Source organism: Pan troglodytes, chromosome 2 (assembly GCF_028858775.2).
Source record: "Pan troglodytes isolate AG18354 chromosome 2, NHGRI_mPanTro3-v2.0_pri, whole genome shotgun sequence".
In the NCBI taxonomy this organism is placed as follows: Eukaryota; Metazoa; Chordata; class Mammalia; order Primates; family Hominidae; genus Pan; species Pan troglodytes.
This window is the reverse complement of record NC_086015.1, coordinates 30942594-31014682: the sequence shown is the minus strand read 5'-3', so window position 1 is coordinate 31014682 and position 72089 is coordinate 30942594. Positions and strand designations below refer to the sequence as shown.

Sequence of the window (72089 nt, the reverse complement as noted above, 5' to 3'; positions counted from 1 at the left end):
TCACATGGTCTCTCTTCAACTGGAATAACAGGAGCTGAAAGAAATGTGCAGCCATGAGAACACCATAACCTATAAATGATGTGCTGAGACCAGAAACCCAAAATGATGGTAACTGAGCGTGGTGCTAAGGCCCTAAGTTTTGGTTGCACTCTCACCCAAGTGAGAGCCTGACCAAAAATGGAGAACTTTTTAAAACAAAATTATGGGAGGCCATTGTTTTGAACTGAGCTCATGCACTAGGACACGAGAAACCGAACCAAAATGGAGTTGCTCATGCTAAGACTTTAAGGAAACACGTAGATTCCAGAACAGACCAGGTTTTGTTTTTTCTCCTGCAAATCTCTATAACAGCATAGGTATCCACTCCCTGAAGTTCTCATTAAATTTTTTAATCAAATTCATTTCCTCGGCCAGGCACAGTGGCTCACACCTATAATCCCAGCACTTTGGGAGGTGGGTGGATCCTGAGGTCAGGGGTTCAAGACCAGCCTAGGCAAGATGGTGAAACCCCATCTCTACTAAAAATACAAAAAAATTAGCTGGGTGTGGTGGTGGGCTCCTGTAATCCCAGCTACTCAGGAGGCTGAGGCAGAGAATTTCTTGAACCCAGGAGGCGGAGTTTGCAGTGAGCCAAGATTGCGCCACTGCACTCCAGCCTGGGTGACAGAGTGAGACTCCATATCAAAAAAAAAAAGAAAAGTCATTTCCTCCCGCCTAGAGACTATCAAGCTTCAGATGGTCATGCAACAAAGGTTCCAGCCAATTCCAGGTGAAGCCATCACCCCTGGCTGTCAAGAAGCTACCCTGCCTCCACTAGACACAACAGGGCAAGAGTTCCGTGATCCCCAATAGGTAGGGACTATGCCCCAAGCCAGCATGAAGTAGTTACAAGAGAAAACCATCAGTCCCTCTGCCTCCCATAAAGATTTATGGGGATCACATCTCTCAGGGGGAAGATGAGGCAGGAAAATAGGGTCTGGAGGCAGGGGAATATAAGGCCGATTCACACTTCAGCTGTAACAGGAAATGTCCTCTCCATAGGGCATACGCCATAAATGACTTTGTAACTTTACTTCATCTTCTCCATTTACATAGGGCATACCCGAAGTAACCAATGGAATCCTCTAGGGGTATTTAAACTCCCCAAAATTCTGTAACAGGGCCTTCGAGCTCCTATGCTTAGACCCACTCCCACACTGTGGAGTGTACTTTCATTTTCAGTAAATCACTTCATCCCTTTCTTGCTTTGTTTGTGCATTTTGCCCAATTCTTTGTTCAAGATGCCAAGAACCTGGATACCCTTCACTTTTAACAAAATGATATTATACACACTTGTAAATTGCTTTTAAAAATTAACTTATAATATCACTTCTTTATGCCAATGCCTTTTAGTAACATTCAATGGCTACCTGGTGTTTCTTTGTATGGATGGAGCATAACTTAGTTACTGTGTCTCTTCTTGTTGGACATTTAGATATTTACTAGTTTTTGTTGTCATAAACAATGTTAATGTAAAAACCTTGTGGCAAAATATTTGCATATATTGTTAATTGGTTCTTTAAGGCTAACTCTGAGAAGTAGAAATGCTGGATCAAAGGTAACGCACTTTAAAAATAGTGTTGTTCTATGTATTGACAAATTGCTTTCTGGGAAGGTTATGTCAACTTATATTCCCAAGAGCAGAGAAATTGGCTCTGTTTTTAAATAATTTGAGGGAAAGAATTTCCATAATCATTCACTGCAGGCAGAATTTAAGGTCTATCTCCTATAAACCTAATCTATTAATTTAGCTATTAATATTCTGCAAGTAAACTAGCATTTCAGCCAGGATACAGTCATGGAGGCTTTGATCTGCTAAGGACATCACAGAGTCATTGCATTCAGAACTTGACAGTAAATCATAATAGTGGCAATTAAACTCAAATTTGAGTGACTTTGGCTAAATGCTTAATCTCCATTATTTTTAGTCACCTCATAAATGGATGTAATAAAATAATCTGTACTATAGAGTTGTGCAAAGATCAAATAAGAAAATTCATATAAAGCATACAGCACATGGCCTGGCACAAGAGAAAGTGCATGAAAGCGTTATTATATTGGCTAAGGAAAAAATTATTGAAAAAATTGAGCTAATCTAGACATAGAACAATTCTAAGTACCTACATAGATTAGGCATTCAAAAATATTGGTTGAACTAAATTGAATTTTGGGGGGACATATCAAGTCAATAAATCTTTCTGATGCCTTACTGAATGCACGACCTAATTCCACAGAAAAGTTGTAAGGAATAGGAAGATGATGAAGTGTGGTCTTGTCTTCAAATAGTACACAATCTAGTAAGGGAGATAGGGCAAACACCAAGATAATTAGAAGCACTAAAAAAGATTAAAGGAGGGAGAAATCCCTTCCATCTCTGAAGATCAGGGGAGATTTCATGAAACTCTAAGTGGCTTTTAAACAAATGTGTGGGGAGAGCATTCCAGGAGGAGAATGTACCCAGTGGGTTGAGAAATCATGGGCTGTGTGCAGAGTTACCTAGTTGACTAGAGTAAGAGAATCACTAGTGAAAGATAGGTCAGGTCAGGTATAGGTGGTGGAATGGTAGAGGTTGTGAGTGCCTCCAGGACGGAGGGGGAAAGAGAAACTAGTTGGGAGGCTGTGGGAGTGGTTCAGATGTGACATGATAAAGGCTGAATGGGGAGGTGTGAATGCTGAGATAGAGTTCACAGGATTAGGGCACCATTAGGGGAGCATTCCAAAACCGTGGGGCCTCATTTTGCTCTGGCTGCCATCTCAAGAACTAGCTGCCTCAGCCAATTTGCATAATTCTCTTGGGGTCAGCATCTTCTTTCCCCTTTCTCCCTTCCTCTCTTCCTTCCTTCTTTTTCTTTTCTTTTTTCTCTCAGCTGAGTCAGATGTCAAAGTAAGGGCAATAAAGGTGATTCCAAGTATCCTTCGAAAATGGTGAAAATCTTATGCTTCTTAATTAAAATAATACTGAGGCTGATGTAATGAGAGGACAAGAGTGGGGCAACTTCTCTGTTGCCTTTTGTTATTGTTGGTTTTAATTAGATATTTTTTTTAAAACTTTTCATTTTGGAATAATTTTAGGTTCACAGAATAGTTGCAAAGATAGGACGAAGAATGGCCACATACCCCACACCCAGTTTCACTATGGTTAACATCTTAATTTACCATGATATATTTGTCAAAACTAAGATATCAGCATTACATATTACTATTAACTGAACTGCTAACTTTCTTTGGATTTTACTAGTTTTTCCATTAACTCCCTTTTTTAATTTTGTTCCAGGGTCCAATTCAGGGTACCATACTGCATTTAGTTGTCATGTGTCTCCCCAGTCTCCACTGGTCTGTGACAGTTTCTGAGGCTTCCCTTGTTTTTCTTTACCTTTACAGTCTTGAGGAGTGTTGGCCAGGTATCCTGTAGAATGACCCCAGTCAGGATTAGTCTGATGTTTTTCTCATGATTAGACTGGGGTTGTGAGTTTTTGGAAAGACCACAGAGGTAAAGTTCCTTTCTAGCCAAATCCTATTGGTAGGTACATGATATCCATTACAGTTCAGAAAGTTAAGTTTAAACTTACCTACTGTGTGACTCAATGTATTATGTCCCTGTTCAATGTCATGAATTCGTTGTTTTTTTTCTCTTCATTTTTTTTGTGGGGGGAGATTTGTGGATTTGTAGGAAAAATGCAGTGAGCTTCTGGGGTACTGGGACTAAAGATGTAAGAGTTTAAGGTTTATGAGTATTAGATGTGGTGGTAGACACTGTTGGCCACTCCCCCAGATTTCATTCTCCCACTGGTGCACCCATCTGTGGCTGTTGCAAGTGCTGCAGCTGATAGATTTACCTGTGACTTTCTCTGGGAAATTGCCCTTGGCTGAGTGAACCACCTCACTCAGAGATGCTTGAGAAGTTAATACCCACTATTCCAAGCCCTGAGTCTTAGCCAATGATGGACTTTTTGCGGGTATAAAAGCCTAGGTCCCTTGCCTTAGAGATGCAATATGTGGTCTTGTCTAGAGCCCACCCCTGCTTGGGGATGGGGGTGGTCAGGCCAGTGCTTGACATTACCTGAGATGCTTGTTCAAGTCTGTCCCTTTCCTTAATTTGGTTCTTTGACTCTGTTAGCATTTTTCTCTTAAGAATACTTCCCTCAATTAATCATTTGCAGCTGAACAAATCTCTGACTTTGCTTAGAGAAACTGGCCTAATGTAGACACATACTCTTAAAAATGTGTTAGCCTTTGAGAGTGCTCTGTCTAGCCCAACACTCAACAGCCCGAGAAGAATTTAATTAAATTTTATATAATGCTTAATCATTAAAGGTTACTCAAATCCTGGTTGTTTTCCTATAGTTGGAATTATAATGCTGAAAACATTACTCAAGTATTCTGAAAAGAATTAATATTAGTAGGATGCTTATTATGATTTGGATAGGCTATGAAACAATCACTCTTTGTCTATCAAACTGTTAACTGCTGTGACACTGTGGGGAGAACAAAACTGGTTCTCTAAATAGTTGCCTTTTTGTATAATCATGAGTGGCATGATTACTAAGTGTGGTGCTATGGTTACACCAGCTGCCCTGGGTGTATCAGAGGTCAAATTATTCTTATGGCCACATATAGGGAGCCTATGGTTCAAAAAATTATAGCTCCTGGAAACCAAGCAGCTTCATGTCCCCAAAGTCTATGTCTTTGCAGCCTTGGGCTTAGCTAGGAGATTGGTAACCTAACATCCCTTAGTAAAATAGTTTGAAGCCAGGTAGAATTAGATAATAGACCCACATTAGGTTGCTTCAAGTCAGGATTATAAACATATGTTTTAAATACATACCAATAAAGAGTCAAAATATGAGGAAAGGGGTGAAATCAGAGATGACTAAGATTTCAAGTCTAGGTCATTACGATTTTTTTCTTTATGAAAGACTAGCTGGAGTTTAAAACGTTTGGTGATTTTTAAATCCTAAAGAACAGTATAGTTTCAGGGAAAAAAGCTGGAAATATTTATTGTATTAGTTAGGATTCTCTAGAGGACAGAACTAATAGGATAGATGAATATATAAAAGGGAGTTAAGGAGTATTGACTCATGCGATCACAAGGTGAGGTCCCACAATGGGGTGTCTGCAAGCCGAGGGACAAGGAAGCCAGTCTGAGTTCCAAAGCTGAAGAACTTGGAGGTCTGATGTTTGAGAGCAGGAAGCATCCAGCATGGGAGAAAGATGTAGGCTGGGTGGCTAAGCCAGTCTAGTCTTTTCATGTTCTTCTGCCTGTTTTTATTCTGGCTGATAATTAGATTGTGCCCACCCAGATTGAGGGTAGGTCTGTTTCTCCCGCTCCACTGACCCAGATGTTAATCCTTTTTGACAACACCCTCACAGACACACCCAGGAACAATACTTTGCATCCTTCATTCCAATCAAGTTGACACTCAATATTAACCATCACAGTTATTTACTAGGCAACAAATTCATTCTTTCAAAGACTAACCAGATAAAGGTAGAAAGGTTTATTCTGTCTCATTGCATTGTTGGAGAACGCAGCAAAAATTAAGAAAGGCAAAGAAATGATTACTGCAAGAAAGAGGATGGAGGTGCCATGTGGAGAAATGAAATTTGATAGGGTGTTGGGTTTGAGAAGGAACACACATAGGTAGATACTAGTTACAGGTGATACTATAGTTCTTGGATTATTAGGTGGTGAGTTCATAGATGTTATATTATGTAAATATAATACCTAAATTTAATATATAAACCATGAATTGAGTTTAAACTAATTCTTCTCAACTAAAAGAGAGAGAGGGAGAGAGAGAGAGAAAGAGAGACAGAGAGGCAGAATATGAATGCAGCAATTGTGTCTCAAAGGTATTGAAGTTTAGATATATTTATTAATTTACTTGGTGTTGTTTTACTTAAGAAAGACAGCACAGCTGTATAGAGAGCGGTAACAAAATAAAAAGGGTGGTTAAAAATATGTCTTTCAAGGTATTCATTAATTTATATGGTCTTTTATATTTCCACATATAGTCACTTTGAAAACTAGTGATACACAAAAAGTTGAGACATGACTGTTTCAAACTTTTCAACTCTGCTGCTTCCTGGTTATTTCTTGAACACCTTTCCTAAACTCTATCTGATTTAGTTGCTTCATTTGAAAATGGAGACTATAATCCCTACCTTACAGGGTGGTGGTAAGAAATTAAGGTAACACATGCACAGTTCCTGGGACACAGCATGGGCTGAGCAAATAGGAGTTGTTTTTAGCATGTTATTGCAACAGAATGTCCAGCCTAACATTCCTGATGCCCCAGAATTGGAAAATTAACCAAAGACTGAAGATTAAAAGGTATGAAGTAAAATGGGACGGGACACTAGCCTCATAATCCAAATGAAGCTGAAAAGAATTGGAGGCCTGATAGTCCTTCTAGGGCTTATTAAGTGTGGGCAGCCAGACTGGCTTTGCTAATCTCCTGCATTCCCCAGGATCCCTTCCCTGGTCAAGGACATTCAATCCATCACTGATTCAACAAATATCCATTGACCTATTCTGTGACAGGTACTGTATTAGGTGCCTAGGATCCAGCAGTGAATAAATAAGACACAGACATAATCAAAAGACTAGGATAAGGGCAAAAGAACTTTTAGACATTAGGCAGATCTTTAGCTTAGTAGGATGGGCCGTGGTTTTTCTCTGTGAGACAGGGGAGGGATACTTCCCTCTCTCCTGAGTAGAGAAAAGGTGGGGAGCATCAAGAGAGCAGTCCATAAAGATAGGGGTGCCAGCAAAAGGGGAAGTAGATTAGATGTCTGATTTAGCTGAATACACTCAGCTGTCCTAGATATAAGCTTATAGTAACTGAAAGTAACCATATAATTATATAATCTTCCTGGAGTATTGTTACAGGACAGTAAAGTGATTGGAAAAAAAACATACAAAATACAATATTGCATGGTTTGGTAAACCGTTTATATCACTGTCAACATCATCATTGTTGTCATTGTTATTATTGTCATAATCTTCCTCTTTACCCAGACCATTAATTTGTGGGGGGTGGGCACCTCTTGACGAAAGGAAGGTAATATGAGGTTTAGGGAAGCTGAAGAAAAACTCTTGTTTGGGAAATACGAGTTTTGCAGTTGCGCATGAAGACGGCTTCTGGCTCAGCCTGCCTTCTAGTATCTAGCTCCCTGAGGAGAGTTCTCAGGTCACTGCAGCAATACACAGGGGGAACCAGGGTTCATATTTCAGGCCAGTTTGAAAACATATCTGCAAGGATTTAGCCGGGGGATTAATGCCTTCCACAGAACTGGTGTGACTTCTCTTCTCTGGCAAGAACACAGATGGGTAAACAAGTTTAAATTCCATTTTTTCATGAAGAGGGGATTAGGAATCTGCACGAAATAGCTTTCTTCTCAAAACAACTTATGTTTGGGTCTTGTCCTGGTTTCTCGAAGGGAATCTTGGGCCATTGGGAAATGAAGCTGCTGGAACACAATGGTCAGAATTTGGCTAGCATTCAGAAGCTGCCTCTTCAGTGGCCTGGCTGAGTCCAGGTGGGCTCTCTTATTGGGTTCCTCAGAGACGGTATCCTCTAAAGACTCAGAGATGGGTGCAAGACATAAACACTTTAGCATGAGGTATCATAGAGTCCTTTTAGAATTATGGAAGCTGCCTTCTTGCTGAGGAAAATTGGGTTCAAATACCACATCTGGCTTTTCTGGATTCTTACCTGCCATCTTAAGCAAGAAAGAAAATCTTGCCATGGCTCAAGCTTTGTCATGCTCATTTGGAGAGTTTTGATTGGTGTCTGGGATTATACATAAAGTTAAAGACAATTTGGATGGCCTCCCAAAATAACAACAAATGAGGGAAAGAAGTCAGAGAATCCCAAAATAAATTTCTCTGTTATTTGCTCGTATAAAAGGAGCATGGGTTCTGCAGTCAACATCGTTTCTCTTAGGCACTTGTCTTTGTGACTTTGCAAGTAAACGTCCCAACTTATACCCATCCCTATTGAATTCATCTTCTATTTTTACCCTTGCTCATTCCTCAAGTTTCAATTGGAATGTGTTTATTAAGTGGTAGAACTGGTGTACACAAAAATACACACAAACAAACACACAATTTTATATACTCTCAACCCAACCAGTGTTAAAAAAAAAAAAAGCATAAAACAATTTTCTGGAATCTTACTGCTCAAATCAACCCTGCAGAAGGATGATACCATCAATTTTGTACAGAGGCCATATAGTGAGTGAAGACCAGCTGCCTGAGCAATTAAAAATAAGTAAAATATCAAATTTTAAAGCCACTATACCTGCATTTCTTAAACTTTTTGGTCTCAGAACACCTTTACACTTTTAAAAATTATTGAGTACCCTCAAGGGCTCATATTGATGTGTGATATAGCTCTCTATAGCTATAATATTAGGAAAAAAAGCAAAAAAATTAAAATATTTATTATCAGTATATTTAAAATAATAAACTCATATCTTAATATAAATATTTTTATTAAAAACAATTTTATTTTTGAAAACCAAGAAAATATACTGAGAAGAGTAGCATTGTTTTACATTTGGTAAACCTCTTTAACCTCTAGCTTACTGGAAGACATCTGGAATCAAACATCTGCTTTTGCATTTAATCTGTTGGAATATATTGGTTCGGTTGAAATATATGAAACAATCAGGCACACAGATACTTAAACTGGCAAAGACACGGACCTTGTGGAATCCCTAAAACCATTTTAGTAACCCTCAGGGATTCTTAGACTCTACTTTGAGAACTGCCGCTTGGTCTAACACCCAGGGCTGTGAAAGATTCTGACTAGAATGCAGAGGACTCCCCTCTTCAAAACAAAGATGTGCCCACTGGGCCCCTTCGCGCAGCAGGCTGCACACAGAAGGGAATTCTAAGGAAGTACAGAAAGCAGTCTCAGGGCCAGGCATGGTGACTCACATCTGTAATCCCAGTGCTTAAGAGACAGGTATGAGGATTGCTTAAGGTCAGGAGTTCAAGACTAGCCTGAGCAATATAGCAAGACTGTCTCTATAAATATAAAAAATTAAAAAATATTAGCTGGGTATGGTGATGCATACCTGTAGTCCCAGCCACTCCAGAGGCTTAGTTGGGAGGAGCATTTCAGCTCAGGCACCCTGAGCAACATCCTGGGTGAGAGAATACATGAAGTGCTTAAAAATAGTGCTGGGAGGCACACAATAAATGGCTGAAATTTGCATTTTTAAATTCAATGATAATAAGACTAATACTTATGAAATGAAACAATAATAACTATCCTTTATTTAATAATATGCAGGGTATGGTCTGTGGCCTTCACATGTATTATTAACAAATGTAGGCTTTGCAAAAACTCTGTAAAATAGAGCATTAGTTTCCTAGGGCTGTTCTTAACAATGTACCGCAAATAGAGTGGCTTAAAACAATAGAAATTTCCCACAGTTTTGGAGGCCACAAGTCCAAAATCAAAGTGTTGGCAGGGGCATGCTTTCTCTGAGGGCTCTAGGGGAGAATCTGTTCCACACCTCTCTCTTAGCTTGGTGTTGCTGACAGTCTTTGGTATTCCTTGGCTTGTAGATCGATGACTCCAACCTCTCCCTCCATTGACAAACGGTGTTCTCCCTGTGTTTCTCTCCTTCTTTAAAGCACACCAATCATATTGAATGATGTCATCTACTCTAATAATATCTGCAATGACCATGTTTCTAAATAAGGTCACATTCTTAGGTTCTGGGAAGGATCTGAATTTTGAGAGGACACTGTCCAATTCAATAGAGGTAGATATTATTTTATCCTCATTTTATGGATGAGTAAGCGATGCACAGAGAGGTTAAGCAATCTGCCCAAGATTACACAGCTAGTAAGTGACAGAGCTGGGGTTCAAGCCGAGGCAACCAGACTTCCAAATCCATGTTCTTAGTCAATGTGCCATATGTAAGGAAAACAATTAAATATGTAAACTACGATATGTGATATGTTATAGGATTTCACCTATTTTTAAGGGCAAATATTTTCTTCAGATGAAATATGATAGAAGTCCATGTTGTAAATCTGAAAAATATAGAGTTCTCTAGTTGAATTTGTTGCAGAAGGGCTCTAAAAATATGCAGAATGCTGAGGAGCATGCCTTAAAAACCACTTTATTAGTTTCTTCTTGTTGCTGTAACAAATTACAACAAACATAGTCACTTAACACAAATTTATTATCTTGCATTTCTGGAGGTCAGAAGTCCAAAATAGGTTCCACTGGTGTTGGCAGGCTCTAGAGGGAATCTGTTCCCGTGTTTTCTGAGGTCTACAGGCCATCTGTATCCCTTGGCCTGTGGCCTCTTCCTCCGTCTTCAAAGCTAGCAGTATAGCCTCTTCAGATCTCTCTTTGACTCTGAATCTTCATCCTCCCTCTTCTGTTTCTTAAAGACGCTTGGGATTACATTGGGCTCACTTGGAGAAAAGGAATATCTCATCTCAGTTTTATCACATCTGTGGAATCCCCTTTGCCAAGGAAGGTAACATGTTCACAGGTTTCAGGGATTAGGACAGGTGCCGTTTTTCTGCCTACCACAACCATTGGCCAGATAAGAAGAGGAGAGGGCAATCAGGAAGTGTGGAGTGTTAGCAGGAACTCACTGAGCAGAGGAGAGTCTGAGGTAGATCTTACAGATGGGGAAGTTTTCCATGATGTGGAGAGGATTCCAGGAAGGCTAAGCAGCACGAGAAAAGCATAGCAGTTAAAGTGAGCCTGGCATGAGCACGTTGGGTGGCAGGGAGATGGGTCTAAACTGAAGAGGTGTGAGTTGGAAAATTATGGAAACTGTGCAAAAGTTGGGTTCAATTCTTCTTCAACCATGAAATGTGGAGGGTAGTGCCTTCTTTTTAACAAGCAACATTTCAGTATAATTTGTCAATGGCCTGTGCTGGAAATTAGGAATGGATTAGCTAAGCTGAGATTCTATCACAGAGCTTTTTTTTTTTTCTGACTGGCATCTTTCTATCTGTCTTTTCTGATTCCTTTAACCCTTTTTTACTTTTGTTCTTTCAAATTGAGTTTTAGCTTTGTAGCAGACACCATCAGTACCCCTAATGCACCCTTTCCTCCACCCTGCATCTGGTTGCCTTCAAAATGCCAGGAATTTTTTTTTCTAACATCTTTCTCCTGCCCCAAAGATTGCTTTGAGTACCTGCCAGGTGGTCAAAAATTTTGAAGGATTCACCACTCCTCCACTTCACGGCAGCTCTCTCCCAATGACTGAGGGGAGTTGACATATAAATTATATTTCTGTTTTACCCCTTCACTGGGATAACTGAAGCATGTGTCCTACACTGGCTCCCTGAGTTACTCAGCAACTCCTGCTCCAGTTGCCCCCAGTGGTAACTTGACTGATATTGAACCCTCTGCTGGCTCCTTCCCTTCTTTGTCTCATTTCCCTACTCCCCTACAGGTGTTTGTTGCAATCGACTTCCAGGTGAACTAGTTGCCCTGTGGATCCATATCACAGGGGGCATGAATTATGTCTTTGGGGAGACATGCAAAACAGGCTTTCATCAACCCCCGATTCAACCCCTCTAAAGGGTTAAAAGAAGTCAAGGGGGAAAGTGTTCACTAGGAAAATGTAAGAGAAGAGTTATGTGCAAACAGGAAGGGGTAAAAAATGTGATAGAAGGGACTATTGCATGTAAAATGGTTCTAATTAGAAATATCCTGGAAAATAAATCTTGGTCCATTGTCAGGAGCAGAGTATAGCATAGAAAATATGGTCTGTAGAATCACTGGGAAGAAAGGTCCAGCCAAGAAGACTGGGCCCCTGTAGTAGACATGTTTGCAGTTCTTAACCAACTCCAATAACCTTGCAGTCTGAGTGTTAGCAAGAGGGTCAGTTGAGACCTGACTTGCCCGTAATTTAGATAGTCCAACCCTATTACGGAAGGACATGGTGCCAGAAAGTCCAGTTTCCTATGAAACTAATCACCTAGGGAATGCCTTGAGGAAGATCCAACACGCGTGCCCGCCTCTCAGATACTGGGAATGCCTTTTTTTTTTTTTTCCTCACAGGGATTTTGGGAAGTATTGCCCTGGCAAATACATATTGACAATTTCCTCAACCCCTGGAAGAATCCTCTGAACTAAGGCTTATTCCACAAGCCTGTCCTTTTATTGGTTAAAGATCAAGTGATTTATTATCAAGCAATGTATTGCTGTTTGAACAGAAACTCAAAATTGCCTTTTGAATTTGTTGACGTCAGTTTTAGATAAATATTCAGGGTCTGGAAAAGAATGTTGACTTCTTTGTTATACTTTGGTTATAATTCTTATTTCTGTTATCCTTTGCTTTTAATAAGACTGGATTAAATTGAATGTTTAAATGAATTAGAGGAAATTTGGGACCCTTTGACAAACTCCTTTTACATATGCTGAACTTTAAGAGGTGAAGTAAGAGAAAAGATTGGAAAGATTGTGAGAAAATTGTTGGTTGGTGCTGGGAAGTAGGAATGAATACTACTGATGAGCAGGCTGAGTCCTCTCTAGAGGGCTTTGCTCTTCACTCTGATGAATGTAAGCTAGTAGTGATCAACTGAATATTTTTGAACATGGGACTGATGCAGTCACTATGATGAATAAAGGCCCTCTAAATATTTTATTTTTCTTCCATGACTTCTTTGTCATTCAGACAGATCATACAGGATAGATTAGATTGAACCATCTGAGATTAGGTTTGACCATTTTTGCAGGCTAACCAGTCAAATATTGGCAATTTCATGTGATTTCACCTAATGTCTTCTAAGCGAAGTAACTAGAACTGGCTTAAAACTTCTAGTTGTGAAATGGACTCTAGAATATTTTCTTCTTCCTGTCCATTGGCAGCTGCAGAGGCCTACCAGTTGGAAGACGGGCAACACCCAGGGTGGGAGCCCCCCGGGAGGGACTACGAATATTATCACATCCTTGCCTCCTGCCTGGTGGAGTCAGTTTTCAGGCCAACATTAGAGGACCCCTGCTGAGCTAGTGCCTCTTCCAAAGCCAGCTTCTCAGTGGGAGGAAGTGTCAGCATGTGGAGCTATCTTTTTGTAACTTCCAAGAAAGAGGAAGGGCAGCTGGCATCTTCAAAAGACTGTTGCTATTCTGTGGAGTCACCTAGAGACGTCACAAGCTTTTCCCTGGCAATCACACAACCAGATGGCCTATGGTGAGCCCCTGTGAGAAGGGAAATAGACTGATCTGTCAAATACTTTATCGAAGTGTGAGAAAAGGAGAAGAGAGGAGGATGGATGGAAAAAGGGAAAGGGGAGAAGAGAAAGCATGAGGAGGGGGCTCGATATTGACAGAGAATTGAAATTGAAGCTTAGAAACAGAAAACTACTTTTCTACACATGTGCCTCCATGCAAATGTTCCACGGGGAAATTGAGGGTTGCAAAATGTCCAAATCCCAAACAAGAAATATAATCTGTTAAAAAATTTCCTTTTTTTTTTTGTTCTGTGGATTTATTATTATTTTAAAAAATCCTAAAAATGTCTAAAATGTGTCATCTGGATTGAAAAAAATAAAATAGTATTTAATCAATGGTTGAGCAATAATTTAGAAAGACCATTGCACTTCTGAACTAGTTTTCTCTCTCTAGCTAGCCGTATAGCTTTGTGCCCCTCTCCCATTTTCTCCCTTTCTTGCCTCAGTTATTTTAATCAGCTACATGACCCAGCCATGTAGGCTAATTATTGAAGGCAGTAGGGTCTGAGAAAAAGCTGGATAGGCAGAACTTTGACCTCTCACCCCATGTCACTTGGATCATGTCAGTGCCAGAAACTTTGTCTCATTTAAAAAAAATTTTCTATCTTTCCACTTAATAAAGTTAGAGTCCTTTCAATGAAGCCCTTCCCTGTCCTGTCTGCAGTTCACCTAAGAAACCTCCAGACAACTCCATGTTTCCAAGAACCTCTATCAGATTGCTTACTTAAGATTCCATGAGCCATTATCATACCTCCTTCAGTCAAGACTTGTCATCATTGATGGTAAAAAACAGAAAATAAGTGTGTCTGCTAATAAAAGACATTTTCTTTTTTTTCTCCCTGATAGCATCTTGGTAGATATGGCCTGATTCAGTATTTGAATGTAATGGTTGGCCTGAAAATAAGACTTCAGACAAAAATAAATGAGATTGATGGAAATACATCATCAGTGCACAAAATCCAAGGCATCTGGTAGAATTCTATTACCCATTTTTTCCACTTGGGGAGAAAGATTAGTTTCTGCTGCTTTCTGTAAGTGCAGCAGAGGGAAGGTTGTGGTTTTGGTTGAGAAAGCATTCTTATTATCCACCACTATTTTTAGAAGTTTTAGACGTCTATCTTATTGACTTGAGTTCATAATTTAGACCTGTAACCTTTAGAAAAAATAGGCCTTCCCCCTTGAAATTTCTCATGCATGCTTTTAGTCCAGAGGATAATTTTTCTGAAAGTTTAGCAAAACTTTCCTTATCATCAGGGTTATAGAGCTACTCAAAGAGAAAAGAGTGCTATTTTATCCATAATGTCCTGGGACACTCCCTAGATTCCCACTCCCTACCCGAAATTCATGGTATCCCTGAGGATCTGTGGGTCACTGAGGATCCACAGTACATGAATTCAAGAGTTGGAGAAGTTCTGAGTAGTACATACTGAACATTCATTCATCCAACTTATATTACCTGCTGTCTATTTTCTGTTTAGAGGTCGTATTTGGAGTATATAGGGTGGGGGTCAGAGGTGCTCATGTGAGACATTACAGAGATGGACTCTTTGGAAAAATTGAGGGTAGCTTTAGTAGATGCTGCTGGCCCCATAGAGTGTTACACTCCCCCTCTCGCTGCTCTAGGTATTACCCGATAAGAGCTTGCTGTGGTCTGAAGTTTGTGTCCCCTCAAAATTTATAGGTTGAGATGTAATTACCAAGTGCAGTAGTATTAAGAAGTGGTACCTCTGGGAGGTGATAAGGTCATGAGGGCCCCACCCTCATGAATGGGAGTAGTATCCTCATAAAAGAAGCCTGAGGGAGCTTGTTTGCCCTTTACTCCGTGTGCAGATGCAGCAAGAAGGTGTCATCTATGAGGAATGGGCCCTTAAGAAACCTAGAACCTGATGGCACGTTTATCTTCGACTTCCCGGTCTTCAGAACGGTGAGCAATGCATTTCTGTTGTTAAAAAATTTACCCAGTCTATGGTATTTTGTTACAGCAGCCTGAATGGACTAAGACAGGGCTGAAAGCTGAACCCTTCTACAGAGACTTGTCCTCTACCATGAGACCTATATTTCTAGGAAATGCTGAAAGGTATGCTCTCCTCCCGAGGAGTAGCCACAGCTGATAACTGACTGAAATAAGGCACAAAAGCCCAATCCCATTTCCTCAAGATGAGACAGCTCATGGTGCTGCTCATTCTGCAGAGTTTCTTGTGCTCAGGCTGAGACTGAATTTCTCGTTCAGCTTCTTCACCTGCCCTATCCTGCTCCTCTTACTCTCTTATGGTTGGTTTTCTTCTGGGGGCACTAAATCACCTGCATAAGAATCCCCATCTTAGGTTCTTGTAGAGAACCTGATTTAAGATAGTAATATTTGTTTTGTCAATTAATGTTGGCTTTGTTCTATATGCAGTGTATATTCTTTGTTGAAAATAAGAAAATCTGATAAATAACAAAATAAATAGCTCTGGACTCTAGAAGTGACCTTTGTTGACCTTGGCAAATATCCTTTTATACAGAAATATTTATGTAGTAACCATTACATTGATGGCCCTGGGTAGACTATATCTCCCATATTTATGCCCTTGTTTAGTCCTTTCCCATTTTGTCTCTTGCTTTGGTCATGTGATTTATTTTTATCAATGGGATCCCAGCAAACATTATGCAAGCAGAGGCATGGCAAGAGCTTGCATATCAGGGTTTGTATTGACTTTACTTTCTTATTTTCTGTATATTTGATGCTCTGGCATTTGGGTACTTGATCCTGGAGGGAACATCCATTCCAGGGCTAGCTAATTCCTAGAAATAGCAAATGACTCCCCTGTGAGAGTACCTTTGATATACAAACCAAGTAGCCCAGAGCCCACACCCCTAATCATCTTCTTTATCTCTCACACACCAATCCAATATTCCTTCTATCCTAAATCACCCCAGGGCCAGGTATCAGACAACTAGCAAGCACCCCTATAGCCCAGAGCTCTCTGAAATGATTAAAACTCTCTAGTCTTAAGCTTACTCAGCATGCCTACCCTGCCCCTTCCATTCCTTCTCGTGAAAACCCCAACAAAGGGTCTCAGTCATTCTCCTCCTCCCACTTCTGCTTCCTAACTGACCTTAGTGCTTCCCTCTTTAGACCAGCACATCAGGCCATGCCTCCTGTTTCTAGAGGTCTGTGCTTATGAACTTCCTCCTTTGTGGCAGCTATTTCCTTGTCTGCCTTACCATATCTGATTAAAACAACTCCTGGGTACATATTTAGAGCAGAGTTTGTTTTCTTAGAACACTCCCTCTTTAAAGCCAGTCCCCATGCATAAAGAATTTACAGTAACTGTCCTGAATGATGAGTGAGACCCTGGAGAATGAGAAGCCCCATAGGAGGCTCTACACCAGGTAAGCTCCTAGCTGAATGCAGATGCATGAGGAATCTCAGCTGTACTACATGGGGCAGAGCTGCACGTTAGAGCACAGTAAACCCACAGAATTGTGAGAAATAATGTCATTGTTGTTTTAAGTCACTGAGGTTTGGACTTCTTGTTATGCAGCAGCAGATTATTGAAACAGTGTAGCAGGAAAGGAACCTTATGGTGCCAGGTCTGCCTTTCATTCCGCAGGTATGCAGCATATCTCCCTCCGCACTACCCTACCATCCCAGGGAAGGAAAGCTTCTCATTTCATTGATAAAATTCTATGGCATTCATAGTCCCATGTTTCCCACGGGGCCAGGTTGCTGTATTTAAAAGGTGGCTCCCAGGTAGTTTACCTTCATTGGCTCTCCTCATTCCATGCAGTGAGATCAATAAGCCAGGGCCCAACTCTCCTCTCTCTGTATGCATGGCTAAACAGAATTTTTGGTTTTGGCTGTGGTGATGCGGCAGAGGTCCCACTTAGGCTCCCAGTTCACCTTTAACTGTCTTTATGGACATTTCAGGCAGTGACCCAACTAATAAACTGGTACTCTGTTTACTCTTTGGATTTGTTCCTTGGATTGCTTGGGACCCAAGGTGCAAGCCACCTTGGGAATGCTAACAAATAGGAAAACTTAGCAGGGCAAAAGCCAGGCATTCCTGAGTTTTCTGACCCCAAATACTGAATACCATCAAAACCTCTCCACATTTTTACCTTTTACACTTTACATCTACCAAAACAAACTCATAATTTCTGTAACCTTCTTTTTCATAACAAATATGCTGCAACTATATCTTTATGTCTATAAAAAATCTTCAGTGTAATTTTCAATGGCAAATCGCATTCTATTATATAGATATAGAGTGATTCATGTAACTGACATGATTTTTAAAATTTAAGTTCTGTTTTTTTTCACTATTATAAAAAATACTGTGCTGAATATTCTTAAAGCCGAATGCTTATGCACGTTCTTAAATATTTTCTTAGGATACATTCATAGAAGTAGAATTTTGAATCAAAAGGGTATGTGAATTTTTAAAGCATTTAGTAAATACTGCCAAGCCTACCCCCACCACCAGCCACCACCACAAAAGACTGGATGGACCACTTTGTACTCTTAGCATTGGACGAGTATGACCATCTTCTATCATCCTCACCATCACTGATATCTTTATTTTTACCATTTTTATAAGAAAGATGCGGCCGGGTACGGTGGCTCACGCCTGTAATCCTAGCACTTTGGGAGGCCGAGACAGGCGGATCACAAGGTCAGGAGATCGAGACCATCTTGGCTAACACGGTGAAACCCCGTTTCTACTAAAAATACAAAAAATTAGCCGGGTATGTTGGCGGGCGCCTGTAGTCCCAGCTACTCCGGAGGCTGAGGCAGGAGAATGGCGTGAACCTGGGAGGCGGAGTTTGCAGTGAGCTGAGATCGCGCCACTGCACTCCAACCTGGGGGACACAGCGAGACTCCGTCTCAAAAAAAAAATAAAAAGAAAAAGAAAGATGCTATCTCAATGTTTTAATTTCTATTTATTTGATTACAATGAGGCTAGTTTTTATATGTATATTTGTCATTTTGCTTCTTAATCTGTGACGTGACTATTCATAAAATATTTTAAAATATTTTAATTTCCATGTAGTATCATTTATCTAGAAAACTACATCCAATTGGCTATCAGTTTTGTGAATTATGGGAGAAATATGGACAACTCTTATTTGACCTGGTTGGAAGCAGAAAATTAATGTCCAAGTACATTTGTTGAACACATATTTGACTGGATGGTGGAAATCCAATGTGAATAAGCCACAGTTCCTATACTCTAGTCCTCTGCAGGCTAGGAAGCAAAATGCTTAATGATATTTTTTAATTTAAAAACTATTATTTTATTTTGATAAGAACACTTAACATGAAATCTACCCTCTTAACCAAATTTTAAGTGTATAATACATTATTGTTGACTATAGATACAATGTTGTACAGAATATCTCCAGAGTTTACTTATTTTGCTTGACTGAAACTTTACTCTGATTTATTAGTAACTCTCCATTTCCTCCTCTCCCTAGAATGTTGTTCTTTAAATTCCATTTTGATTCAAGACATGACTAGGGTTTAATACATAATTTTCCAGTTGCTTGGAGAAGTACTAGACCTAGAAAAATACCAGAAAAAAGTATTGATTTGGTCCCAGAATTGCCACAAGGGTATTGTGAACACCTAAGACATTTTTTCACAACTTTCGGCACCCAGCATGCATGATTCAGTTCCTGGGATCTAGGCCTTTGGTTCCAAGTATAGAAAGACCTCTGCAGTGGGATTTGTAGTATATGCAGTAAATCCTAAAACTTTTTTTTTTTCTTCTTAGCTCTTCCTACAGCAGGAGCTAAGAAGCCATACTGAGCACAATTTCTGAGTTGCTTTCACCTTTCCTTCTTCCATGTAATCTCTTCCTTCTTAGTCTTTTAGACAGCTCTATTTTCAGCTTTGCATCCGCATAGTGAACCAGAGAAGATCTCTGGAGGCCAGCAGTCATGTTCGATTTTGTGTGAGCAAGGACTAATTGTATATTTGAACATTGCTCTCATGGGGCATTTGCTTCTTATTTTAATAATAAAGCTTGCAGTGATTATAACTACTCCACAAAGGCAAATTTCATTCAGATTGCCCCTCAAATAAACATCATGGTACTAATAGTAGTTTAGTATGCTTTAGATAAATATTTTGAAAACAAAAATTCTGCCTTCTCTGTCATTCCTTTGTGTCTGCAAGAAATAAGAATGCAACAAAGAAACCAAAGCATACTGAATTAGTTTTCTGATGGTATCAATAAGGGACCTTTTGTGGGTAGGTGTGCTTGGCATTTGTGACAACTCCTTGAATACCTCCAATAGCTCTAATTTGAAGCTTATGATTTCTTATGGCTCTCCTGTCCATAGATTTATTTAAAGCTCTTTGTTTTTAGCTCACACCAAATTTCTGGTAATGAATTAGTTATGTCCCCACTTTCATATTTCAATATAATTTAGTATTTTCTTAAATTATTCACTAATAACTTTGTTTCTCCTTTTTAAAGAACTGTCATTTTTCATGAACAGGAAGTATCTCTTACTTTAATTTCTTATTTCTCTTCTGAAAAGCAGTCCACTCCTTGCCAAATAAATGTGAGTTCTGAGGATTGGTAGGCATCTTTCTTGGAAGCTCTTCTCAGCCAAGTAGAAAGTCTCTCATGGGACTCAGTTTTATAGTTAGTTCTCTTCTCTACATTTAGTATGAGGCTCTCAAAAGCAAACTTTGGAGCTTATGTTTTGCAGCTCTGCTTGAGCAAAGAGTATGGTTTTGGCTGGTCTTACCAGAGGATGCAGTTCAAACACAATAATTTTTGAAGACTTTTCAGGCTGTCAAGCTTCTTCCCATCTTTTGACTTCTAAAGAGCTACATCTGAGCTCTGAAAGTAGTTCAGAACAGTGCCTGAAAAAGAACAGCTTTAATAGTCAAAAGGGAAAAATATAAAAATATGTAAGGAACAAGTTAAAGAATGGGCAAAATCTTCATGTTTTTGCTCTTTAACCCATATAAACTAATGAGAATGCGTTGTCAACATGTCATGTTTATCCTCTTAGTGTTGGCCTTCTTAGTGTTGGCCCTCTTGTTGTTGAAGATTGCTTCATGAAAATAGTGGAGAGGACTTAGAGGAGATTGCCTCTACCTGCTGGCTCTGGAAGAGGACACTGCCCTCCTCTGAAGACATTGTACACCACGGTTGCATTCTCTTCCAACTCCACATTTCAAAATGTGCCTAGTAGACCTTTCAGGTTTTCTGAATGCTATTCTTGGAAGAATCATAATGGATGCTAAAAATAAACAAATTGTCTCTAAAAGAATCAAGTAAAGAGCTTGTAACAAAAGCAAAAGCCATTACCAATTTTGAGTCATTACTATGCATTAAGTCCTGTGTTTATTAAGACTATTACATCCATTGACTCATATAATCAACTCACGCAAATGCTAGAAGATTGGCGAGTTTTATTTTTCTAGTTTTATAGAAGGGGAAACTGAAGCTTAGCAAGATTAATAAATTTGGCCAAAGATCTACACGGATAAGTAGTAGAGCCAGAATTTAAACTCAGGTTAGACTAACTTCCAACTGCATACTGCATACTGATGTTTTCACCATGCTAAGAGCTAAGGATCATAGAATTTTACAATTGGAGGGTAACTCCTCTACCTCTCTCATTTTACAAGTGGGAGACCTGAGACCTAGTCTGGTTCTGGTGAGGGTCCTCTTCTGGATGCAGGCTTTTAACTTCTAGTTTTATCCTCACATTGCACTAGCATGAGAGAGTGCGCTAGTACTCTGGCCTCTTCTTATAAAGGCACTAATCTCATTCATGAAGGTTCCAGTTATGACCTAAACGTCTCCCAAAGATTCCACCTGCTAATGCTATCACATTGGTGATTATATTTCAACATATAAATGTTGGAGGCACACAAACATTCAGTTCATAACAGAGATCTACTCACAGCATAGCGGTTTGCTTCTTTCAAGCCAGCAGCCAAGAAAATCTCACTTCAGTCTGCTGTAGGTAACATGGCATGATCATGGGAGTGATATTTCATCACCTTTGCCATGGTCTGTTGACTAGAAGCTAGCCAGTATTCATTCAAAGAGGTTTTCTTCAAGGGCATAACTCATTTAGGGTTATGTTAGAATTCTGCTTTCCCAAGACAGAAGAAAAGTTCAGAGAGGATGAATGTAGCAAACGATATCAAACTGAAAGTGACAGAATGTTCATATAGGTACTCCTGGTCTGCTACTGTGGCAGACACTGTAGTTACAAAGCAGTTAAGTGTAGACACTTTAGTTACAAAAGTTTTGTAACTAAACATTATTAACAGCCCCCATTCTTTATCTTCCTCTACTGAAGTGGTTGAAAAGCTAAAATATTTCTTGATTTGTTGTGGCCATGTGAAAAGCTTTGGCTTAATAGTATATAGGCAGGTGTCACTGAGTGGAACTTCCCCTTTTTCATACAAAGACAAGACTTCACAAGGAGAAGGCTTTTGGTGCTTCCCCCTTTTTCTGACCTGGAATGTCAATGTGATGACTGAAGGAGCAGTAGCTATATTGCAACCACATACTTGAAAGCCAGGCGCTAAAGTTGGTGGTCTTGAAAAGATAGAGGGAAACAGAACCTTTTATGAAATTGTAAGACCCTTGTAATGATTTTGTTCTATCAATCTTTAGACTTATATGAGGGAAGAAAACCTTAATTATTTAAGTCATATTAATTAGATTTATAACTACATGCTGCATAATGTGATCTAAACTGGTACAGCTGTGTCTCAAACATGTCTCCTCAGGGAAAACTACTTTTCCCAGAATACTTTGTGGAGGGGACTATAGTATCAGAAAAATTTTAATGCAACAGTCATCTTCAGAAAAATTACTATGATCACTTTTTTGTTCATTTATGTAACCTGGAGATGCAGAAGACAAAATGGAAGTATGAAGCAGGGAACTATTTCAGAAGTGTTTTGATGTTCTTGGAGCAGGTACACAATTTTGTTTTTCTGTGGAATTTTCTCTGTCTGACATTCTTATCTTGTTGACTAATCACTTACTCTATGCTGAAACAATGGAATTCCTCCATCTTCAAATAGATCATAAAGTGATGCGGTGAGTAATCCAAGCCTGAGGGGTCCTTTCCACACGTTTTTCTCATTGGCCATTGTCTAGTCTTTTGATATTCTCTTCATTTTCTCTCATGCTAGTCTCTGCAGTTCTGCAGAGAGTGGACACAATTATTATTTTCTTCCAAATCTGTGTAAGGAACAAATTAAAACCTTACTTTCTAATGAAAGTAGGTCAGGTTTCTGGGAAAGGGAGTCCCTTTGTTTTGACTAGCAATGGAAATAGGATCGGGGGGACAACTGAACTACTCTTCATAGTAGAGGGAGAAATATTTGGAGCTTGAAGGGAATATGTGAAGAAGGCAGTAAGGAGGTAGGATAGGGAGGCGAGGGAAGAGAGAAGCCAATAAGATAATAAGATACTTCATGAGATTATCCCTTTGTAGCAAATTGCATTTTCCAAAAATAATCACAAACAGGTGTCCTGTCCCACATTCTCTTTCAAAACTTTGCTATTCCCCCATCAGGAGGAGATAGCCTATCTCTTCTCCTTAAAACTGACTGTGACACTGTGACTTCCTTGACAAGTAACAATGTGGTGGAGCTGACTCCTAGGCTAGGTTAGAACAGGCAATATGGCTTCTGCCCAGCTCTCCCTCAGGATGCTTGTGTGGGGACTCTGAGCTGCCGTGTATGAAGTTTGGCCATCCTGAAGCACAAATGCTTAGAAAAGATCCTGTGGATAAATCATAAAGAGAATGACATGCTCTGAGGAGATCCATCTGTCTGGTCCCCAACTATTTGAGTCTTCCCAGCCCAGGCACCAGACACATAAGTGAGGAAGCCTTTGTGACTCCAGCCCCAGCCTCTGTAACTGCTTGAGAGAGACTGAGTGGGAACCACCCAGCTGAGCCCAGCCTCAGTCAACCTGCTGACCAGGAGGTGTTATAATAGTCATAACAATAATAGAAATAAATGATTGCAATGGTTTTACAGCACTAAATTTTGGGGGTGATTTATTTCAGGTAGACCTTTTTTTTTAACGTAGCAATGGATAACTGGAACATGTTCCTTGTGATTCTCAAATTTTCAGTAAAGTCTCATATACTCAAGAAATGCTTGCGATAAGTGCGTATATATGTAAGGCAGAGACAGGAGTACACATTTTGCCTTGAAGTTGATGACTGTCATTAGGATAGTGCAAAGATGGCATACTCACATATAGGAACAGAAGGAAGAGGGGGCCAAGAAGAAATTTGATGCAGCTGGGTGTGGTGGCTCACACCTGTAATCCCAGCACTTTGGGAGGCTGAGCCATGCGGATCACCTGAGGTCGGGAGTTCAAGACCAGCCTGACCAACATGGAGAAACTCCATCTCTACTAAAAAAAAAAATACAAAATTAGCTGGGTGTGGTGGTGCATGCCTGTAATCCCTGCTACTCGAGGCTGAGCTAGGAGAATTGCTTGAACCTGGGAAGTGGAGGTTGCAGTGAGCTAAGATCATGCCATTGCACTCCAGCCTGGGCAACAAGAATGAAATTCTGTCTCAAAAATAAATAAATAAATAAATAAAAAAGAAAGAAAGAAAGAAAGAAAAATTTGGTGCAAAAATTGTGTGGAAAGTATTATCCTCTTACCGGCCTTTGGGGATTCAGCCAAAGGGCAAGGTCTGCCTAATCAGCATCTGGATTATATTCCATGGCATTGTCTATGAATTTCAAGTGAGGAGTGGCATGAGATCTACTTTATGTTTCTGAGTTCATCTGCATGATTAAAAGCTGCTTCTCTAGAGGTTCTTTTGGTTTGTTACAATACTAAATGAGAGCAAGATCATTTGAAATTCTGGGTCAAGAGGGTAGCCTCTTGAAATGTATTGATCTGGGGTGAATAAATCAGCTAGTTGAATTTTAATCTCCAAAATGAGGCTTAAAGGAAGGGCTTCTTATGTGATAAGCAGGCACCTTCCATATATAGCTATAACTTAATACTTAATATGTTCCAGGTATTATGTTAAGATATTTAGGTAATTATTTAATCATCAGTACAACTATAATAAAAGGTTTTAGGTGTTATAATCTGTAAGCTATACTCTATAATAACACAAATATAACATATATAATGTATAATCTATATTAAATATGACTATATATTCTTATATATCTATGCTTTAAATAAACACACAGAAATATGTGAAATTAACTTATTTTTAATTTTAATTTTTCTATTACTTGGATTATTATCCTGTGAAAAGTTTAAATTAAAATCACACTTAAACATATTTAGAGATATGTGCTAAAAGTGCTTTGCTGATAAAATGTAAATAATACTCAAAATATGTCCTAAATAAAAGTGTGCTCCTCATTGAAAAAGAACTCTGTCTCAGAAATAGCACTAGTTGGGATTGTATCTTCCAGAGAAGAAACTATAGGTGTTTGATAATCTGGCTCTTTTAAGTATGTTTTTTAGAGACATAATCTTCCAGTCAGGTTAAGACAGTGTAATAAAATGGAGGTATGAGAGTCTTTTCAGACAAGTAGATTTGAGCTTTTTCCTGTTTCTAGTTACTAGGTATGAATATGTGAGTAAAATACTCAACCAATCTCCATCTTATTTAGCCATATCTCATTTAGCCATATGTATCAGCCATGTCTCATTAAAAGTAATGGCAAAAACTGCAATTACTTTTGCACCAGCCTCATAAAATTGGGAGCTGAACATCTTGAAGGATTTCCACACAGATTTAAAATGATACAATATGGGAGTGTTGCCTTATAGGGGGTACTTCCATCAATGTCTTTTTTCTTCTGACATATATGTAAATATTGGCCAGTGACTGCAGCCCCCATCAAATTCTACATAAAACTCACATTTACTGAAGGTAGTTGTACTTGCAGGTATTTTGCGGGGGCTGGATCTTACCTTGTCAAGGCCAGAATCACTATGACTCATTTTCTGGCTTTTGAAATGGGAAACTTCAGCTGAGGGATCTTTGGCTACTATAATGTTTCTTCAGTAGGGACTCTGTGAGGCAGGTCATATAGGATGAGTTAGTTTATGAATTGTAGCCTGAGGTGGATTGTATTCATGGTGCCAGGACTTCTCTCTATGAGGAACTGGGGCCATCAGTGCAATCCATGTTCTTTGGCGTGTGGTTTTGCAGTTCTGCCCACTGAGAAGGCGAGTGTATTTCTCTGCTCCTCCATTCTGAATTCAGCCATGTGACTTGCTTTAGGAGATTGGGATATTAGCAGAACTGATTCAAGCAGAGGCTTTAAAAAGCCTGCCTGAAATAGGGTTTGCACTTTTGAATCCCTGCTGTAGCTATACAGCAGATATACCCAGGCCAGTCTGTTGGTTTTAGGAGGGGGATTAGAAACACATGGAGCAGAGCTACTCCCGCCAATGTCAGCTTATGTCAGCCTATGCAAAGACTCAAGAAATAATACATAACTCTTATCTTAAGCCATTGAATTTTTGGATGGTTTCTTACATGGCAATATCTAACCAATACAATCCCTCTTCATTTTATAAATTTATTCCAGTTTGGATGACAAATAGTTACACTAGATATGAGGGACTCACTTTCAAGGATTTTCTCCTTGACCTTTCTGCTAGTATCTTCTGGTTCCTTAGCATAGTACCTTCAGATATGACTTAAAACTAAGCATGATATTTGGTCACTTGCTTTGCTAAATCATTCATGCTTGCTCTCCACTAACTCTCAAGGCCATGAAAGAGAACAAAATTTATGGAGGTGAAAATTGTATCTAATGAATTTTTCAGATGAAATTTCCCAGGAGGGTAATTGGAAATATTAATAGAAGGGACATTTTTACTTGAAAACCACCAGTATTTGCATATCTTGGAGCTTTTGCCTAACTGTAGTGAAGCCAATCAGCAGAGAACAGTTCTTAAGGACTCTTATGAAGTACACTGACTTTGTCATCAGTTTCTCCAATATATCATCCATTGTCTTAATGTTCGTGGTTTGGGGAAAGCAAGCAGAATACAAGCAGATATGGTCATTCTTTTTCTGCATAGCCTTTTCTTTCTGCCTAGGAATCGTCTCCCTTAACTCTTTGATATAAATAAAATATTTCTGGGAGGCAGAAAGGAACATTTGGAAGGCAATCACAGATAAACTCTAGATGTGAATTGATAGTGCATTTTACTTGGTAGAGAATAGCCAGGTCCATTTCCTCCCAATATTTTGAGCTGATGTGAGTTGCATTCTGTTTTGACAGGCAGATTTTTTTTCAGGGTTTGTTCCTAGTCACTGGAGACATACTCAGTTTCAGGGAACTGTTAAAGTTACAAGCAAATTGGACAACTTGCTTTCTCATATTCTGATCATTAGTGTACCTTCAAATGGGGGTGAAGTATGTATTATTAATCCACTACCACTATTTATGACACACCCACACATTGCTGAGTGCTGCCTGAATATCATTAATTTATGTAAAAGGTGGGTTGTTGAAGGCATAAGTAGAAATTTTTTTAATGAAATTGTAGGACCAGAAAGTCATGAAAATATTTTGGTTATTTCCTAAAGTATGGTAGAACTACCACTGGAGACTACAGGAAATGATCTTCAGTGGCATATGATATAATTTTAGTTAGTACCTGGATAAGACATTAAATAACATTACCTCCTAAATGGTGTTCCCTGGTTATGTTAAGCAGGAAGTTTCAGATTGATATTAGTTTTTTTTTTTTTTAACCACTTCTGGAATGCTTGTTAATCTCTATTTTTACCAAAATGAGAGAGAACATCATCTAGCTAGGATCTAATGTAATTGTTTAATTTATATTTCTATGAATGTGTTTTATTTGTGGCAGGTAATAATGGCAATCCGTTGTAGCTGCCAACTTTGAAAAAGCAAAAGTCATGAAGATGGCACACATGAAGGTAGTGACTAAAAATTGTGAAATGACTAATCTAGTCTCACATAGATGAAGAGTTTTCTGCCAGTAAGGGGAACACATTTTTCATGACAATAAAGCCAATGGACGAAACTTAAAGTGATATTAATATTTATAATAAGCAATCATTCATACTAATGGTAAAAAAAGAAGGTCATCTGTTTCTGAAATTTTGCATAATTTATACGTGTCTTTATACAAGGGAATCAGCATAACATACTGGGAATAGTATGAACTTTTATACTCGAACTAACCTGGGTTTGAATCACAGCTCTTTTAATGTGTGACAGGAGCAAGTGGATTAACCTCTCCAGGCTTTAATTTTATCATTCAAAGTGTAATGAGAATGTTATCAAACTCACTGTCATGGAGATTAAATAAGGTAACATAAATAAATCCCTAATATGGGCCCTTGTTGAAAGCCTGAGCTAGCCTCTAGTAGCTTGCAACTCTCTGGCTTTGGAGTGTAGCTTCATGTGGTTGGGGCATTTTGATATTCTTAGAGTCTTTTTCTTTCTTTCTTTCTTTCTTTCTTTCTTTCTTTCTTTCTTTCTTTTTCTTTCTTTCTTTTTTTAAAATTATACTTTAGGTTCTGGGATATACATGCAGAACATGAAGATTTTTTATATAGGTATACACGTGCCATGGTGGTTTGCGGCACCCATCAACCTGTCATCTACATTAGGTATTTCTCCTAATGCTATCTCCCCCAGCCCCCTGTTACCCCCCAACAGGCCCCAGTGTTTGATATTCCCCTGCCTGTGTCCATGTGTTCTCATTATTCATATAAGTGAGAACATGCGGTGTTTGGTTTTCTGTTCTTGTGTTAGTTTGCTGAGAATGATGGTTTCCAGCTTCATTCATGTCCCTGCAAAGGACATGAACTCATCCCTATGGCTGCATAGTATTCCATAGTGTATATGTGCCACATTTTCTTTATCCAGTCTATCACTGATGGGCATTTGGGTTGGTTCCAAGTCTTTGCTATTGTAAATAGTGCCGCAATAAACATACGTGTGCATGTGTCTTTATAGCAGCATGATTTATAATCCTTTGGGTATATAGCCAGTAATGGGATTGCTGGGTCAAATGGTATTTCTGGTTGTAGATCCTTGAAAAATAACCACAATGTCTTCCACAATGGTTGAACTAATTTACACTCCCACTAACAGTGTAAAAGCATTCCTATTTCTCCACATCCTCTTCTGCCTCTGTTGTTTCCTGACTTTTTAATGATTGCCATTCTCACTGGTATGAGATGGTATCTCATTGTGGTTTTGATTTGCATTTCTCTAATCATCAGTGATGATATGCTTTTTCTCATATGTTTGTTGGCCACATAAATGTCTTTTTTTGAGAAGTGTCTGTTCATATCCTTTGCATCCATTGGCTGAGGAGGCCCCAGGGTCCAGTGTTTTGAAGCTTCTCTGCTCTACATTGTATTTGATCTCGAATTTCTTTAACTTTCTCAGATTGATTAACTCCAGATTGATTAACTTTCTTGGAATGATTAACTCCGGATTGATTAACATAATAACAGCATTCTTCCCCTAAAAAAAAAAAAACAGGTTCCCCCTCTTTCAGTGGTTAGCAAGTCTAAAGCTCTTCAATTGTGAAGGACTACCGTTGCTAGGAAATTAAGTTGATCTTGCAAGGTGACCAGGGAGTCGGTGACCTGTTCCATGTCACCCTTTAGTTCTTGAGATAGTTTGTAGTAGAACTGAGTAGAGGTTGTGATACCGCCAATGCCAGTACTTAGCCCACCTAGCGCTCCTGCTCTGATAACAAAAGGAAGAATGAGTACTGTTTTGTTGTGGGGCTTAGGTATGACATAATTGTATAAATATTGTTCAGTGTAAATGGTCATAGGGGGCAATAAGAATGAGAGGAAGCACATAGATTCTGAAAAGCCATTCAAACAACGATAGGCTAAGCTACCAAAGACAAAAAATATTCCTAAGGGTAGGCAGACTATTCATGTGGGAGGAGTTACCCACCTGATGCATTGGGATTTGGTCGTGTCTATAGTATTACTAAATTTTACACAGGTGAGGTTTGAGGTATGGGTTATTTCCAGATTGGAAACAAGAGGTCCTACTAAAATGGAAGTGGTGTTTATTTCTGTGCTGAAGTTGTTCCATTGTTCAGGTACAGGGATTGAAATGTATGACCTGGAGTGCAGGGGGAGGCACATCCAACAGTTAGTATAGTTTTGGGCCGAGACCTCATGGAGCCCAGTGAGGGTGCTATTAAATAGGCTTACCAGGCGAGTATGGGTACAGAGGGTTTCATGTAGTTTTGAGAGATCTGTTCCTTTGTAGGGGCTAGGGGTATTATGTACCCGGGTCAGTTGGGAGATTACTTCCTTTACGTGTTTTTCTCTTGCCTGATCTTGAACTCCACCACCATCAGACATACCTGCTCTTGAACTCCACCCCTATCAGACATGGATGAAGTCAGTCCAACAAACAGTGGCTCCAAGTCCTCCAGGACAACTAGGATTAATCATTTTCTCTGTCCAATAATGAGTATTTGCATGCATGCAAAAAGTGGCAGAGTTATAGCAGTTGCGGAGCATGTGGGTGTGGGCGGTGAAGGTGGGGTTTCCCTTAGATAAACGCCTATACGATGGGGCATTAATATTTCTGGGAAGCTGCATTTTCCATAGAAGCTCTTGGTAAGGGGAGCTACTAGTCGTACAGTGGCATGGAGGGGGTGCAGTGAGAGTGAAAGGGGTTAAGAAAATAGTAAAGAGAAAAATATGATAAGGGAGGGCCATGGGGATTTATGATTTTAGTTACTTTCCTCATGGTTGTCTGACAGCCACAAGTCTCCTTTAGCAGTGAGTATGCTGTTCACATCATGAGATGTCCACACAGTAAGATCTCTTCCTTGTATCATTTTAACTGCTTCAGATACTAAGACTGCTACTGCCACCACTACCTGTAAACAATGAGGTCAACCCTTTGCCACTACATCAATTTCCTTACTCAGGTGTGCCGTGGGTTGCAAGCTCATCCCTCGGACCTGTGTAAGGACTCCTAGAGCTATTTCTGTTTTTTCTGTGACATATAAAGAAAAGTCTTGCCCCGTTGGCAAACTTAACAATGGGGCTTGAGTTAGGGCCTTCTTTAGGGCCTGGAAAGCTGCTTCTGCTTCAGGTGTCCATCTTACTAAATGGGTATTGGCTTTCTGAGTTTCCTTAATTAGTGTATATAATGGTCTGGCTATTTTGCTATACCTGGGGATCCATATTCGGCAGAAACCTGTTATGCCAAGGAACCCTCTTAGTTGCTTTAGGGTTTCGGGATGAGGATAAGCCAGTATAGGCTGGATACATTCCTCACTGAGGGCCCTGGTGCCTTTGGATAATTTTAGCCCTAAGTATTTAACCTGCTGTGAGCAGAGCTGAGCCTTTGGTTTGAAAACCTTGTGGCCACAGGTAGCAAGGAAATTTAAGAGCATTTGGGTGGCTTGATGGCATAATGTTTCTGAACGGACAGCTAAAAGTGATTTCATTCACGTACCAAAGGACAAGAGTGTCTAAGTATGAGAACCGGCGCAAGTCTTGGGCTAATGCCTGGCCAAATAGATGGAGGCTATCCCTGAACCCTTGGGGTAAAACAGTCCAGGTGAGTTGAGATGTTGGGTTCAAAGGATCTTCAAAGGCAAACAAGAATTGAGAGTCAGGATGTACAGGGATGCTGAAAAAGGCATTCTTAAGGTCCAGGACTGTAAACCACTCTGCTTCCTCTGATATTTGGGAAAGCAGAGTATAAGGGTTAGGTACAGCTGGCTATAGAGGGACAACGGCCTCACTGATAATCTTGAGATCTTTCACTAAGCTCCACTGTCCATTGGGTTTCTGTACTCCTGAAATTGGAGTATTGCAGGGGCTACTGCATGCTTTTACTAGGCCTTGGGCTTTTAGGTCCTTAATCTTTTGGAGTCCTTGTTGGGCCTCAGGTCTAAGGGGGTACTGCCTTTGGTAGGGAAAGGAGGTGGAATCCTTAATTTTTTTTTTTTTTTTTTGAGACGGAGTCTCCCTCTGTCACCCAGGCTGGAGTGCAGTGCAAGCTCCGCCTCCCGGGTTCCTGCCATTCTCCTGCCTCAGCCTCCCGAGTAGCTGGGACTACAGGTGCCCACCACCATGCCTGGCTAAATTTTTGTATTTTTTAGTAGAGACGGGGTTTCACCACGTTAGCCAGGATGGTCTGGATCTCCTGACCTCGTGATCCCCCCACCTCAGCCTCCCAAAATGCTGGGATTACAGGCATGAGCCACCACACCCAGCCCCTTTTGTTTAACTTGAACAGGACGGGCATTCTTTGCTCATCCATATTGTCCTGTTGCCCAGACTTCAGGATTAATTCCTTCCTCAAGCAGGGGACAACAAACAGGTGTTCTCCTATGTTCAGGTATATAATGGCCCCTGCTTTTGCTAGAATGTCTCTCCCTAACAAGGTAGTGGGGCTTTCAGGCATAATTAGAAGAGCATGTGAAAAGAGTAAAGTTCTCCAGTCACAACTTAGTGGCTGGGAGAACTATCTAGTGACTGGCTGTCCTAGGACCCCTCAGATAGTGACAGATCTGGAGGACAGTTGTCCGGGACAGGAGAGTAAGACTGAGAAGGCTGCGCCAGTGTCCAGGAGACAGTTAACCTCCCGGTCCTCAATGGTCAAGCATACCCAGGGTTCTGTGAGAGTGATGGCATGGGCTGGCGTTTGCCCCGGGCACCCTCAGTCCTGCTGCTGGATCATCTGGTTAGTGGCTTCTGACTCAGAGGACCTTCATTCCCTGGGGCAGTGGGCCTTCCAGTGATTCCCTTGACATAAGGGATATGGATGAGGGGGTGGCTTATTTCTACTAGGACAATCTTTTTTAAAGCATCCTTGTAGACCGCACTGGAAGCAAGCCCTATTAGGCATTTGATTTGCCCAGCTTTTCCCTTTCCCAGAGCCTCCAAAGTCCGCTTGCCTGAGGGCCATGACTAAAGTGGTGACCTTTTTTTAAATCCTATTTGTCCCGTTCTACCTGCTCCTCCTGATCTCTATTATAAAAAACCCAGGTTGCCAAGTTCAATAGGGTTTCTAAGTTTTGCTCCAGGCCTAAGGTGGACTTTGGAAGTTTTTTTCTAATGTCTGCAGCTGACTGAGTGATAAACTTATCCTTTAAGACTAGTTGGCCTTCAATAGAGTCAGGTGACAGAGAGGTATGCTTTCTCAATGCCTCCTTTAGTCTCTCCAGAAAGGTGGTAGGATTTTCTTTCTTTCCCTGTGTTATAGTGGACATCATTGAGTAATTCATAGGCTTCTTCCTAGTTTTCCTTTGTCCTTCTAGCATGCAAGTTAGCAAATGTCTGTGGCACCAATCTCCATGTTCCGATTCTGTGTCCCAATGAGGGTCTACACTGGGAACTGCCTGCTGGCCTGTGGGGAATCATTCTCTTTCTTCTGTTGTTATCCTATCATTGACCTGACTGAGATAGTAGAGATTGCCAAACTCTCGGGCTGCAGTTATGGCAGCACTTTTGTCATTTGGGGTTAGTGTCTGATTTAGCAGTAACATTATATCTCTCCATGTCAGATCAAAGGATTGTCCTAACCCTTGTAAAACATCAATATAGCCATCAGGGTTATCTGAGAATTTACCTAGGTCTATTTTAATTTGCTTTAAATCTGAGAGAGAAAAAGGTACATGCACTCTGGCTGGGCTGAATTCTCCTCCTCCCACTGCTGGAGGGGGCATAATCGGGGAATATTGGCACTCTTTGGTTCATTGTTTACCCCTTTGTCTATCTCCTTTCAGACTGTTTGGGTTGAAGTGGGTCCTTATTAGTTGGGGAAGGAGTCAGGGAGATGCCGGGGTAGGGAGGTAGATCTGAGGGCTTCCTGTAGGACACAAATCACACTGTTTACGTAATTGCGAGTTGTCTTAATGAAAAGAAAGTTTGTAAATATGGCACTTCACTCCATTTGCCTCCTTTTCTACAAAACAGGTCTAGCTGTAAGATGGTGTTATAATTTATACTTCCCTCAGGGGGCCAGGTTTCTCCTCCTTGAAGAGGATATCGTGGCCAGGCGGTACTGCAGAAGAATATAAGTCATTTTTTTCTTAGTGTCTGAGGGTCAAATTGGTCCCAATTCTCCAGAATACATCTTAGGGGCATTTTTGCCTTGGGAGGAACATTTCCAACCGCTTTGGAGATCCCTTCATGGTTGCGGATTCAGGTCCCTTCGTGGTCACCAAATTGTTACCTGGGGGTCCTTGCTCCCAGAGCTCCCAAGATAGTGGTGGGCCACTTCCAAAATGGTCGTGGGCTGCTTCCAACATGGTGGCAAGCCTTGTGTTCTCTGACCTGGGGTTCTTGGCCTCACAGATTCCAAGGAATGGAATCTTGGACCATGCAGTGAGTGTTATAGCTCTGTTAGAAGCCATGGGTCATGAAAGAGAACCATGGAACCCAGTGACTAGAGTTCAGCTCGATTAGGATGAACCCAGGCACTTAGCTGTGCAGGAACAATGGCAAGCCTTTAGCCCAATTGGGAGAGGCAATGGGCGCCTGTGCTGGATCAGGAGCACAGCGGACACCCTGCTGGATCTGGAGGGATGGAAGTCAGCGGCGGGTCTGTGACTGCGGCAAATAGCAGTGGTGGACAGCAAGCGAAAGCTCACCTTGAACCATAACAAACACGGACCAGAAGAGTGCAGTTGCAAGATTTAATGGAGTGAAAAGAGAGCTCCCATACAAAGGGAGGGGGCTCAAAGAGGAATTTAAGTTTTTAAAACAATTGCACATGCAGAATAGTCATGCTCATGACATTTACATGTCCTGTGTAAGAAATGCATTTGTACTAGGCTTAGTCCTATCCATTACTGCTTATTGATACATAAAACACTTGTCAAAGGAGGCTAGCACGATTTCTTGTATTACTTATTGCTCTGTCATTCCTCTGTTCAATTAGTAGTGTCCACGTGATACCCATCTATATTTTGGTACAATCGTCTACTAGCTCAGGTGGTGTCCTGTTGCTGCCTAAATTTAAAGCAAAAAAGCTAACATTTTGTAAAATTTCTGACTTTTAATACAGGGAATTGTGTCAGTACTGTATTCTGGGATACGCTACGCCTGTGGCTGTCAAACTTTAGCTCCATCAGTATCACCTACAAGACTTGTTAAACATAGACCGCTGGGCCCCCTCTCTGAATTTCTAATTTAGTAAATTTAAAATGTGAACTAAGAATTTGCATTTTTTAACCACTTCCCAGGTGATGCTGATGCTGTTGGTCTAAAGATCACACTCTGAGAGCTATTATTCTGCACTAAAATTTTATATGGTCCAACTTAAGAGAATATTAAAAAATATTGAGCCTCTTGAACCATACTTGATACTACAAAGATTAGCACTTCACCTTGAAAGAAAAAGTAGAGTCTTGCCTAGGTGAGCCTGAATGGTATTTCTGCCTGTGGATTTCCATATTCTAGAAAATCTGTTTGTCTGCAGTCTACCCTGACTCTCAATTATGATGATCACAGTGGTTTTGACAGTGATGACACTGGTATATGGAACAGGCAGAACTTATAAGGGCCAAGCTCACACATCAAAGTACAAATTTATTTTCATTTCCCATCAACTTTAAAAAATTTATTCAGGGGAAATAATTTTCTCTTTCAAATGAAAACTGAGGCGGGCCTTTGACTTTTGTGTTCACTTTTATTAATAGACAGGTAAAAACACAGTTTGCTTGCTTTTAGTGATTAAAATGTTCAGTCAAAGGTACCATTCAATTCCCTGAACTGAACTTATAAAAGCTCTTCTCTCCATCCCCACCCCGGCTTTGGTCTGCTTCAGGGAGCAAGTCCGTGAATGAGAAAGTGTGGTTTGGTAACGTAATGTATGTTTCTCAGCCAGGTGCTTCTCCTTTTTCCTTGCCAGCTGCTGCTTGGGATTCTAGTGGAGAGGGGTGAAATAGGAAGGAAGGAGGTGGGAGGAGATTCAGAAGACAGGATGGTTCTTACTTGAACTGGCACCTTTATCAGCTAGCTTTGTGCCTTGGGTCAAACACTTTTTTATTTTATTTTATTTTATTTTATTTTATCTTACTTTGACAGGGTCTTGTTACATTACTTAAGCTGGAGTGCAGTGGCACAATCATGGCTCACTGCAGCCTTGAACTCTTGGGCTCAAATGATCCTTCTGTATCAACCTCTCAAGTAGCTGGGACTACAGGCATACAATACTATGTTTGGCTAATCTCTTAGTTTTTGTTTGTTTGTGTGTTTGTTTTTGTTTTTTGTAGAGATAGGGCTGCCCAGGCTGGTCTCAAACTACTAACCTCTAGTGAGATGTTTAAAACTAACTCTTTTTTTGTGTGACACTTTCATTAGCTCATTGGAGTTTTGTGTTTTTTTTGTTTGTTTGTTTGTTTTTAATTTTCTGCTGGGCTCTACTTTTTAATAGTTACCTAGACTGGGATGGATACATCTCTATTACAGATAATTTTATGGGATTGCTTCCTCAGTGCTCCTCAGGAATGGGCCAATTTGCCTCCATATTCTTGCTACTGGGGACCCTGTCCCCTGAGGAGACCCTATTGGAAAAAGTCTTATTACTCTATGCTTTGTCTCTCTTCTACTACCTGATCCTATTCTTGATCACAGGAAGAATTCATGCATCCCTTGCCCCACTGAACTCTGAGAGCCCTAAGAATCCCAAGCACATAGTCTTCTCTTCACACCACTAAGGCAGCTAACTGTGTTCTCACTGGCTAAATTTCCCTTGGTGGAGAGGGGAAGGAATATCTAATTCTGCAGCTGGAAAATATTGCATTAGTACTACATACCCTTCCCCCTAGGGGGTGGTAGACTTACAGCAGAGAAACAATTTTCCGTAAAGACATCTCTTTGCAAGTCTTTTTCTTCCATATTCTAACTCCTTGATTTGGCCAAGAGGTCCAAAAATTATAGAACCATTTCTCAGAATTCTTTTATAAATTCTTCAAGTGCTAATTTGGCAACTTGCTTTGTAGTTTCACATTTATTGAAACATAGGTGCCTAGTTGAAATTTCAATTTTATACCCTGTTTCTTGAGTTCAATCTACCCACCAAAAATTCATTTTCTCACACGTAGCTATATTATCTCATTCAGAATCAACTCAGCTAAATCCAACACAATTCAACTGAATCTAATTATTAAGTTTATTCTAGGCATCTGTGCTAACACTGATGCTACAAACACAGAAATGTGTAAGTCCTCACATCAAGGTGGTTCACAGGTCTAATAGGGGAAACAGTCATGTAAAAAAACAGGATCAACAAAGAAGAGTTTGCACAGAAAAAAAAGTAGTTTAACCCTCTCTATGATAAGAAGTGGAGGAAGTATGACCCCCAAGTTGAGATTTGAATGTGAAAGTTTACCAGGCAATGGGGGTGGGGGATGAAAATGTGAGATGATGGGAAAGTTACTCAGTATCCCCAAGCCTCAGTCTAGAGATTTGTAAAATATTAATACTTATCTGAGAAGACTTTGCGAGGATTACCTAATTTGTACGCATGCTTGGCACTATATCCTGTGTTCAAATTGGGGTTCTCTGAGAAGCAGGCACCAAGATAAAATTAAATATGCAAGGATCTTATTTGATGAAATGCCTTAAGAGACTACAGGGAAGAAAGTGGATGAAACTGGACGAATCTTGAGACTGTGATGGGAATCTGACTCTCAGTGAAGGAGAGAGGGAAGGGGGATTGGATGGCCAAGTCCTAGACTTCCATGCAGCTAAGGAAGGTTCAGCAGGGCATCAAGGAATCCTTCAGTCAAAATTGACAGACAAGTTCTGTGTCTCTAACAGTTCTTCATTAGTATTAGCTGCAATAATGGGGGCAGTCGGAGGAAGCACTAGCTCCCTACTATGGGCTTAAGAGTGCAACAGCTGGAGCCCTGCAGATGGAAGTCCCTGTAGTTGGAGGTCTGTGAGGTGCATTTTCATAGCCAGCATATCTGAGCCATAAACAATACTTACTACATTTTTTATATTTCAGAAAGTAGAAAACATATGAACAAATGTGCACTGGCAGTAAAAAAAAAAAAAAAAAAAAAAAAAAGGAACAAAATGGAGGTTTTTTTTCAGAGCAAAGCAAATAGTTTGGTATCGTTTTAATGTAAAGTGGGAATTTAGGAATAATGAATAATTGAGAGATAGCAGGAACCATATCCTTTGCATTAGCTAGTGTAGGTCAACTGCTGTCACAGACCCTAAATCTACAATAGCTTAACTATAACAGGAGCTTATTTCCCATGCATGTGAACAACAGGGCAGATGCCTCCCTGTGGTGATTCACAGACCAGGTCCTTTCTATCTCATGGCCCTACCATCTGTCAAACCTCATCATCTGCATCCAGCTTATGAAGGAAAAAGCAAGCAAGGAGGAGCCTGTGAAACACAGAAGCACCCATCACATTTGCTCGCTTGCCACAGATCAGACTTTGTCAACTGGCTTATCTAGATGCCAGGTGATCTAAGAAATCAATTTCCTTCTGAACTTCTATAAATGCCCCTGATAGCAATAACTTAAGCATACCCTTAGAATGGCCCTATATGGCAGACACTTCTGAAGGTGTGTGTTCTGAGCCAGGGAATCCTAGTATAGTCAATCAGGGGATTTGTTCCTTTTCTATGAAGACCATCTGAGACCCCTCCCCCTAGCCCGTTTCATAGAACATGGGCAATACAGGGGATTGAGGCCCTGAGTTTTGGGTTAAATGAAGGTTGCCAGGTCGAAGTAATTAATGGGAGAGTGTCAAATGAAAATGCTCTATCAACAGCATGCTGTTTTTCAGTGGTTGCAGTTTTCCTGTCGCACCCACCACCACTGGACTCTCCTGTATATAAGCCCCTAATAGAACCCCATGTCTTGTTTCCTGGCTCTGGGTCTCTTCTTTGACCTCTTGATCATGGCGTTTTCCCTACTGAGATTAATAGGGTTTGACACAATAGCATCTGTCTTCAAGCTAAAACTCTATGCTAATGAAGACAAAACTTCTGGTGGTCAGTTAGCCTCCCTTTTGTGTCATGAATCTCTTTTGCTGCTAAGTTGCTTAAATGAATTATAGATGCTGGGAGCCACCAAAAATTCTAAGCTGTAGAATGCCTGATGATATTCACATTTTAAAGGTCATGATGGTAACACTGTGTCAGTGGGTTAAAAAGAATCATAAAGGCTGGGCCTGGGGCCTCTTGCCTATAATCCCAACACTTTGAGAGGCTAATGCAGGTGGATTGCTTGAGCCCAGGAGTTTGAGACCCCTGTCTCTACAAAAAAAAAGAAAAAAAACCCCATGAAAATGGAGGCAAAGGAACCAATTTTGAGACTTTTGCAGTAATTCAGGTGAGAGATAAGAATGACCTAGATAAGTGAGAATTAAGAGGAGTTTGACAAGTTCTAGAGAAATTTAGGAGGCAGGCCTTGAAGACTGGTTAAATATGAAGGGAATGGGAAGAGATGGTGTAAGGAACATGGCTGTGCTGCAGTGAAGCAGGCATAGAGCAGCAGGCATAGGCCAAGGTAAACAGCATAGATAACTCAGCAGGATTGGGGTGCAAGCGCACAGTCCCATGTCTTAGATAATCATAGCCATGTACACACAACATAGAGAAGCTCCCCACCTGGCTCTCAGCCACCAGTTTTTGTGTAGTGTATAAATGTAACACTGACCCTGTGAAGGCTCTGCTGAATAAAGCCATGTCTCATTTACCTGCTGTCTCTTGTGTGTTCTTCCAACTCCCTGACCCACATCCACCCATTCCCCTCAGCTCTCAGCTGGGGCTAGAACCTAACCCTGAGCATGACAAATGGGTAGCTGACATCCTGGCCTGGGTAAGTGGATAAATGTGTTAACAATCAAATTAGAAGGAAATGGAGTAGGATCCCATTCAGCTACTATGGTGCTTCTGAAAGTTTTCTTTCAAAATTCCTTTAACAACAAAACAAGGTAAATGCATATTTTGTGAGGCTCTAATATGTAATTTGCCCCCCAAATAAAACAACTTCTTCAAGGTATGTTTTATTTTGAAAATTTATGCAAATTTTACTTTCTATATGTATGTATAGGTAACGTATATGCTTGTTGTGAAATAATGTGTTTGTTTTTTTAAATTTTATTATTATTATACTTTAAGTTTTAGGGTACATGTGCACAATGTGCAGGTTTGTTAGATATATGTACATGTGCCATGTTGGTGTGCTGCACCCATTAACTCGTCATTTAGCATTAGCTGTATCTCCTAATGCTATCCCTCCCCCATTCCCCCTACCCAACAACAGTCCCCGCGGAGTGTGATGTTCCCCTTCCTGTGTCCATGTGTTCTCATTGTTCAGTTCCCACCTATGAGTGAGAACATGCAGTGTTTGGTTTTTTGTCCTTGCAATAGGTTGCTGAGAATGATGGTTTCCAGATTCATCCATGTCCCTACAAAGGACATGAACTCATCATTTTTTATGGCTGCATAGTATTCCATGATGTATATGTGCCACATTTTCTTAATCCAGTCTATCATTTGGGCTGGTTCCAAGTCTTTGCTATTGTGAATAGTGCCACAATAAACATACATGTGCATGTGTCTTTATAGCAGCATGATTTATAATCCTTTGGGTATATACCCAGTAATGGGATGGCTGGGTCAAATGGTATTTCTAGTTCTAGATCCCTGAGGAATCACCACACTGCCTTCCACAATGGTTGAACTAGTTTACACTCCCACCAACAGTGTAAAAGTGTTCCTATTTCTCCACATCCTCTCCAGCACCTGTTGTTTCCTGACTTTTTAATGATCGCCATTCTAACTGGTGTGAGATGGTATCTCATTGTGGTTTTGATTTGCGTTTCTCTGATGGCCAGTGATGATGAACATTTTTTCATGTGTCTTTTGGCTGCATAAATGTCTTCTTTTGAGAAGTGTGTGTTCATATCCTTTGCCCACTTTTTGATGGGGTTGTTTGTTTTTTTCTTGTAAACTTGTTTGAGTTCATTGTAGATTCTGGATATTAACCCTTTGTCAGATGAGTAGGTTGCAAAAATTTTCTCCCATTCTGTAGGTTGCCTGTTGAATCTGATGGTAGTTTCTTTTGCTGTGCAGAAGCTCTTTAGTTTAATTAGATCCCATTTGTCAATTTTGGCTTTTGTTGCCATTGCTTTTGGTGTTTTAGACATGAAGTCCTTGCCCATGCCTATGTCCTGAATGGTATTGCCTAGGTTTTCTTCTAGCGTTTTTATGGTTTTAGGTCTAACATGTAAGTCTTTAATCCATCTTGAATTAATTTTTGTATAAGTTGTAAGGAAGGGATCCAGTTTCAGCTTTCTACATATGGCTATCCAGTTTTCCCAGCACCATTTATTAAATAGGGAATCCTTTCCCCATTTCTTGTTTTTGTCAGGTTTGTCAAAGATCAGATGGTTGTAGATATGTGGTATTATTTCTGAGGGCTCTGTTCTGTTCCATTGGTCTGTATCTCTGTTTTGGTACCAGTACCATGCTGTTTTGGTTACTATAGCCTTGTAGTATAGTTTGAAGTCAGGTAGAGTGATGCCTCCAGCTTTGTTCTTTTGACTTAGGATTGACTTGGTGATGCAGGCTCTTTTTTGGTTCCATATGAACTTTAAAGTAGTTTTTTCCATTTCTGTGAAGAAAGTCATTGGTAGCTTGATGGGGATGGCATTGAATCTATAAATTACCTTGGGCAGTATGGCCATTTTCACTATATTGATTCTTCCTACCCATGAGGACGGAATGTTCTTCCATTTGTTTGTATCCTCTTTTATTTCATTGAGCAGTGGTTTGTAGTTCTCCTTGAAGAGGTCCTTCATGTCCCTTGTAAGTTGGATTCCTAGGTATTTTATTCTCTTTGAAGCAATTGTGAATGGGAGTTCACTCACGATTTGGCTCTCTGTTTGTCTGTTATTGGTGTATAAGAATGCTTGTGATTTTTGTACATTGATTTTGTATTCTGAGACTTTGCTGAAGTTGCTTATCAGCTTAAGGAGATTTTGGGCTGAGACGCTGGGGTTTTCTAAATATACAATCATGTCATCTGCAAACAGGGACAATTTGACTTCCTCTTTTCCTAATTGAATACCCTTTATTTCCTTCTCCTGCCTAATTGCCCTGACCAGAACTTCCAACATTATGTTGAATAGGAGTGGTGAGAGAGGGCATCCCTGTCTTGTGCCAGTTTTCAAAGGGAATGCTTCCAGTTTTTGCCCATTCAGTATGATATTGGCTTATCATACTGGCTTATCATACTTGCTTATCATATCATTTGTCATAGATAGCTCTTATTATTTTGAGATACGTCCCATCAATACCTAATTTATTGAGAATTTTTAGCATGAAGCGTTGTTGAATTTTGTCAAAGGCCTTTTCTGCATCTTTTGAGATAATCATGTGGTTTTTGTCTTTGGTTCTGTTTATATGCTGGATTACATTTATTGATTTGCATATGTTGAACCAGCCTTGCATCCCAGGGATGAAGCCCACTTGATCATGGTGGATGAGCTTTTTGATGTGCTGCTGGATTCGGTTTGCCAGTATTTTATTGAGGATTTTTGCATCAATGTTCATCAAGGATATTGGTCTAAAATTCTCTTTTTTGGTTGTGTCTCTGCCAGGCTTTGGTCTCAGGATGATGCTGGCCTCATAAAATGAGTTAGGGAGGATTCCCTCTTTTTCTATTGATTGGAATAGTTTCAGAAGGAATGGTACCAGTTCCTCCTTGTACCTCTGGTAGAATTCGGCTGTGAATCCATCTGGTCCTGGACAGTTTTTGGTTGGTAAGCTATTGATTATTGCCACAATTTCAGAGCCTGTTATTGGTCTCTTCAGAGAGTCAACTTCTTCCTGGTTTAGTCTTGGGAGGGTGTATGTGTTGAGGAATTTATCCATTTCTTCTAGATTTTCTAGTTTATTTGCATAGAGGTGTTTTTAGTATTCTCTGAAGGTAGTTTCCATTTCTGTGGGATTGGTGGTGATATCCCCTTTATCATTTTTTATTGCATCTATTTGATTCTTCTCTCTTTTCTTTATTAGTCTTGCTAGAGGTCTATCAATTTTGTTGATCTTTTCAGAAAACCAGCTCCTGGATTCATTAGTTTTTTGAAGGGTTTTTTGTGTCTCTATTTCCTTCAGTTCTGCTCTGATTTTAATTATTTCTTGCCTTCTGCTAGCTTTTGAATGTGTTTGCTCTTGCTTTTCTAGTTCTTTTAATTGTGATGTTAGGGTGTCAATTTTGGATCTTTCCTGCTTTCTCTTGTGGGCTTTTAGTGCTATAAATTTCCCTCTACACACTGCTTTGAATGTGTCCCAGAGATTCTGATATGTTGTGTCTTTGTTCTCGTTGGTTTCAAAGAACATCTTTATTTCTGCCTTCATTTCTTTATGTACCCAGTAGTCATTCAGGAGCAGGTTGTTCAGTTTCCATGTAGTTGAGCAGTTTTGAGTGAGTTTCTTAATCCTGAGCTCTAGTTTGATTGCACTGTGGTCTGTGAGACAGTTTGTTATAATTTCTGTTCTTTTACATTTGCTGAGGAGTGCTTTACTTCCAACTATGTGGTCAATTTTGGAATAGGTTTGATGTGGTGCTGAAAAAAATGTATATTCTGTTGATTTGGGGTGGAGAGTTCTGTAGATGTCTATTAGGTCCGCTTGGTGCAGAGCTGAGTTTAATTCCTGGGTATCCTTGTTAACTTTCTGTCTGGTTGATCTGTCTAATGTTGACAGTGGGGTGTTAAAGTCTCCCATGATTATTGTGTGGGAGTCTAAGTCTCCTTGTAGGTCATTAAGGACTTGCTTTATGAATCTGGGTGCTCCTGTATTGGGGGCATATATATTTAGGATAGTTAGCTCTTCTTGTTGAATTAATCCCTTTACCATTATGAAATGGCCTTCTTTGTCTCTTTTGATCTTTGTTGGTTTAAAGTCTGTTTTATCAGAGACTAGGATTGGAACCCCTGCCTTTTTTTGTTTTCCATTTGCTTGGTAGATCTTCCTCCATCCCTTTATTTTGAGCCTATGTGTGTCTCTGCACATGAGATGGGTTTCCTGAATACAGCACACTGATGGGTCTTGACTCTTTATCCAATTTGCCAGTCTGTGTCTTTTAATTGGAGCATTTAGCCCATTTACATTTAAAGTTAATATTGTTATGTGTGAATTTGATCCTGTCATTATGATGTTAGCTCGTTATTTTGCTCCTTAGTTGATGCAGTTTCTTCCAAAGTAATGCAGCTCCTCACCAGCAATGGAACAAAGCTGGATGGAGAATGACCTTAACGAGTTGAGAGAAGAAGGCTTCAGACGATCAAACTACTCTAAGCTACAGGAGGAAATTCAAACCAATGGCAAAGAAGTGAAAAACTTTGAAAAAAAATTAGGCGAATGGATAACTAGAATAACCAATGCGGAGAAGTCCTTAAAGGAGCCGATGGAGCTGAAAGCCAAGGCTCAAGAACTACGCAAAGAATGCAGAAGCCTCCGGAGCCGATGCGATCAACTGGAAGAAAGGGTATCAGTGATGGAAGACGAAATGAATGAAATGAAGGGAGAAGGGAAGTTTAGAGAAAAAAGAATAAAAAGAAACGAACAAAGCCTCCAAGAAATATGGGACTATGTGATAAGACCAAATCTACGTCTGATTGGTGTACCTGAAAGTGACGGGGAGAATGGAACCAAGTTGGAAAACACTCAGCAGGATATTATCCAGGAGAACTTCCCCAATCTAGCAAGGCAGGTCAACATTCAGATTCAGGAAATACAGAGAATACCACAAAGATACTCCTCAAGAAGAGCAAGTCGAAGACACATAATTGTCAGATTCACCAAAGTTGAAATGAAGGAAAAAATGTTAAGGGCAGCCAGAGAGAAAGGTCGGGTTACCCAAAAAGGGAAGCCCATCAGACTAACAGCGGATCTCTCGGCAGAAACTCTACAAGCCAAAAGAGAGTGGGGGCCAATATTCAACATTCTTAAAGAAAAGAATTTTCAACCCAGAATTTCATATCCAGCCAAACTAAGCTTCATAAGTGAAGGAGAAATAAAATACTTTACAGACAAGCAAATGCTGAGAGATTTTGTCACCATCAGGCCTACCCTAAAAGAGCTCCTGGAGGAAGCACTAAACATGGAAAGGAACAACAGGTACCAGCCACTGCAAAAACATGCCAAAATGTAAAATAATGTTTTAAATTACTTTGAAAAGAAAAAAGTTAATGAAACAAGTGATTTACCAATCTATCCTCCCAGCTTGAACACCTTTAGAAGATGATAGATATGGTTACAGTCTCCCTTGACTGCCATCTGTAATCCCAGTCTTCACTTGACTTCCCACAAGTAATTACTACTATTTATTTGTGGTTTTTCCTTACAGATTTGCATTCATTTATTTGTGCTGGGAAAAGATACTGTTATGGACTTAACATTTGTTGTCTCCCAGCTCCCCATCCCCAAATTCTTGTGTTGAAATCCTAACTTTCAAAATGATAGTATTAGAAGGTAGGGCCTTTGGGAGATAATTTAAGTCATGAGAGTGGAACCCTCATTAATGACATTAGTGCCCTTTTAAAAGAGACCTAGAGAGCACTGCAGCCCCATTTCTCCCACGTGAGAATTCAAGGAGCTAGGGTCTACAGCCTGGAAGAGGGCAGTCACCAGAGCCTGATTATGTTGGCAACTTGACCTCAGACTCCCAGCCCCTAGAACTGTGAGAAATAAATTTCTACTGTTTATGTCAGTCTGTGGTATTCTGTTATAACAGCCAGAACTAAAACAGATATAGTGTTTTGTGTTTCAAAAATAAATATTATATTATACATAATTTTGTACCTTGCCTTCACCCAAAAATGACTTTTTTGAGATCTATACATACTAATACAGATAGATGAGTTCATTCCTTTAAATTACTTCTGAGGAGTCAAACTGATATTTTGGGAAGATGAATTACATTTATCTTGTCGCTTTGAATGTTCCAGGCATGCTGCTGCCTACCTTGGTCTCACATTAGCTCAATTAGAAACCAGTATGTGGAGTTTAGATCTTCTATTCCTGAGCTGGTGGGAATCTGCTTATTCATGTTTTGCTAATCACTCATATTTATTAGTACTATGTACCACTTTCCTAAGTATGGTATGTGTATTACAACTCTATGAAGTAGCTACTATAATTTCACACTGTAATTGCAGAAGAGAAAATAGAGTGTGTAGAGTTCAGTTGTCTATGGTCATTTAGGCATTATATGGCAAAGATAAGGACCTTTTCTATGCAGTCTGATTCCAGGGTCTGTGTTCTTAATCACTTTACAAAACTACCTGGGGAAATATGTGTGATGCATTTAAGAATCCCAGTTAATTTCTCTGTGTTCCACAAGGCAGTGAGATATCCAATGAGACATATGCTTTTAATGCTGAATTTGCGCCAGATAGCTGCAGCCAAGTAGTATTTTCAATGACCCATGTTATGAGAGGTTCTTGTCCTTTCTGAGGTTATGCCTTGGCTTATTTACACATTACATGCCTGCTAACTTATCAGGTGAACTGAAGCAGAAGAGATGGTTAATGTGTTTGCCCAGTGGATGATGTGAAACGTGCATTAAGGTGCCAAAATCCACAGCTAAGTAGCTCAATCTGCACAATTGATCCAAAGAATTGGGGGAGCAAGAGAAGTCAATTTTTATGAAAGGATGATGCTGAGAAGCCATTCAGTGCCTGCTGCTTTCCCTTTTCAAGTGGCCCTGAGAGGACAGTGCCAGGCTGTGGACAGGTTTTCAGCTGCTGCTGCTCCCCAGGGACAAGGGTGAAATGACACTGGTGAAAAGGTGTGGTGATGTGAATGTCCTTTGTCCTGCCATTTGCTTTTTCTCCAATGTGATTGTGAGCTTTGACACCTGTCGGGGAGAAGGAGGCAATCTTTTAATTAGGTTCCTTCACTGACTTACACAGTGCTTGAGTATCAAAATGTTGGGTTGAGTCAGCTGTGACTTTGTTTTTCCTTTTCTTGTACTCTTTAAATACAAAGTCATTTTAAATTCTGTTGCTGCATTCTTTTTTTTCATTTGGTGGTATATTTTGGGTGTCCAAACAAGTGTAGCAGGGTGAAAAATAGCATTGTTTAAAGAGCTGGCAGCAAAGTTTTTCTTAGGGAAAGAACAATATCAATTTAGGCTAGTGCCCTGATAAAACACTTAAGATGTAGAAGATGAACATGAAGCCTAGGGGAAATGACTAAGAAGGCAATTGTATGATGAAGGAAAAGGCCCTTACATAATATTTTTCCTAAGACATAAACAGGAATTTGAGAAAGGACAGAAGTGAAGGAGAGGGGAAATCTGGCAATTTGATGGGAGGATAAGATGAACATAGTGGCTAACAGAAGCACAAAGGCATCTAAGGACTGAGAAATCTAATGTCCAATTTTAATTCCCCCTTGTCCTCCCTATCTCTCTCACTATGTAAACAGCCAGCATTGGCCCTTAAGTTCTGTGCAATATACAAACCATCATAGGATAGATTTCAAGTAAAATTAAGGAAAGGGGACTAAGTTCCCAGTCTGGGCACACCTGGAACAAAAAGATGTGAGTAGACCAGTCACAGGAGGGAAAGTGAAATTGAGACCAAGGTTAAAACAACAGCAGAAATTTATTTCAGAGAAGATGCTCCACTTTCCACAAGATCTGTGACCCAAGTCTTGAGTCCATTTCCTTTAAACCTTGAAGAGTTGCCTCAGCAGACACTTGAGTGACAGAAAGAAAAAGTAGACTAAACTAAAACCTGCAGGGATTTTTCACTGGCATATACAGAAAACCTTATAATTAAATAGCCTGCTAGGTTTTAGGTCAAAGCAGATATTCCACCATCTCCCATCCTCTCCTTATTTTCATGATAATATATAATTTGGTGATTCTTAAATCAGTTTCTTCGATTAAAGAACAAGATGCTGAGAAGGACAGAACTCAGGCTCTGGGTCAGAAACATGTGGGTTGGAAAAATCCCTCTACTGTTTGTAAACCATGCATTCTTAGGTTATTTTGACTCTATGATAGTTATTTTTTTTGCAGGAATAATTTGTAATTGTTTTTTATTTGGCTTACTTGTTTCTTGTCTGTTTACTTGGTAGAGAACAGGCTGCAAAACCCATGAAAGAGTGACAGTGGCTGTTGTGTCGTTATTGCATCCCTAATGCCTGCCCCATCAAGGATACTTCAATACGAATATATTGAGTGGATACATAAACTTTTTTTTGATCTTCTGTTTATGAATTTGAAAAGAATGAGGGTGGGAATAATACCACCCCTACTATAGGTCGCTGTGAGAATAAAACAACCCAGGTGATGACACTTAGTACAGAATCTAGATTCACAGTAAATGTCAACTTTCTTTGCCTTCCAAAGCCATAGGTTTGTTCCCTTTCTGGAACAGTGAGGCCACTCTTCTCTATGACCATACTCTATAATCTTTGCTACCCTGCCACAATATGTTCTTGGTTTTATAAAGATCTTAGAGAAAAAGAACATAGGAAGTTCAATATAGCTCTGCTAGGAGTACTAGAAAAACATCAAGCACCTGCCCTTCAAGTAGGGAAGATCCATGACATTAACTACAATGACCGAAGTTTATTACTGGCCTGTACTCCTGTCCATCTACCAAGCTTAGAAAAAAGGTGCTGGTTTGGCCTTTGACTCCTGAGGGCTCTTCTCTGCATGTTCTTTTTTTTTTTTTTTTTGGCCATGAGAAGATCTGTGAATGAATGGTATTATTTTATTAATTGATAGTTACCAAAGAAGAGAGCAGTTACCAAACCCATATCAGAAAATTAAAGATAAGGGATGAAAGAAAGGATCATGTTCTTGGAAAGACCAAGAATGAGGCTACCTGGAGGAGAAATTAGAGCAAACAATTCGGACCCATCAAGAAGAAAAAAAAAATAGGAAAAGGAGCAGACATCACAAAATACAAAAGTGACTAAGAGGAGAGGGGGCTCCCTGTTTGGGTATGGATGGCCTTTGAACTGCAGGTCCCTATTTAAGATTTACAAATAAGCAGGTGTCACCACCTCAGGGAGATAATAGGAGAAGCAGGCTGGATCTGTTCGTGGAGTTTAAGACTAAAGACCAAGAGGCCCAAGAAATCTGGCTGCTGGAGAGTGTGAAGGGAAAGGTTTGTCTAAGGTTCCATGTGAGAGAGTCAAATGATTGCAGGGAGTCTGTCAGTCAGGAATTCACTTCGAGAAATTTTGAGGTTGCCTATCCTGACCTTTTTAGGTTGTGCTTCTTAAAAATATTTTAGGATAGGCACTATAAGTTATAGCAATTGTAGGCATATTATTCATGTCTGACCACGAACCCAGGCAACTTGGATTCTAGATTTGTCTCTGTCTTTACTTATTCTGTGACTGGGAAAAATCATAAACCCTCTGTGAATTCTCATTTTCTCATATCTAAAGTAAAATATTACTGAAGAAACACTTTTCACATCTCTCACAGTCTTAAGATTTTCATTTCAGCCCCTCCAATTGTAGGGTTCCTCCCCTTCTTTGGGGTTCCAGGTTCTTGCTGTGTTTTGTGGGGTGTCTGCAGGAAGTTATCAGAAGCAGACTGTTGTATGTGATATCACATGTCACTCCTGATCACAAATCTTTGTGGAAGTGATGCATACTGACAAAGTTAATTCCTCAGTGGGTGTTCATGGAGAGGCACAGTTGGCAAAGGCCCCTCGACCTGGGTGATAAAATATTCACCACTATGTGGAAGCTTGGTAGTTGGGGATGAGAGATTGGTTCCTAGGTAGTTCCTGGGCATTTGGACAATGCAGTGAACTTGATGAGTTCCACTTGCCAGGCTCTTCCTATATAGCTGACCTATCCTGCTGTGAAAACTTGCGTAGGACCTTCCTCCTCCTTGCCCAATAAAGCTTGATAACTTATTTAACTCTGGCCCAGGACCATTATAACTCAACAACTTGTTCTATTCTCAGCGGTTAGTACAGGCTTAATTCTCAAACCTTTCTTTGAGATGTGGGGAAACATGAGCCTTCTATTCTGCAAAGAAAAGGAAGAAGGGAAAACAGTTTTTGTATTAACTAGCAACAATCTAGATGCTAGATTGGATCATCTCTAAGGTCTCTTTCAGCTGTGACATACTATAAATTTGAAGCCAAGAGCAACAGAAGGTTGCTTTTCTTTCTGGCAACACTATGGTGAGAAAACCTTAGCCTCTTTAGGACTTGGAAGTATTAAAACTTTTAGAATCCAAGGTACAAAAAGGAACGAATGGTAGCATGTAACCCAGATCTTTGAGATCATGGTTTGGTGGATTTTTCATACCAAACTGCTATGTGCCACTATTTAGAATGATGGTCTTGGAAAAGCCAGTCTGTAAATGTATTTCTTATGAATTGGATGGTTATCTAACTGAATTAGCATGCTGATTCCTTACTTTTAGAGTTCTCAGGAATTGTTGGAAGGGGTTTATGTGGGCAAGTGAGTTAGGAAAAAATGACAGAGAAACCATAATCAATTACTTCACAGTTTGAGAGTCATAAGCAAACATCTGAGACCTTCCCTCTATGTAGACTGACATTTTCCTTTATAGCTCCGTCTGTTTAATCTAGTTTCACAATGCTGCCTGAATCATGACAAGTATTGCCATTCTGAATTTGTTCAGCCAACTGAAATAATCTAGAAACATCTGTGGGCCATTCCTTGATGCAGAGAGAACATAAGATACAGTCTTTGACTCAGTGCTTTATGCCTGTTTTGAAGAGAGCTTAGTTTTTCATTCACTCATTCATTTAAAAAATGTCATGCATTCCTTAATCCAACCATTTATCCATCTGTCTGATACTGGGTATTAATTATGTATTAGGCACTCTGATAGGGAACAAAAGAGTCTTATATATTTCTATCCGGAAATAAAAGGCAGGAAGCAAGAGAGGGACACATTTTTCATTTCAGTGTCAGGTGGTAGTGAGGCAGCAAAGATGTATGCATTTGCAGCAGAGTTTATTGAGGGGAAGTGGCTGCTGTGAGCAATCATCTGAAACTAGGCTGCCCTTTCTGTCACTGTGGGACATGAGTCTTAATGCTGTTCCTGGAAAGAGGCAGGGAGCCTCTAGGGAGCAAGGAGGACTCCCCAGTTTCTCTTTGTATTCTAGGCTCATAGAAAGCACCATTTAGGACTCCTCATGGGGCACAATCTCCCCAGGCTCCCCTCTGCTACTATCTTCTCACTGCATGTTCTTAAGGAAATTAGATGAGGCTGTAATGTAATACGAAGTTGATTAACAATATAAGCACACACTCTCTCTAAGGGAGACACTCAGATGAAACTACCTAAATGTGCCTGCCTAAAATCAAAGCAATTAACCTAGAAAGTTACACAGCCAGGACTTCAATCTCTGAGCTACTTTCATCCACAGAAGGAGTTTATGAAGTTTATGTTTTTATCTGGAATGTTGTCCATTCTTATTTCTTTTCCCCAAAAGTCAGAGAGTTCTTTACTGGCCTAGAGGGAGTGGTCTTGACAGCTATTTTCATGGCCTTCTTGAATGGATATTTTGTGAGAAGTCTTAGAAAAACTTCAAGGAACAAGCAAACTCAAACTTTCATGCTCAGCAAAAGCTCATCTGCCTCATCTGAAAACTGGGAATAATAGAATCTCATTGGACTGTTGCACAGAGAAGATAAGACAATGTGAAGCTGATACGAAAAGGCTTGGCTCATAGGTGGCTCTCGATACCTATTACTGCCCCCCTTCTATTTGTTTGAGGAAAATGCCAATCCCCTTTGGATTATGGGAAGGGCCTGTAATGGGTGCCTTAACTCAGCCTGGGAGGAATACTTATTAGGCATTCACCTGAGGAGTGGAGGGAGGAAGAAAGGTGAATAAGAAGGAATTAGACTTTGCTGGATGATGCTGGGCTTGCTGAGGCAAATGGCTACCTTTAAAAAAACATTACTTGGCACTCGTCCTTTCCTAGGAATGCAGATAACACTACTGGTTTACTTACCCCTTCCTGGCTAGCAGAAGAATGTTCCAGGCTCCTGAGATGTCTGGGTTGTTGAAACTGAAGAAGTAGGGGCCAGGTTTGAACAGAAAGGCCTTCTTCCTGGGGAACTGTCTACTGTAAGAAGGAGCCCTGGTGTTCCTTCACGTTTTGCAGATCCAGGACTCTTTGTTGTTCCTGGATTTCATATCTTTGTTTTCCTAAAATTGACATCCATAGGAGGACAGCCTGTATTTCTTCACTAGCACCATAGGAGAAGAACATGGCTTATTGAGAGACCCAAACTCACTTCTTCCAACACAGCACAACCTAACATGATACTTAAGAATGTCTTCTATGTATTATAACTGACTAGGTTCAAATCCTAGTCCTTCATGTAATCCTTTTAAACCTTAGTTTCTTCGCTTCATCATGGAAATAGTAAGACCTAACTTGTAGTGTTGTTGAAGGATAATAGAGCACATAAAGCAATTAACCTAACACTTGACTCTTAATAAGGGCTTCATACATAATGGCTATTATATTTGTGGTTTGTCTCTTCCTTTCATGCTTTCTCCTATGCACAAAACCTTGTGGATTAAACAACTCCATGGACTTTGTGAAGGAAAATGTTTGCAGAACCTCTTTAACAGATGATCATTGGAATGGAGCCTGCAGTTTCCCTAGGCTTGTCTTTTAGCTAAGGATCTCCTTTACCAATTCAGATGAGGCTCAGGAAAGTCTGAAACCACCCAAAGCTAAGGAGTAAGGGATTCACTATTTTAGGACATAGGGCAGATGCTGCCTCTTCTCTCTTTATATCCCTTGGGCCTTTCTACTTTAATAATCTTCAGTTGAATTCTAACTGTCAACATCTACATCTCTCCCTCCAAGGGCTTTCACAGAAGCTGGAGAAGGTCTCTTGGCAAGATAGGCTAGGAATGCTGGGAATTAACACCTCGGGAAAGCTGTGTATAAAAACCTCAGCTCCCTTGATGCTCAGGTGGGATTAACCTGAAATGTGTGCTTTACAGTTTCCCAGAGGTTTCTCATGGGATGGAGCTCCAGTCTATCTACAGTGGTAGCTGTAATGATAATGCATCATGTATTTGCTGCCTTTCTTCATCTGTTATGCCACTCCCCTCCCTTACTGATATTTCCTGTACCTCCCAAATAAACTGCTTACACTTGAATTCTTGTTTCAGGGTATGTTTCTGGGAGAACCTAACCTGAGAAGATAGGATTAAATTCAGAGGAGAACAAAACACTAGCATGTGGTGCTCTTGAGGGCTGAGAGTGTCTCCATTGCCATTGTGTCCCCAGCACCTAGGGCATCATTTGGCTCAGGTTAGTCACTCAATACATACTTCATTCAGGGAATGAGAAACAGAGGTAATAATTTAGCCTCTGAGGGAGCAAAGTAGAAAACTCTGCATTATTTAACAAATAACCTGCATTAATTTATATAGGAATTAACTATTTAGAATTTTAGAAGGCAATTTTATATATGTCTTCTGCAGATATTAACAACTTTATTTTACAGATGAAGAAACTTAATTTGATCATTACATTAACTTGCCCAATGCTGTGCTGTGGATCGTAGTGCTGGAAATCACACCATGGTCCTTGCAGCAAAGTCATGCTTTTCCTGTCACCATCAGCGTGTTAGCTTGCCAGCGGCATGATGCCTTTGCCACCATGGGATAGAAGGACATATTCAGTTGTCAGGTTTCAGCCAGACACCACACTGAGCATGATCCAGGTTGCCTTTCTTCTCTTCTTTTAAAATCTTCTGACTTAGAGGTCCCTAACCTGGGGCCCAGATGGACTCTGAGGACTTAGTATTTATATGTGCTTTGTTTTTTTGTTTGTTTAAACAAAGGGATCCTTAGTTTCCATCATTCTCAAAGAATTCTGGGATCAAAATAAAAAGCCATTGTCCAAGCTGCTGCTGCTAATAGTGCCTTAGTTTCTTAAGATAAAGTGCTTTCACTATTATCATTTCCCCTACTGCTTCACCATCATTTATTGGACTTTGGGACAGTCTAAGCTTTCTTCATGAAGTCAGTGATTTTCAGAAAGTCAGTAGGTTTCTTTGTTTTTTTGTTTTGTTTTGTTTCATTTAGAAAAAAAGTTGGAAAAATGACTCAGGATCCTTAATATGCATATTAATACTTTTTTTCCTTATGCCTGAATGTCAGTCAAGCCTCAGTTTTAATTCAAGACTCTCCAATATTGGGCAGCAATCAACTTTCCTATCATATCCTCCATTGGTTCTCTCTAGCTTCCCAGCTGCCCAGTGACACTGGACCAGTCTCATTTCCTGAACCTTTTCTTCTCTCTACATTATAAATCCCATTTGAAATGCTGTCCCTTAGACCTCTTGCCAATTGAATTCCTGCCAGTATGTTAAGGCATAACTCAGATGCCATTTCTTCAGGCAAGCCTTCTGTCCTAATATAGAATGATATTTATAATGATAGCTAACATTTATTGAGGGCTTGCTATGGACCGGGTGTGATGCTAAGAAGTTTTTGGCAAATATTTAAACCAAAACCTTTCAGGCTTCTGAAAGATTAAGTAATGTTAGCTTCTATAACAACAAAACAAAACAAACAAAACATAATCTCAGTGGCTTAACGGAATTGAAACTTATTTCTCATGTATGTAAAGTCTCGATAAGTATTTCTGATAAGCAGGCACTGTGGGGATTTAAAGACTTTGGATCTTTCCATCCTGTGGCTCTGCCATCTTTAACAAGTGGCTTCCAAGCTTCCTGGCTTGGAGAGAAAGGATAAATGCTCACATATGAGAAGACTTTATGGGCCAGTCCTAGAAATGGCACATATCACTTCCACTCACATTCCATTGTCTACAATTGGTCTTATAGCTGGGAAATGTAAACTAGTTTATGTCCAGGAGAAAGACACAATTAATTTGGTGAAAATTTAGAAGTTTTTGGCCACGAAAGTACCTACTAGTGTTATTGTCTGAATGTGTCCCTCACAATTCATATGTTGAATCTAACTCCCAAAGTGAGAGTATTCAAAGGTGAGACTTTAGGAGGTGATTAGATCATAAGGATAGAACCCTCATTAATGGGATTAGTAACCTCATAAGAGAGGCCTCAGAGAGGTCCCTTACTCTTTCCTCTATGTCAGGATGCAACAATAAGACAGGAACCAGACCCTCATCAGACAACAAATCTGTCAGCACCCTGATCTTGGACATTCCAGTCTCCAGAACTGTGAGAAACAAATTTCTACTCTTTATAAGCCACCTGACCTATGGTATTTTGTTACGGTAACCTGAACGAACTAAGACTGAAATTAAGAGAGCAGTGACAGTGTTAAATTTGACCTGGGCCCTAGGATCCTGGAAAACAGCAATTATTAAGAAGTCCTCCTAACCTTTTGTATTTCAGAAAGTGGCTTACTGGAAAAAAAAAAAAAAAGCCAACCTTTTTCATAGGACTTAGGTAAGACTCATGGATGCCCCATGTTTATCTGAGATTAAGGCCAGACATAGGTCCTCCAAATTCCCACTCTTTACCTCATAAATGGTTAGCTGAATAGTTTTGTCCCCACTGATCAATCAGAACAAAATGCTTAAGTGAACTGAGTTTCTCTCCTTCCTCAAGGATCTTGAACTTCAGCCCACCCTCAGCCTGAGCCAGCATCTAACCCTCCCTAAACAGCCCCTCCTGAGAGTAGGCTGGCCTCAGTGTAAACATGCTCTTGTCTACTGTCTCATCACCCATTCATCCTGTTGCCACGTCCCTTCACTGGTTCTTTCTAACATTGTTCACTCTTCTCTATTAAAGGAAAGCCCTTTTCTGCTTAACTTCGAGACACTTGCAGATCTCATGGTCAGTGCCTTCTCCCTACAGCTATAACCCCATTGCTTGCTCTTGTAATAATCCTTTAGAATAAAGTCTTTCCTTATGTATGCCTTGATTTTTTTTTTGACAGCAGAGACTTGAACTTGAGTTCACTCTCACATTGCCTCCTTTACTCGCTGCCTGCCATGTAAGTGGCCCCTACCCTTCCATGGTGTAGAGTAGTTGTGCTGGGAATTGGCTAGTCAGTTGGGCACTACAGTTTCCAGACCCTTGCTTTAGGCATGGGAGCAAGTGACTCATTCTAGTAATTGAAATGGATTGATACAGCATTTTAGGCAAAAGTGGTTGTGTATCTGGTATACCTTCCCCTAGTTATTGTACCTTTCTCAGGAGAACTTGGAAGATGTCAGCATCATCAATTGGAAAGCACTTGATGCCTAAGTCATTGCTTAGGGAAGAGGCATCAAAAGAGCCACATGACTAAAAACATCTGCATTGGTCTTTTGAACTTGGTGGCACGTAACAGAGTACTCTAATACAGCTTGTGACACTAACAACACATTGAAAACAACCAAATCCTATTATGGGGAACTAGAAATCATCGATTTCTCATACAGATAGATAACTGAGAGAAAGGTATTGTATTTTGTTTGTCCCTTGCAGTACTTACCACTTCCTACTTTGCCTTGCAATTAGCTGTATCATCTCTCTCTGTCTCCTCAATGTATGGTTTTAAAGACAAATATGGCCTTATTAAACCTGCAGGATTTAAATGTTTTTGGCATATGTCAGGATCTGAATGTTTGAAGAATGAATAAATCAATTGTAATTTTACTTTTACAACAACCTTTTCAGATAAGCAGAGCAGATATTTATTTTTATTATGGTAGTAAAAAAACACAAAACATTTAGAAAATAAACTTTAAAAAGCAATTTAAATCCAATCACTTCTTTGTTACTATATTTATGTATTTTATTTTTCATATTTAAAAAAATTTGCAATCATACACATGCATTTTTTATCCTTTTCAATTTAATTTTATAGAATGGTTATTTTTGCATGCTGCTACTTTGCTTACATAATCATTGTTTTTAATCCCTATTTATACAAGTGAATATAGTATAATTTATTTGTCTTCTCTCAATACGCACTATGCAAATATAGCCTCAGTAAAATTCCTTTTGCATAGAGATTTTCCATGTATTTATTTATATCATTTCCTTACAATAAATTTTTAAATGTAATACATATGACTATGTCAAAGGGTGTGAACATTTTTTATTATTGTTGATATATATTACCAAATTGCTGTCCAGATTCATACCTATTTACAAAGAATTATGGTACTATTGCTAGCATGATTGAAAATGGAACATTTTAATTTAGATTTATTATATAAAATATTGTTTTAAAATCATATCTTTGTTTATTTAGGAGAGGGAATGCTTTTGTGTTTGTGTTTTTTGTTTAGGAGAGGGAATTTCCTTTTTTTCTTTTGTTTTTTTTTTTTTTTAAGAGACAGAGTCTGGCTCCATCAGTTAGGCTGGAGTGCAGTGGTACAATCATAGCTCACCGAAGCCTCCAACTCCTGGACATAAAGAATCCTTCCTCCTCAGTCTCTTGAGTAGCTAGGACTACAGGTGCACACCATCACACCTGGATAATTTCTTTTTAAATATTTTTTTGAAGGGATAGAGTCTCTCTACGTTTCCCAGGTTGGTCTTGAACTCCTGGCCTCAAATAAACCTCTATCCTTTCATCTTGGCCCCCTAAGGTGCTGGGATTACAGGCATAAGCCACAGCACCAGGCCCTTTTGTAAATTTTATATTCCAATTTCTTTTTTAAATTATATTTTATTATTATTATACTTTAAGGTTTAGGGTACATGTGCACAATGTGCAGGTTTGTTACATATGTATACATGTGCCATGTTGGTGTGCTGCACCCATTAACTCGTCATTTAGCATTAGGTATATCTCCTAATGCTATCCCTCCCCCCACCCCCCACCTCACAACAGTCCCTGGTGTGTGATGTTCCCCTTCCTGTGTCCATATGTTCTCACTGTTCAATTCCCACCTATGAGTGAGAACATGCAGTGTTTGGTTTTTTGTCCTTGCGATAGTTTGCTGAGAATGATGGTTTCCAGTTTCATCCATGTCCCTACAAAGGACATGAACTCATCCTTTTTTATGGCTGCATAGTATTCCATGGTGTATATGTGCCACATTTTCTTAATCCAGTCTGTCGTTATTGGACATTTGGATTGGTTCCAAGTCTTTGCTATTGTGAATAGTGCCGCAATAAACATACGTGTGCATGTGTCTTTATAGCAGCATGATTTATAATCCTTTGGGTATATACCCAGTAATGGGATGGCTGGGTCAAATGGTATTTCTAGTTCTAGATCCCTGAGGAATTGCCACACTGACTTCCACAATAGTTGAACTAGTTTACAGTCCCACCAACAGTGTAAAAGTGTTCCTATTTCTCCACATCCTCTCCAGCACCTGTTGTTTCCTGACTTTTTAATGATAGCCATTCTAACTGGTGTGAGATGGTATCTCATTGTGGTTTTGATTTGCATTTCTCTGATGGCCAGTGATGATGAGCACTTTTTTGTATGTTTTTTGGCTGCATAAATGTCTTCTTTTGAGAAGTGTGTGTTCATATCCTTTGCCCACTTTTTGATGGGGTTGTTTGTTTTTTTCTTGTAAACTTGTTTGAGTTCATTGTAGATTCTGGATATTAGCCCTTTGTTAGATGAGTATGTTGCAAAAATTTTCTCCCATTCTGTAGGTTGCCTGTTCACTCTGATGGTAGTTTCCTTTGCTGTGCAGAAGCTCTTTAGTTTAATTAGATCCCATTTGTCAGTTTTGGCTTTTGTTGCCGTTGCTTTTGGTGTTTTAGATGTGAAGTCCTTGCCCATGCCTATGTCCTGAATGGTATTGCCTAGGTTTTCTTCTAGGGTTTTAATTTTTTACTCATAAGACATTTATTGTGTCAAACAATGTGCTGGAGGGTGTGGTGAAAAATGAGATCTTTGCCCTTAGCAAATGTTTGTCCTAGTGAGAAGAGATAAAAAATCAACAAGTAAACACAAATAAAATAATGTGTGTCATTATAAGATACATGGAGGAAATTCATAGGATTGATGAGTGCTTAACTTAAGGTGGTTGGAGAGTCCTCTCTGAATTGGAGAAGTTTTAGCTGGGATGTGAAAATTGTGAAAGAGCCAGTCATGTCAAGAACTTACCATTCAAATATTTGGAAGATGAGGATTATAGGCAAAGGAATAAGAGGAAGCATAAAGGCACTGAAGTATAAATAGTTTTGGTATGTTCGTGGAAGAAAGAAGGTTATAGTGGGAACACAGTCAGAGATGGAGAGCGGTATGAGGTAAAGTTGGAGGTTTGGGTTGGGACTAGAACATCAAAAATTTTATAGGCCATGGCAAGAAATTTGGGTTTTCTTCTAGGTGTAGAAGGAAACCATTAAGGGTTTTAAGTAGAACAGTGATATGATATGACTTAAAGGTCAATTTGAATGCTGTGTAGAGAATCAATTTGAGGTCAAAGAAGCAAATCTGTTGAGAGGTCATTGCAATATTCTGAGGAAGAGATAATGGTGACATGGACCAGGGTGCCAGCAGAATAGATAGGGAGAAAAATATATTGTCTTTTGTTGTGTCATACCTAAAGCCGAGACTGAGACAAAAATTCGGTGTAGATAGATTACTTGGGAGGTAATCCCAGAAAGTGAAAGTGAGAAAACAAGGAGAGTGAGATAGGAAAGAAAGACAAGTTCAGGTAAGGATGCAGCAAGGTCACCACTACAGGCAATAGAACTTGATTCTCATAGGACTTCCAAGAATAGGATGCCTTCCAGAATTGTCCAACTAAACACCTGCAGTCTGGGTCATTTGATGACTGCGACCTGGGATGAAAACGTGGAAAGAGACAGCTTGGTCTTGAGGTGGGATGCCGTTAGGGTGCACAGAGGTGGCCTGAGGGTATGTGGTATAGGGTATCAAAAAAGATCTGCTGTCTATAAATTGATGCAAATGATAGTTTTCAGTGCAAAAACTATTCCTTTTGACAGGAATGGAAACTGGTGGGAAAATCTGAGAGACTTCTTTGATTCCATAGTTATTTGGTTATAGCACTGAGACTGGGATGCAGATCTTTTGCTAAAAATGGTAGGAAACCAATCGTTTGGACTGGACCCCTGATTAGGTAATACAATTGATGTTTGTCTTGGATTCTCCTTCCTAAGGGTTGATTTTTTTTTCTCCTAAAAATAAATGAAGAGAAAGGAAGCCCAGGTTTGAACATTACAACTTAAGCTCTCCAGATCATCAGACCTCATAATTAGAACATCACATTTCCTTTAGCAAGTTTTTCTTAGATAATTTAATCTATGGCTTTGTTCCTTGCCATTTCCTAGAGAATAAAAATACTTGTCCAGAAAAATAACTCTAGGACCTGGGAGAACCTGCAGGAAATCAACCAGCAAATGTTAGACTTTTTTCCTCCTGTGTCACCCTCTTGAAATTTTAGTCTTTCTTTTCACATTTATAGTCCAGAGACTTTGAAAATTACTTCGTGGTCCCAATTTAAAAAAAAACTTTCTTGAACAAAAACAAATTAGAACAGGGTTGTCCAGAATTTCCTGGGTTTAAAAATTTGTTTTCCTTTCTCCATTGGCCAAATTAATTTTAATAAGCACAATAATGTGATACTGATACTACTATGATGTAATATGATGTAGTAGAATGTTAATATCAACAATGTATTGAGTACCACACTGAGCTAGATATTTTGCCAGGTGCTTGATATTTTTATCTCAAATTCTCACACTAAGAAATACATATTATCTTCTCCATTTTATGGATATAGAAGCAGTCTCTGAAAGATTACATGAAATACCAAAATCAGCAGCTGCTAAACCTAAAATACAACCTTATCTGACTCCAAAGTATATTTTGCTAACTTCTCCAACTGTGTTCTCAGCCACACAGGATTAACTTGTATGTTGAATAAGAACTCAGGGTGTAATTGAGAAAACCAGATTTTAAACCTTAGTGATGGTAGTTTTTTTCTTCCTCTGTTTTACCTACCTCCCTACCCCCCAAAAAAACCCTGCAGATAGGCTCATACTCTTTTTTTGGTCCATATCAGTTAATTAAACTTTAAACTACTATTGTTTTATGTTTTTGTCTTTATGCGTCAAATAATTTTTATTCACGTAGTTTCAGGCAGAATGTCCCAGGTGACATCTGATTAGCAAATGGCCACAGGAAATGTTGTCAGTGCAACAGAGAAGCAACAAGCTAGAGAAGCAAACCAGAACCAAATTGGTAATTGAGTGTTAGGACCTCATTCTCCCGATTCTTGATATAAATACAGTCATTTCAAAACTCAACAACCCACATTTATGGTAAAGAAACATCGGAATAGTCATTGCTTCTGGAAGTGAGTGTGGGCAGGGATAGACTGAGAAGGTACATGAAGAAACTTTCTGGGCAGTAACAATGATCTGTATTTTGGTAGGAGTTTGGTTTGCATAGGTGCATGGATATCTCAAATATTATGGGTTGTGCATTTCATTCTATATAAATCTCAAAAAAGCATCATAAACCAATATTGAACTATAGTTAATAATATGTACACTGAAATATTTAGGGGTGAGGTATACTGATATCTGCAATTTACTTTGAAATGTATCAGAAATATGAATCAATTGGTGAATAGAAGGTTAGATAGACAGCTAGATAGCTACGTGACAAAGCAAAAAGAGCAAAATGTTTATAGAATATACATATTTGGTATGAAGGTGTTTAGTGTATAATTCTTCCAACTTTTCTGTATGTTTAAAGTTTTTCATTAAAAATAATGTGGGAGAAAAAATAATCTCAAACCTAGGAGTCTCTAGTTCCACTGAGGACAATCAATAGAAGGTACATTTATGTGTAGTTGTTTGTTCTCTCTTATTGTTCTGGATATTTTTATTTATAGACAGGAGATGAATTGTTCATTCCCATGAACGAATTTGAAAAAGTGGTCCATTAGGCAAGGGCCTTTACTTTATCTTTGTGGTAGGCAGAATAATAGTCCTTCAAAAATGTCCACATCCTAATCCCTGGAACTTGTGAATATATTATCTTACATGCCAAAAAGGACTTGGCAGATGTGATTAAATTAAGAATCTTGATTATGGGGGGATTATTCTGGATTATCCAGGTAGGCCGATATAATCACAAGGGTCTTGTGAATGAAAGAGGAAAGCTAGAGAGTCAGAAATAGAGAAGGAGATCTGATGCTGGGGAGGAGAGTTTGGTGTGATGTGATGATTGACTTGGAACGTGAGGAAAGCAGGCCAAGAGCAAAGAAATGCAGACTGCCTCTAGCTGCTGGAAAATGAAATGAAACATTCTTCCTTAGTGCCTCTAGAAGAAATGCAGTCCTTCCAACAGCTTAAGTTTAGCCCGGTGAAACTTGTGTCAGTCTTCTGATCTATAGATCTAGAAGTAAATAGATGTGTTGTTGTAAGTCACTTAGTTTGTGGTAATTTTGTTACACCAGCAACTGGAAACTACTGTAAGCACAGAAGGGAGGTTGTTCACATCAGCATATTATTCCAAAGCATTATGGAGGAAAATTGAGGCTGAGTGGCAGGCAAACCATTTGACATTGATGTTTGTTTTAGGTAGACTCTATGGAAGGGCTAACTCACAATAAACATTTCTGTGATTTATTTTAAGCATATACTTAAGAATAAGGAAAACAGAAGTCTCAGCCAAGGCTCACAGGAAGCCAGTTCCCAGGGGATGGAGCCAAACATCTAGGCCTCATGAGAAGTCTCTGAATCACAGAAGGTCCAGGTCTCAAGGAGTGTGGAACTGGAAGGTCATTCAGCAACTGGGGAACATCTAGGGACCTCACCAGCATAGGTCTGTGTAGCATTTATGGGACTTCACTTTTTTAGATTTTTTGCTTCATTCTGAAGCAGTCTTTTTTCCTTCAATGCCTGTGGCCAGCACTACTGAGTTCATCTTCCTCTGGTTGGCACAGCCATGCCTGGGTGGGCACAATTTGGATCAAGCAGCACACACTGGATTTCCATCCCTACTCCCCCCGAGCCAGATTCCCTGTGTAAGGAATACCTACTCAACCTTATATATGGCCCTGCCTTATATACACTTAGTTCCTCACCTTTCTGTATCTTTTCTATCCCAATAGCTCCTTGCTTCTTTATAATTTCTGCTCCTAATACTCTTGTTTCCTTATAACCTCAGCTCACATGTACCCCACCTGAAGTCTCTGCAGGCTTTTCTGTGTGACTGCTTTTAATTTCAGCTTTTACTGCCAACTGCTTGATATTCTCATTGGTCCACAAGTTAATTCCTGGAAATGAGATTCTGATTGGTCAAACTGGTCTCTATTCTGGAAAAGCTTTTCACGTTAAGTAATCTTATAAACGTGAATGCTTGGCTACTTTGGAATCCGGATTCCATCCCTAGTCTGATTTTTAAAAAAGAAAAGAAAAATCTTTTTGCATAGTGGATAAGGCCACTTAAAACCCAAGGTGGTTGCCTAAACTTGCCCCCCTTTTAAGGAGCTTTGAGAAGGTAGGATCATAACTGACATTTCTGGCACAAGTTTCAATTATAATGGATGTTATTGGTATTCATATTTTGCCCCTCTTCAGAGAGAATTTGAAGAAGCAACATAGATATTACATTCAATGATATTGTCAAGAAGAAAATATAAACAGAAGAAAAAAATCAAGGAACTAGATATTGAAGAGCACCAGTATTTTGATCAGTGTGATCAACATGCTTAACTGTGCTTCAGATTTTTTTCCCAGCTTCCTGATATTCAAGGAAGAATATTATATTTTAAATACTGCATTTAAATATTAAAATTTACAATTCTTATTACAGAAAAGAAAGTGATTGTATTTCTTGATTGGGTGGCAGAGGCCTTAAGCTTCTTTAAAATGGGTTTCCTTAAGCAGCAGGTAGGACTTGGGGAAAGAGCCATGTCAAGAGATCTGGCAAGAGCAGACACTTTAATATTTGTACATCATCTGTCTTTTTAAAGAACTTCTTCACAAGAAGAAAGCTCCCACATGGGATAGTTAGAGGTTTAGGAAATCAAACTGCCATTTTACTAAGTGGTCAGGTTTCTCCTATGAGTGGTGGCTCATAATGAACTCAACATTGTCCTTACCTCACCTCCACCCAAAAACCTGGATACTTGATGAGGATGACTTTGCCCCATGTGGCTTTGTTTTTCTTACCTCTAAGAAGAGACAAAATTACTGGCCTTCCAAAACTCAGAGTTATGATGAGGCTAAAATCCAATGAGCAATGCACAAGGCTAAAAGCTAAAAGTTAGTATTTTCTAATGTCAGTTGTTGATATGACATGAGGTGTCCATAGTGGGAAAGGCTCTGATATACGTGTCAAGAAAAGGTAAGGGACTCCACTTCTAGGGTAGATTTGCTCTGTCTGCTTGGACAAGACATGAAGTCTCCCTGGTCCTTGGTTTCATAATCTCTAAGATAAGGGATTACATTAGAATCAGTGTTTTTCACAACGTATTTTGCTCCTTAAAACAAAGAAGTATGTGGTAAAATAAAATTAATAAAATGCATGATCTATGCCTCTTTTAGCAATTTACCAGGCACATTAACATATTATATGCTTGGGGAGTTCTGCAATAAATAAGAACTGTTTGTTTTAGCATAATTAAGACTCCAAAATCTATTTAAATGCATGTTTTTCCACCAGTTTTTTTTTTTCAAAGACTAAAAATATCTCATGGAAAACACTTTGGTGAATGCTAGATTACATTATTTTTATATTTGCAAACATAAAATTCTACATTTTTTTTCACTGTCTACTGCTGGTTGGATGATCTTTAGGGTGAAGGTACATAGGTAGAAAATACTGGCCCTGACAAAGTGAAACTACTATATGTAGGAGATAAAAATTAGAAAGGGAGAAAGTGAGGTGTCTAATTTATATTCTTAGCACTTCTGAGATGTGTTGAGTCGAAATGTGTGTTGTACTGATTTGAATTGAATGCCTACAGAGAGTTTTCACCTATCTAATTGCCAGAAGAGAGTTAACATTGCGGGCTCAATTTTGGAAAAGTCACCGAACTCATCAGACAACAACAATTAGCTGACCTCTAAGTATGGACCAAACCTCTTAAGAAAGGTGCTATAACCATTAGTTCGTCCACTCAGAACCTGCGTCCTCCTCCTCTGGAATGAACTGCGAGCATCTACTCTTGATGCTGGCTGTGTATCCCCCCTTCTGGTAACTAAACAGGTTTTGTGCTCAAGTGTTTAAAACCCAGTTCCATCTCTCAATAAAAGAACAGTAAATAAATCACAACTTATCGATAAACAGTTGAGGTTTCAGGAATAGAAACAAGATGTGGAATAGAGTTCAGAATTGAAAGCGCTTTCCAATTACCTATTGAAAATCTATCCTACAGGTTCTGGTGTGAATTTTTGGTTGAGCTCTTACAGGAATAGGTGCAGACACTTTACATCCATCACTGCAGCTATGCAGCTTTGATATCATAATAGGTATTTTCTTATATCTTATTTAATTAATCCGTTGGTCCAAGAATGATGACTGCTATTGCTACGTGGAACAAATGTAAAAGCAATACATTGTCTACTGGAAAAGGTTTAATAGGAGGCTTTAGTGAAACCTTTTTGTTGTCAGTGTTCTAATAACATTGAACATCAACTCTCTGTATTTACTCTCTTCATCTTGATCATAAAGGCAATATTTCTCAAACAAGTGCTCAGAATAAAGTCATTCTAATTGTATCTTTATTCCTGTTGACACCTTTTAAAGCTATTTTGAACTTTTAAAATTTTAAAACCTAAAAAAAAGTAGACAGAATAAGAATAGGTAAATAAGATCTCTATTTACCTATGCTGCACCTTCAACAATTATCAAGTACGGCCAATCTTATTTTTTCTATACCTTTTTACTTTTCCCACTCCCCACTACTAGATTATTTTGAAGCAATTCCCTGTCATCATATAATTTTATTCATAAATACTTTAGTATATGCCAGTAAAATACAAGACTTTTAAAAAAAGAATTACAACACCATTGAACATTTAAAAACTTACCAATGAGTTCTTAATATCATCAAATTATTAGTCAATATTCATTTTTTTCTGATTTTCTCATAGTTTTTAAAAATTATTATTTATTTATTTATTTTTACAAAAAGCAAGGTCCATCCATTGCATTGGGCTGGTGTGTCTTTTTGTCTTTCAAGATTCTTTTAATCTTTAGGGCCCCCTCTCTTTATTTCTCTCTCTTTATTTGTTAAAAACACTTGGTCATTGTTTTCTGTAGAATTTCCTATAATTTTATAGATTTTGCTAATTGCCTGTCTGATATTGTTGATCACATTCCATGTTCTTCTAACTCTACTTTCCAAAACTAGTACTTACATCTAGAGGCCTGCTCTGATTCTGACTAAATATATTTTAAAAATTTTATTGGCAAAAATTTATAGGAAGTACTTTTTCTTGTATAATTTCAGGAGGCACATAATTTCTGGTTGTTTTTCTTGCGATGCTAAGATCAATTCATAGGATTAAGTGTTACTAGCCTGATCTATTCATTATAAAAATTGTTCATGAATTTTATAGTTTATAGTTTTATCAGTCATTGATGATCATCTAAAACCATTATATTTGTAGAAGTTATAAAATAGGGATAATCTAATGCATCATTCCTTCTATATTAATTAGTTGGAATTCTTTTATGAAGAAGAATTTTCTCTTATCAGCTGTTTGGTTATCCTGTGGTACAGGCCACACAGGAAAGACAGAATAAATTTCTAGATAGTTCTTAGTCCTGTGTTCTTGTAAAACTTACATGCTTGGGTGGGATCTGTGGTCTTACCTTTCCTACTCCTGTTGATAGAGATGTCAAGAGACACAATCTCTTTTGTTTTTTGCCCCAGTTTATGGTATACTATAATCCTACTTCAGATTCCTGATAATTTTATTATTTTTTACCTCCCTTATAAGCACTTGTATTAAAAAAATAGCACCTGAATAATGAATGTATAATGAGTACAATTCCTAGCCTAGAAATACAAGTGTATGGGAAATCCAATTCAAGTTCATTTCTATTTCAAATTTCTAGTCCATTGACACGAAAGTTTATATTTTGGTCAATTTGGCTTTTCTCCCCTATTTCCTCTGGGTTTGTTTAAGTTCCCAGACTTACCTAGTGGTAAGAACTGAGCTTGTGTTTGGGAGGGAGATATTATATTTCAACCCTGACACCGTCTTTTCTCGTTAATGTTAATTGAGATGTCCATCATCCTACCTTGTTCTTGGTCACCATTCTGGGCAGACTAGTCTTACTTGTCCTTCCTTCCCACCTGCATGGTTCCATCAACCAGGAGACCACTTACTACTCTTTTGTCTTGATTGGTACATGGGACTCATGCTGAAGCACAGTAAACTGATGGGCTCTAGCATTATGTTGCCTAGTCAGAGTCTGTGGTGCTTTCTTTTCTACATCATTTCTGCCTTCCTCTATGGTTTCCCCAAGAAATTGGCCCAAGGTCCTTCTGCGCTGGATCCCACAAAATGATTTTCTTTTTTACTGCTCTCTATTATAAATTTTATGGTGTCCTTGAGGGCATCTTTCATGCACAAAATACTTTGGTTTTAAAAGTTAATGTTCACAGTTGTTTGATGTTTGCCAAAGGCTCCAAAGCAATCCAATGGGGAAAGGAAATAACACTTGGATAAATGGGTCTCTATGTGGGAAAATAATTGACCTCAACCTCTATCTTACACCAAACATAAAACAAATTAGAAATGGGTCACATACCTAAACATAAAAGCATTGAAAAGCTTTTAGATGAAAACATTAGAATATCTTCATGATTTAGCATAGACAAAGGTTTCTTAGGCTACATAATGTGATAACCATAAAATTAAAATTAATAAGACTTCCTCGAGACTAAAATGTGCTCTTTAAGTAACACTGTTAAGAAAATGAGTAGGTAAGCCACAGTTTGGGAGAAAATATTTGCAAAACATTTCCAGAATATATAAGAATGGTATCCAGGATATCTAAGAATGGTATCCAGGATATCTAAGGATGGTATCCAGGATATATAAGAAACTCCTACAACTTAACAACAAAAAGACCAATAATCCAATAAAAAATGGGCAAAAGTATTTGAACAGACACTACAAAGGAAAGTTACTCAATATCATTAGTCATCAAGGAAATGCAAATCAAAAACATAATGTGATTCTACTACACACCCACCAGCATGGCTAAAATTCAAAAGATGGATAAAAATGTTGATGAGGATGTGGAGCAAAACAGTACTCTTATACACTTTTGGTGAGAATGTAAAATGGTACAGCCACTTTGAGTAAAGATCTCAAGTTTATTATAGAACCAAAGATGTATGTTCCCTATGACCCACCAATTTCATGCCTACATATTTTTCTAAGAATAATAAAAACATATATCACAAAAGACTTGTATGACAATATTCATATCAGCTTTATTCTTAATTACTCAAACTGGAAATAGTCTAAAAATTTATTAATAAAATACAGAAACAAACTATGGTATAGTCATACAGGAATACTACTACTCAACAATAGATAGAAACAAACTACTGATACATGCAACAACATGGATAAATTTCAAAAACATTTTGCTGAGTGAAAGAAGTCTTATACAAATGAGTACATACTGCATGATTAAATTTACATAAAGCTCTAGAAAAGTCAAAACTGTGGTAGAAAAATTCATAACAATGATAGCCTCTCACGGTATGGGTAGGGATCACTTGAAAAGGTGCCTGAAAAAACCTTCTGTGTGATGGAAATATTAAGAACCCTGACAAGATTTGGAGTTGCACAGGTGTGCTTTTGTCCAAACACACTAAATAGTACATTTACAATTTGTGCATTTCATTGTATATAAATTTTATCTCAAAAGAAAATACTGAACTGTAGTTAATGATATATATGCTGAGTATTTTGGGTAATGTACTGATGTCTGAAATTTACTTTGAAATACATCAAAATAAGATGGACTGCTGATTAATAGAATATGAAAATAGGAACAAATATTTGATAAAGCAAGCCTGGTAATTCTTAATTGTACGTTCTATGTGGTGGGCATATAGGTACTGACTGTAACAATTTTCAACTTTCTATAAGTTAAATTTTCTCTATAATAAAATGAGAGGTGAAAACTAGTGCTAAATTTACTAAAGTTACAGATTTAAGTACGTAGCTGTTCCTTAACATTTCTCCTTCCTTCCTTCCTTCCTTTCTTTCTTTCTTTTTCTTTCTTTCTTTTTTGTGTGTGAGATGGAATCTTGCTCTGTCGCCCAGGCTGGAGTGCAGTGGCACGATCTTGGCTCACTGCAACCTCCGACTCCCAGGTTCAAGCGATTCTCCTGCCTCAGCCTCCCGAGTAGCTGGAACTACAGGCGCGTGCAACCATGCCTGACTAATTTTGTGTGTGTGTGTGTGTATTTTTAGTAGAGACAGGGTTTCACCGTGTTAGCCAGGATGGTCTCAATCTCCTGACCTCGTGATCCACCCTCCTCACATTCCCAAAGTGTTGGGGTTACAGGCATGAGTCACTGCTCCTGGCCATTCCTTAACATTTTAAGTTAAGTTTTAAATTCTTATTTTTATTGATAAATCTATTAGATTCCAATAATCCATTTTAAGGGATCCTGGATTGCTATTTTAATCAGGATAAGCTCAGTTATGCTGCAGTAACAAATTTCAGGCTCTTAATTGTAATAAAGGTGCATTTCTTGCTCTTGTCACAGCGTGATACAGGTCAGGTAGTTTTCTTGGGCATCTGTCCTCCAAAAGTTACTCAAGGATCTAGGCTGCTTTCTTTTTGCAACTTTGCCATCTCAGAGTACTTCACTTTCATTTAGTCTTGCTCTTAACCATCTTAGACCAAAGTGACACATTTCTACAGGCAAGAACTCATTTATAAGATCTCAACCTATCAGTAGGGCTGGGAAATATAATTTTCCTGAATGTGCAAGAAGAAGAAACTGTAGTAAATACACTGTTTCATTGTAATCATTACTTGGCCCTATTTACACACACTCTGTTAAACTCATTTAAATAGTATTTTAAATGGTGTCTATAAATTTAATATATTCTATTTCTTTTTAAGTACCTCAATTAAGTACCTAAGTTATTCTTATCAGCCGAATAACTGATATGCATGGTGAATCTCAAGTTCTATTTAGTGTTCTAATATTGTTCACAATATCTTAGTAAGATTTCAATTTAAAATTATAAGTCTACTAGTATATAAACAAAATCTTAATAGTATTTTCTCCTAAGACTGAATAAAAGGTTGCTATAGGGAATAAAGAGGAGGATAAAAATTGTGAATAAAAATGTTAATTATTTGCTAACATATTTTTCTTTGTATTTTTAAAAGGCATACTTCAGTAAAAAAAATAGAAAATATAAACCAATTACTCAATTGTGCATTAATTTCTGAATTAGAATTATAAGTATAACCTATTATTTTAATAGACCAGATATTTCTGATCATTATAAGTTCTCAGACACATCATACATGCACAGATTTAGAACATAACGTTCATATTATAGCTTGGATTTGCTTAAGTATTTCTATATCTAATTATAAATCTTCTCTGTGTTGAAAAATGCTACCAACTAATGAAATAATTATGCTAAGCCAAAATATTTAGGGTAACACTTTCAAATAATTTCTGAGGTTACATTCTCAACTGGCTGAGGTTTTTAATGACCTGAGAGGGTGCTGTCTGGAATGCCAATGGGATTCTTGCCTGCCAGACTGGGACGAGTTTTACATTTGTTCCTTCTGGCTGTCCATCTCACTTCACAGACTGCATCTTCTGGATTCACTTTCCGTGTTACCTATTTGTTATGCCTCCTCATGAAAATTGCCTCACCATTTAATTAGATTCAACTAATCTCTTTATGCCTTCTCCTCTAAATTCTATCTATATTCTTTCTACGTGCTAGTGGCACAAATCACAGATGTTTAAATGCTACTCAGTTTGGTTGCTCATGTGCCCTCAGAATCAGACAGCATAACTAGGTGGTTATAAGCATGAATTCTGGATCCAGACTGCCAGGTTCCAATTCCAGTTTGCCCATTTACTTGCTGTGTGACCTTTACCAAGTAATTGGACTTCTCAATACCCTTATCTGTAAAGCAGGGATAATAGTAGTGCCTACCTCACAGGGTTGTTGAGAGGGTTGAGTGAGTTAAGTACTTAGTCATAGTTTGTATGACCGTGAGGTCAAAGGTCTAAGGTCATGTCAGTGACACTCCAAAAGGGTAGTGTGCTGAACCACACTTTTTGGGAACTGTCAATGTTTACACTGTCATTGCAACCCTCCCTTCATTTTCTCTCCTCAGGGAATGCTTTTCTTGTTTGGTGGGATTACAGGTGTGAGCTAGTGTCCAGCCTCAGTCTATAGTCTGAATTAAGACACAAAGTAATCTTTGTCTCAGCAGGGAACTCTGCTGCTAAGATAGAGTAAACCTGAACTAGCAGACTGAATGGAGAGAGGGCCAAAGAAAAAGAGAAATACCAGATTTAATGATTATAGTTAAAATAAATACTATCTGATCATTCTTGTTAACTACTAGGGCTTCTCAAACTTGTGGCTATATCAGAACCACCTGTAGGACTTGTAAAAAGCATAGATTACTAAGGTACCCCTCTCTCTCCACTCTTAGTTTGATTTAGTTGGTTTAAATTATAATTTTTGGACCCCACAATTTGCATTTCTAGTGAGTTCCTGGGTGATGTTGATGGTGCTAGGCCAGGGACCACACTTTGCGAACCACTGCTGTAAATGATGACTAAGGCCTCAAGTGTCTCCTATGCATGAAACGTTTGCATAGTAACAGAAAACTGAGCCACATGATCAAATAAAGAATATCTAAGGTTGTTTTGTAGATGTCACAGAGTTAATAACAAAGTATTTTGCAGGGAAAGGATGGAGGATTTGCAGATATTCCTCATGTGATCCCAAGAGGGATTCCAGTGAATAAAATGTTACATTTCTTTTTGTACTTTGATTTGAATATGTGTTTATTTTAGTTTCACCCACTTTTATTATCCCCAGGATAAAAGTCCCTTAGTAAAAAAAAAAACATATATTAGCATGGGTAAAAGGGCTTCGCACTGTGCCTACATCACGCTTAGGCATCCAATAGATATAATTTCCTATTCCTTCTCTACTGTCACCAGTAGAGGGCCATGACTGCAAGTTGTCCAGGTTCTTGGCATTTTGAACAAAGAATTGGACAAAACGTTCAGCAAAGCAAAGAAAGAATGAAGCAATCAAAGAACAAAAGCAGGGATTTATTGAAAATGAAAGTACACCCAACAGTGTGGGAGCGGGCCGAGCAGTGGCTCAGGGGCCCAGACATAGAATCTTCTTGGGTCCAAATACACCCTAGAAGTTTCCCATTGGCCACTTCATGCTCACCTCATGTAAATGAAGTGGTAGCCTGAAATCAGTCTGATTGGTTGCATAAAGCAGCCAACCAGAGGCTGAAGTGAAGTTAGGAAGGTCACACTCCTTTGCAAACATCTGATTGGTTGTAAAAAGTGAAGACTCCACCCACAGTCAGTCTTATTGGTTGTGCACAGCAACCATGCAGAGGCTGGAGTAAAGTTACAAGGTTGCGAAGGAAGAGGGACCCACAATCAGTCTGATTTGTTGTGGACAGCCAATTTCCCATCTGCCATGCAGAAAAAGTGGAGGGCTTGCAAAGGGAGTAGCCTCTGGCCTTTTGTGACTTAGGCGTGGAAAGGGTTTTCCTTTCAATTTAGTTCTAGGAAGTTGGCGTGAAACAGCCTTAGGTTCCCTGCCTCCAGATCCTAGTCTCCTGCCTCACTATCTCACTATCTACTCAAGC

General features: G+C 39.2%; 1 pseudogene; it reads right to left on the bottom strand.

Annotated features, from left to right (window-relative positions):
* Window positions 1-32232: 32232 nt before the first annotated feature.
* Window positions 32233-33549, bottom strand: LOC134809617 (uncharacterized; annotated as a pseudogene).
* Window positions 33550-72089: the final 38540 nt, after the last annotated feature.